General features: G+C 47.7%; 1 protein-coding gene and 9 non-coding genes across 10 annotated transcripts; 7 read left to right on the top strand and 3 right to left on the bottom strand.

The window, feature by feature from the left end:
- The first annotated feature begins 150 nt into the window (after positions 1–150).
- Positions 151–222, top strand: trnad-guc (transfer RNA aspartic acid (anticodon GUC)). The gene has a single exon. It is a non-coding gene; the product is annotated as a tRNA-Asp (tRNA).
- A 7,595-nt stretch (positions 223–7,817) lies between these two features.
- On the top strand, positions 7,818–7,889 carry trnad-guc (transfer RNA aspartic acid (anticodon GUC)). The gene has a single exon. It is a non-coding gene; the product is annotated as a tRNA-Asp (tRNA).
- Positions 7,890–12,918: 5,029 nt separating this feature from the next.
- Positions 12,919–12,990, bottom strand: trnad-guc (transfer RNA aspartic acid (anticodon GUC)). Its single transcript has one exon. It is a non-coding gene; the product is annotated as a tRNA-Asp (tRNA).
- Positions 12,991–16,999: 4,009 nt separating this feature from the next.
- Positions 17,000–17,071, top strand: trnad-guc (transfer RNA aspartic acid (anticodon GUC)). The gene has a single exon. It is a non-coding gene; the product is annotated as a tRNA-Asp (tRNA).
- A 7,130-nt stretch (positions 17,072–24,201) lies between these two features.
- trnad-guc (transfer RNA aspartic acid (anticodon GUC)) lies at positions 24,202–24,273 on the top strand. Its single transcript has one exon. It is a non-coding gene; the product is annotated as a tRNA-Asp (tRNA).
- A 4,781-nt stretch (positions 24,274–29,054) lies between these two features.
- On the top strand, positions 29,055–29,126 carry trnad-guc (transfer RNA aspartic acid (anticodon GUC)). Its single transcript has one exon. It is a non-coding gene; the product is annotated as a tRNA-Asp (tRNA).
- Positions 29,127–33,048: 3,922 nt separating this feature from the next.
- Positions 33,049–33,120, top strand: trnad-guc (transfer RNA aspartic acid (anticodon GUC)). The gene has a single exon. It is a non-coding gene; the product is annotated as a tRNA-Asp (tRNA).
- Positions 33,121–38,588: 5,468 nt separating this feature from the next.
- Positions 38,589–63,364, bottom strand: sphk2 (sphingosine kinase 2). The gene is made up of 5 exons (XM_078430922.1): positions 62,462–63,364; positions 60,764–60,913; positions 42,227–42,321; positions 41,707–41,822; positions 38,589–41,105 (listed from the first exon to the last, which is right to left on the bottom strand). Exons 1-5 carry the CDS (start codon positions 62,880–62,882, stop codon positions 39,500–39,502), a joined length of 2,388 nt encoding a protein of 795 aa, XP_078287048.1. The 5' UTR covers positions 62,883–63,364; the 3' UTR covers positions 38,589–39,499.
- Positions 63,365–67,960: 4,596 nt separating this feature from the next.
- trnag-ucc (transfer RNA glycine (anticodon UCC)) lies at positions 67,961–68,032 on the bottom strand. Its single transcript has one exon. It is a non-coding gene; the product is annotated as a tRNA-Gly (tRNA).
- Positions 68,033–68,579: 547 nt separating this feature from the next.
- Positions 68,580–68,651, top strand: trnad-guc (transfer RNA aspartic acid (anticodon GUC)). The gene has a single exon. It is a non-coding gene; the product is annotated as a tRNA-Asp (tRNA).
- The last annotated feature ends 2,663 nt before the right edge of the window (positions 68,652–71,314 follow it).

Below are 71,314 nucleotides of genomic sequence, written 5' to 3'. Positions count from 1 at the left end.
GGTTCCCGAATCCAGAAGAAACATCATGCTGGTTTTTTTTAGGTCTCTTTTTTCAATGGGTACGCACAACTGCTCAACTTATACCAAACTTAAAAATAAAGATAATAAAAATAAAGATAAACATGCATAAAAATAAAGATGAAAATCAGTTCCTCGTTAGTATAGTGGTTAGTATCCCCGCCTGTCACGCGGGAGACCGGGGTTCAATTCCCCGACGGGGAGATGACTTTTGGCGCACCGGTAGAGTTTCTGCCTTTCAGTGCCGGGAGACCAGACGACGAGTGCAGTCTCTCCGGCGTTTGTACATTCTCCCCGTTACTTGCGTGGGTTTTCTCCGAGATCTGCGGTTTCCTCCCACACTCCAAAGTAGTACAGTAGGTAAATTGGCTTGGTAAATGTAAAATTTGTCCCTAGTCTGTGTAGGATAGTTTTACGTTGGTCGGCGCGGAATCTCTAAACTAAACTTCCGCGATAAATCTCTAAACTAAACTAAACAAAACATCTGCCGACTACCATCTACATCAAAAGTTGTCCATATAATATAAGAAGATAACTGCAGATTCTGGTACAAAGCGAAGGTATTTATCCACAAAATGCTGGAGTAACTCAGCAGGTCAGGCAGCATCTCGGGAGAGAAGTAATGGGTGACGTTTCGGGTCGAGACCCTTCTTCAGACTGATGTAAGGGGCGCGGGACAAAGGATGGATATAGGTGGAGGCAGGAAGATAGAGGGAGATCTGGGAAGGAGGAGGGGACGGGAGCGACAGAGGAACTATCTAAAATTGGAGAAGTCGATGTTCATACCACTGGGCTGCAAACTGCCCAGGCGAAATGTGAGGTGCTGTTCCTCCAATTTCCGGTGGGCCTCACTATGGCACTGGATGATGCCCATGACAGAAATGTCAGACTGGGAATGGGAGGGGGAGTTGAAGTGATCGGCCACCGAGAGATCAGTTTGGTTAATGCGGACCGAGCGCAGGTGTTCAGCGAAGCGATCGCCGTGCCTGCGCTTGGTTTTGCTGATGTAAATAAGTTGACATCTAGAGCAGCGGATGCAATAGATGAGGTTGGAGGAGGTGCAGGTGAACCTTTGTCTCACCTGGAAAGACTGTTTGGGTCCTTGGATGGAGTTGAGGTGGTAGGTAAAGGGACAGGTGTTGCATCTCGTGCAGTTGCAGGGGAAAGTGCCCGGGGTTGGGGTGGTTTGGGTAGGAAGGGACGAGTGGACCAGGGAATTACGGAGGGAACGGTCTCTGCGGAACGCAGAGAGGGGAGGGGATGCGAAGATATGGCCAGTGGTGGGGTCCAGTTGTAGGTGACGGAAATGTTGGTGGATGATTTGTTGGATCCGCTGGCTGGTGGGGTGGAAGGTGCGAATGAGGGGGATTCTGTCCTTGTTGCGAGTGGGGGGAGGGGGAGCAAGAGCGGAGCTGCGGGATGTAGAAGAGACCCTAGTGAGAGCCTCATCTATAATGGAGGAGGGGAAGCCCCGTTTCCTGAAGAACGAGGACGTCTCTGAAGCCCTAGTGTGAAACACCTCATCCCGGGCGCAGATGCCGCGTAGACGGAGGAATTGGGAGTAGGGGATAGATATTTTGCAGGGGACCGGGTGGGAAGAAGTGTAGTCCAGATGGCTGTGCGAGTCAGTGGGTTTATAGTAAATGTCCGTCACTAGTCTGTCTCCTGTAATGGAGTTGGTGAGGTCCAGAAACGGGAGGGAGATGAGGGAGAAAATACAGGTATATTTAAGGGCAGGATGGAAATTGGAAGTGAAGTGTATGAAGTTAGTGAGTTCTGCATGTGTACAAGAGGTAGCACCAATGCAGTCGTCGATGTAGCGGAGGTAGAGTTCGGGGATGGGGCCGCTGTACATCCGGAACAGGGATTGTTCGACTTACCCGACAAAGAGGCAGGTATAGCTAGGGCCCATGCGAGTGGCCATAGCTACGCCTCTGGTTTGGAGGAAGTGGGAGGAGTCAAAGGGAGAAGTTGTTGAGGGTAAGAACCAGCTCTGCTAGGCGGAGGAGAGTGTTGGTCGATGGGGATTGGCTGGTTCTATGGTCGAGGAAGAAACGGAGGGCTTCGAGAACATCCGTGTGGGGGATGGAAGTGTAGAGTGACTGGACATCCATGGTAAAGATGAGGGAGTGGGGTCCTGGGAACCGGAAGTTATTGAGGAGATGGAGAGCGTGTGAGGTGTCTTGGAGGTAGGTGGGGAGAGATTTAACTAGGGGGGATAGGATGGAGTCAAAAGTTGTCCCTCGGTTTATCTTTGAATCGCTCTGCGCTCACCTTAAATCTACGTCCTCCAGTTTTACACAGCCCAGCCGTGGCGAAAAGGCAGTGCCCGTCCATCTTTGCCATACCTTTCATGATTTTATATTCCTCAAAATGCCCCATGTGCCCCACGCAAGAGGTGCTAGCCTCTATTTTTCACTAGCGTCCCTCTAACATGAATCTTCTCTGCAACACTTCCACCTTAGCGACAGCCGTCCAGTAGATTTCAGGTCAGAATTGCACAAAATATTCCGTGTGCTTCACGAACGATGTTTTGCAGTTTATCAGACCACGTGGAATATTTGTTCATAATGTGCCGTCCCTTTAACCTGACGAGGGAATTCAGTTCGACTGTTCTGTCTGCGGACTATATATCATTTCGACCCACGGTGGCAGTGGGTGAATATTCTGAGGTATTAACTTTATTGAAGCAGAAAACTCCCTTTCCCCGCTCATCGACGCTGGTGACTTCAATCAACCCAATTTCAAGAATTTACTTCCCATCTAAGATCAGCGGAATATTAATGTTCTGCACAACTACAACAACAACAACAACAACAAGGTCTGAGCGATAGGGAGAGGTTGAATAGTCTGTATTCCTTGGAGCTCAGGGGGGCGAGAAGAATAGATCGAGTAGATGCACAGAGTCTCTTGCCCAGAGTAGGTGTGTCGAAGGGGAAAAGATTTAATAAGAAACTGAGGGCTAACTTTTTCACACAAAGGTTGGTGGGTGTATGGAACAAGGTGCCAGAGAAGGTAGTTGAGGCAGGGACTATCCCAATATTTACGAAGCAGTTAGATAAGTAGATGGATTAAACAGGTTTGGAGGGATATGGACCAAACGCGGGCAGGTGGGAATAGTGGAGCTGGGACATGTTGGCGGGTGTGGGCAAGCAAAGCCGAAGGGCCCGTTTCTACACCGTATCACTCAATGACTCTATTACTCTATGACGCTTCGTTCCATCCATTATTTTCATTTCGGCCAGTCAGATCATTCGTCGGTGCTGCTCCTGCCGAGTTATAGATTTAACGGTGAGGCACCAACGAAAAGACTAATACAGCAATGGACTGGGTAAACTGGGGGTTTATTTCAAGTACCTCGCTGTTAAATCTCTGTAAGTCGCCTGGAGCAACATGAACAAATGTTTTGACAAATGAAGATGCGCGTTCAGTAAATGGACTTCAATATGTTCAATACCCACTTCATCCAGTCGAATTCTACATACCTCAGTCGTCACCGATTGTCTTAAAAGGCCTGTCCCACTTTTGGCGATATTAAGGCGACTGCCGACGACTAGGCTGTCGCCGACAGTTCGCCGGGTGTCACGGCATGATCGTGAGGAGTCTTCCAACATCCTAGTGGATCTCAGCGCGTCGCTGAGAAATCATCCGGAGTGAAATTTCTCTGCGACAGCTGGCTTGTCGGCAGGTATCGTTGCTTATTGCGGGCGCTGTCGCCTGCTGCCACAGGTTTGAAAGGTTCTCTTAAATGCATTTAGAAGCACATTATATTAAAATAAGTAAAGTCATTTCAAAATACCATAAAATGCTTGTGTTTAAGCAATTTATTTACCGTCAGGATATTTGACAGGTAGATTGGAGGCAACAGTTTGACGGTCAGGTAAGCGTGGGAATTTCGCGATGTTTATGGCCATCAGCCATTACATTTAAAATATCGATCCAAACATTTTGCATGTTTAAACAAGTCACAAAAGTGTGAGTTAAATTGGCTTCTTGAAATTGACATTTATCACAAATAGGAGAGATACTTGGGAAGATCCTGTTTAATTTTATCTTCGAATAATGTAATCTGTGTAATATTTTAAATTGTATTAATGAGTGTCTAGTGTTTAACGAGCATTGATGTATGTGTTGTAAACTTTCGTCCCATATGTCTTGCGTTATGGGTTGAGCCAATTCGTCCTCTCATGCTCGTCTATATGATTCTGATGACGGAATGTCGGTATCTAAAAGAGTATTATAAATATAAGATATTAATTTATTTGTATTGTAATGACGGTTCAAGCATTCATCAAGAATTCCTGGGCCTCTAAATCTATATTCTTGCGTATGTGATTTTACATAATCTCTGAGTTGTAAATATCTAAAAAAAATATTAGCATGTAATCCATACTTCTGTTGTAATTCCTGAAAGGAGAGAAAAGTTCCCTTATGATAGAGGTCTCCCACCATTTTAATTCCATAACTTTTCCATTGAATGAATCCTCTATCTGAGACAGACGGTTTGAAAGAAGGGTTATTTACAAGGTGCTTGAAATAAGTATAGTAGCTGTGGGAGGAAGATCATCTTTATAGCATTAATTCGACCAGCTAGTGAAATGGGGAGTGTTTTCCAAAATTGGATATTTCTATGTAAATTAGTAACTAAAGAAGGGAAATTTGATTTAAATAAAGAAGTATATTTCGTAGTCACGTAGATTCCAAGGTATTTGAACTTTTCATAGGCAATTTTAAAAGGGAATTGTTGATAGCCGGATTTTGTTCCGTAATTGGCATGATTTCGCTTTTGTACCAATTAATTCTATATCCGGAGAATGGGCCAAATTGAGTTATGAGATTTAGTAAATTCGGAATGCTAATTTCAGTGTTTGTGATGTATAATAGTACATCATCCGCATATAAGGAAATTTTGTTAATTGTATGTTTAGTGTTATAGTCGTGAATGTCTGGGTGTGATCTGATACTCTCGGCGAGTGGTTCTATAACGAGGGCAAATAAAAGCGGAGATAGTGGACATCCTTATCTACAACCTCTGGATAAGTGAAATTTTGGTGACAACATTTGGTTTGACAATATTCCAGCTGTTGGAGTTTTATATAAATGTTTCACCCATGAGCAAAAGGTTTCACCGAGTTGGAATTTTTCCATCACGGAGAAAAGATAGGGCCATTCCACTTGATCAAATGCTTTTTCAGCGTCTAGCGAAATGATTGCTAAGTCTTCGTTTAATATTCTATTTGAGTATATTATATTGAACAAACGTCTTAGGTTATAGAAAGAATATCGTTTATATATAAAGCCTGATTGGTCAGGGTGTATTAATTTATCAATAACTAAACATAATCTATGGGCTAAAACTTTAGCTAATATCTTCTGATCAGTATTTAAAAGAGCGATGGCTCTATACGAACCAGGGTCTACAGAATCCTTATCTTTTTTAGGGATAAGTATTAATGTTGATTCAGTCAAAGTTTGTGGTAACAGCTGTTGTTTAAAGGCGTAACTATATAGAGTTTGTAAGCGTGGGGAGATCAAGTCACTAATTTTTTTATAAAATTCATTATTGAAGCCATCAGGACCAGGAGTCTTCCCATTCCCATTCGCCGGTAGTCGCCTTAAAATCGCCTAAAGTTGGACAGGCCCTTAAGGAACGCGTTGACCACTGTGTCGTGAAAAAAAGGCAAATAGAGTCTACACTAACAAGAAACGGGGGGTTCACTCTTTGCTCATCTCCAGTTCCGAGGCTTTCGAGAAAGATGACTTCGCATTGTACATGTGCGTTGTCCGCAAGTCTACCAGAGATGCCAAGCGAGGGTTCCAAAATAACCAAGACGCTCAATTGAATCCAGCGGATGCCAGACGAAGGTGGCAATGATTGAATAACCAGAGTTACATGTCGAAATTGGAGACGGTCCCCGTCCACGACGCAACGGCGTGTCTCCACTGGATGGGTTCAATGGTTCTTCCCCGTTTTGAACGGACAAAGACAGTTTCACCAAGGAGCATCCCCTTCTCCCGATGATCATGTCTAATACATCTCAGAGGTCGAAGTTAGAATCACATAAAGTCACACAGCTCAAAAACTGGGCCTGCGGCCCAAACCGTACATGCCGACAAAGGTCCCCAAAGTAAATGAACCCCAATTGCCCGCCTATGGATCATCAACATTTCCTATCTATGTTGCTCTCCAAATGACATTCAAATGCTATTGTTGTGGATATTGCTGTTGTGTCTGCCTCAACTAGTTCATTGACAGCTTGTTACATATAATCAACATATATCCATACATTTAATCTCATTGGAGATCATGTTGTTCGGAACATTCCTCGGCAGAACTAAGTCATAATACGACAGGTCACTGCATTCAGTCGCCGTTATGTTACATCTAGAGTCCCAGGTCACGAAGGATGCAATCAGCGCAGCTCTACTTTAAGGAGATTACACTGGGCTCGCCTACGGTCTGAGCAGATTTCAACAAGAACGACTCGGCCGTGAGGAGTTTTCACCTGGCACTCCTCTATTCTGAGATTATACAGACCAAACCTGCACTCTTAAGAGATTTAACTGGCGCCGCACTCTCTGGGTGGATTACAGCGAATACCCCATCCCCACCTCCACCACCACCATTAACCACATTGAGCAGAATACACCAATTGTCCCTCCACCCTGAGGAGATTGCGCCCTGACCCAACGATCTGAGTAGTTGACACCCTCCGCCTCTCTCTCCAAGGAGATGGCAGTGAGCGCAACTTCCTTCGGAAGAGATTACAACCAGTGCTTCTCAAGTCTGATCACATCACACCGTCTGCCGAAGCACTCTGAGTAGATTCCCCTCAGCCCCACTTCATTCAGGGGAGATTACTCCAAGTCCCATACCCCGGCATGGGTTGCATGGAGCACCACGTCACTAGACGAGATGAGACCCAGAAGCCTCAACTCCGAGATCACACCGACCGCTATTCTACTCAGCGACCGATGACGCGACAGTCGGAAAAGATTACAACCAACGACCCATGTCTCAGTCGCTAACACCGAGCGGCCCATTTGCACTACGGTCATTACACCGCCCCTCCGAGATTACATCGCACGTCTATCCACTCTGAGTAGATTACTCTCATTGCCAGATAACTCCATTCGGTGGAGCTCAATAAGCTTCAGGCGGCACTGCGTCTGCACTCGCTAGAATTTAGAATCATGAGGGGGGACCTCATTGAAACGTATCGAGTAGAAAAACCTTGGAAAGAGTGGATGTAGAGAGGATGTTTCCACTAGTGAGAGTCATAAGGTCATAAGTGGTAGGAATAGCATTAGGCCATTCCGCCTCTCAAGTCTATTCCGCCATTCAATCGTGGCTAATCTATTTTTCCCTCCTAATCCCGTTCTCCTAACCCCAAGTCTATGACTAGAGGTCATAGCTTCAGAAATAAAGGATGTTCCTTTAGGAAGAAGACGAGGAGGAATTCTTTTAATAATGGGGTAGTAACTCTGTGGAATTATTTGCCACAGAAGGTTGTGGATGCAAAGACAATGGATTTTTTAAAGCAGATATAATTAGATCGATTCTTGACCCTTCCTCGCCGAGTCCACTTCATAATTGATCAGCCCGGGGTCCTTGCGCCCAGAGATCTTCCCTTCAGAGCCAATGACACCAGGTCCATCAGAGTGCCCAGGATCCTGGCGCCTGTGCTTTTGGTCCCTTTCCCAACTCTCCAGTCCCGGTGCTCAAGTTATACCAAACTTAAAAATAAAGATGATAAAAATAAAGATAAAGATGAATAAAAATAAAGATGAAAATCAGTTCCTCGTTAGTATAGTGGTTAGTATCCCCGCCTGTCACGCGGGAGACCGAGGTTCAATTCCCCGACGGGGAGGTGACTTTTGGCGCACCGGTACAGTTTCTGCCTTTCAGCGCCGCGGAGACCAGACGACGAGTGCAGTCTCTCCGGCGTTTGTACGTTCTCCCCGTTCCTTGCGTGGGTTTTCTCCGAGATCTTCGGTTTCTTCCGACACTCCAAAGAAGGTAAATTTACAGTAGGTAAATTGGCTTGGTAAATGTGAAATTTGTTCCTCGTCTGTGTAGGATAGTTTTACACTGGTCGGCGCGGAATATCTAAACTAAACTTCCGCGATGTATCTCTAACGAAACGAAACATCTGCCGACAATCAGCTGCATCAAAAGTTGTCCCTCGGCTTATCTCTAAATCGCTCTGCGCTCACCTTAAATCTATGTCCTCCAGTTTTACACAGCCCAACCGTGGGGAAAGGGCAGTGCCCGTCCATCTTTGCCAAACCTTTCATGCTTTATATACCTCAAAATGCCTCATGTGCCCCACCGAAGTGGTGCTAGCCTCTATGTATAACTCGCGTCCCTCTAACATGAATCTTCTCTGCAACACTTCCACCTTAGCGACAGCCGTCCAATAGATTTCAGGTCAGAATTGCACAAAATATTCCGTGTGCTTCACGAACGATGTTTTGCAGTTTATCAGACCACGTGGAATATTTGTTCATAATGTGCCGTCCCTTTAACCTGACGAGGGAATTCATCTCGACTGTTCTGTCTGCGGACTATATATCATTTCGAGCCACAGTGGCAGTGGGTGAATATTATCATCATATATATACAGCCGGAAACAGGCCTTTTCGGCCCTCCAAGTCCGTGCCGGCCAGCGATCCCCGTACATTAACACTATCCTACACCCACTGGGGACAATTTTTACATTTACCCAGCCAATTAACCTACATACCTGTACGTCTTTGGAGTGTGGGAGGAAACCGAAGATCTCGGAGAAAACCCACGCAGGTCACGGGGAGAACGTACAAACTCCTTACAGTGCAGCACCCGTAGTCAGGATCGAACCTGAGTCTCCGGCGCTGCATTCGCTGTAAAGCAGCAACTCTACCGCTGCGTAACCGTGCCGCCCTGAGGTATTAACTTTATTGAAGCAGAAAACTCCCTTTCCCCGCTCATCGACGCTGGTGACTTCAATCAACCCAACTTCAAGAATTTACTTTCCATCTAAGATCAGCGGAATATTAATGCTCTGCACAACTGCAACAACAACAAGGTCTGAGCGATAGGGAGAGTTTGAATAGTCTGGGAACGTATTCCTTGGAGCTCAGGGGGACGAGGGATGATCTTATTGAGGTGTATAAAATCACGAGAAGAATAGATCGAATAGATGCAGTCTCTTGCCCAGAATAGGTGTGTCGAGTTATAGATTTAACGGTGAGGCACCAGCGAAAAGACAAATACAGCAATGGACTGGGTAAACTGGGGGTTTATTTCAGGTGTCTCGCTGTTAAATCTCTGTAAGTCGCCTGGAGCAACATGAACAAATGTTTTGACAAATGAAGATGCGCATTCAGTAAATGGACTTCAATATGTTCAATACCCACTTCATCCAGTCTAATTCTACATACCTCAGTCGTCACCAGTTTCCTTAAAGGGCCTGTCCCACTTTTGGCGATTTTAAGGCGACTGCCGACGACTAGGCTGTCGCCGACAGTTCGCTGGGTGTCGCGGGCATGATCGTGAGGAGTCTTCCAACATCGTAGTGGATCTCAGCGCGTCGCTGAGAAATCATCCGGAGTGAAATTTTTCGGCGACAGCTGGCTTGTCGGCAGGTATCGTTGCTTATTGCGGGCGCTGTCGCCTGCTGCCACAGGTTTGAAAGGTTCTCTTAAATGCATTTAGAAGCACATTATATTAAAATAAGTAAAGTCATTTCAAAATACCATAAAATGCTTGTGTTTAAGCAATTTATTTACCGTCAGGATATTTGACAGGTACATTGGAGGCAACAGTTTGACGGTCAGGTAAGCGTGGGAATTTCACGATGTTTATGCCCATCAGCCATTACATTTAAAGTGGGCTCCCAACCCAGATATGCAGCCCAGAAACCAGATATGCATCTCCCGTACATTTTCAAAGAATGCCAACACACTTTTCATAAGAATCCACTTAACCACTTTTTAATTTTTTTTAAAAAATACAGCTATTAGTAAACTGGAAGTAAATTCAGTTGATGCCTTGTTACAGTGATGCTTGGTTTTTAAGTAACCCATACAAGATGTTACAGTTCAAAACTCTCAAGTACTTACCGACTTATTAGTGATTTCAGCGAAAATTAGGACGCCGGAGGAGCATTGACAGAGTGGGAATTTCGCGATGTTTCCGAAGACGCTGTAATCTCGACCTGACTCGGCATTGTCGTGGTCATTGTCCTCGGGTAAAAGAAAATTTCGGCGATCGGCTACGACTTTGACAGTCGCCGGTAGTCGTCTAAAGTTGGACAGGCTCTTAAGGAACGCGTTGACCATTGTCCAGAAAAAATCGCAAATAGAGTCTATACTAACAAGAAACGAGGGAGTTCACTCTTTGCTCATCTCCAGTTCCGTGGCTTCCAACAAAGATGATTTCGCATTGTACATGTACGTTGTCCGCAAGTCTACCAGAGATGCCAAGCGAGAGTTCCAAAATAACCAAGAGGCTCAATTGAATCCAGCGGATGGTAGACGAAGGTGGCAAGGATTGAATAACCAGAGTTACATGTCGAAATTGGAGACGGTCTCCGTCCACGACGCAACGGCGTGTCTCCACTGGATGGGTTCAATGGTTCTTCGCCGGTTTGAACGGACAAAGACAGTTTCACCACAATTTCACCCTTCTCCCGCTGACCATGTCTAATACATCTCGGAGGTCGAAGTTAGAATCACATAAAGTCAGACTGCTCAAAAACTGGCCCTTCGGCTTTGCTGGCCCACACCGGCCAACATGTCCCCACTACACTATTCCCACCTGCCCGCGCTTGGTCCATATTCCTCCAAACCTGTTTAATCCATGTACCTATCTAACTGCTTCTTAAATGTTGGGATAGTCCCTGCCTCAACTACCTTCTCTGGCACCTTGATCCATACACCCACCAACCTTTGTGTGAAAAAGTTAGCCTTCAGTTTCTTATTAAATCTTTTCCCCTTCACTTTAAACCTGTGTCCTCTGGTCCTCGGCACACCTACTCCCGGCAAGAGACTCTGTGCATCTACTCGATCTATTCTTCTAGTGATTGCATACACCTCAATAAGATCATCCCTCGTCCCCCTGAGCTCCAAGGAATACAGACTATTCAACCTCTCCCTATTGCTCAGACCTTGTTGTTGTTGCAGTTGTGCAGAGCATTAATATTCCGCTGATCTTAGATGGGAAGTAAATTCTTGAAGTTGGGTTGATTGAAGTCACAAGCGATGATGAGCAGCGAAAGGGAGTTTTCTGCTTCAATAATGTTAATACCTCAGAATATTCATCCACTGCCACCTTGGGTCGAAATGATATATAGTCCGCGGACAGAACAATCGAGATGAATTCCCTCGGCAGGTTAAAGGGACGGCACATTATGAACAAATATTCCACGTGGTCTGATAAACTGCAAAACACCGGAATATTTTGTGCAATTCTGACCTGATCTATTGGACGGCTGTCGCTAAGGTGGAAGTGTTGCAGAGAAGATTCATGTTAGAGGGACGCGAGTTACAAATGGAGGCTTGCACCTCTTCCGTGGGGCACATGAGGCATTTTGAGGTATATCAAAGCATGAAAGGTTTGGCAAAGATGGACGGTCACTGCCCTTTCCCCAGGGCTGGGCTGTAAAACTGGAGGACGTAGATTTAAGGTGAGCGCAGAGCGATTTAAAGATAATCCGAGGGACAACTTTTGATACAATACAATACAATACAATATATCTTTATTGTCATTGTACACAGGGGTACAACGAGATTGGGAATGCGCCTCCCATACGATGCAATAATTTAAGTAATTTAGACAACAGCAACCCAACGAAACGAAACAATTGTAACAGTTATAGACAGGGTAAAGTGCAAGTTGATCTATGCGTTGTGGCCATCCGGCTCAGCAGGACCGGTTCATAGCAGCTATGGCCCTGGGGATGAAGCTGTTCCTGAGTCTGGAGGTGCGGGCGTAGAAGGCCTTGTATCGTCTGCCCGATGGAAGGAGTTCGAACAGACTGTTGCAGGGGTGTGAAGAGTCTTTGTGGATGCTGGTGGCTTTTCTGAGGCATCGTGTGTTGTAGTTGCCCTCCAAGTCTGGTAGCTGTGTTCCGATGGCCCTCTGAGCTCTATGGACTACCCGCTGTAGAGCTTTCCTTTCTGCCTCCGTGCAGCTGAGGTACCACACAGGGATGCCATGCGTTAGGATGCTCTCTATGGTGCAGCGGTAGAAGGTCGTCAGCAGCTGTTGGGGTAGACCAGACTTTTTCAGTGTTCTTAAGTAGAACAGTCTTTGTTGTGCCTTCTTGACCAGCGCAGCACTGTTATTGGACCATGTTAGGTCCTCCGAAATGTGAGTGCCCAGGAACTTGAAGCTGGACACTCTCTCCACACTATCCCCGTTGATAGAGATCGGGGCATATTCCCCGTTCTGTGACCTACGGAAGTTGATGATCAGCTCCTTGGTCTTGATGGTATTTAGGGACAGGTTGTTATCCGAGCACCAGTCCGTCAGGTTCTGCACCTCCGCTCTATAGTTTGTTTCATCCCCGTTGGTGATAAGCCCGATCACCGTTGTGTCGTCTGCAAACTTGACAATGGTGTTGGTAGTCGGCAGATATTTCGTTTCATTAGAGATACATCGCTGAAGTTTAGTTTAGAGATTCCGCACGACCAGTGTAAAACTATCCTACACAGACTAGGGACAAATTTCACATTTACCAAGCCAATTTACCTACTGTGAATTTTCCTTCTTTGGAGTATGGGAGGAAACCGAAGATCTCGGAGAAAACCCACGTAAGGAACGGGGAGAATGTACAAACGCCGGAGAGACTGCACTCGTCGTCTGGTCTCCGCGGCGCTGAAAGGCAGAAACTGTACCGGTGCGCCAAAAGTCACCTCCCCGTCGGGGAATTGAACCCCGGTCTCCCGCGTGACAGGCGGGGATACTAACCACTATACTAACGAGGAACTGAATTTCATCTTTATTGTTATTCATCTTTATCTTTATTTTTATTATCTTTATTTTTAAGTTTCGTATAACTTGAGCACCGGGACTGGAGAGTTGGGAAAGGGACCAAAAGCACAGGCGCCAGGATCCTGGGCACTCTGATGGACCTGGTGTCATTGGGTCTGAAGGGAAGATCTCTGGGCGCAAGGACCCCGGGCTGATCAGTTCTGAAGTGGACTCGGCGAGGAAGGGTCAAGAATCGATCTATATCTGCTTAACAAAATCCATTGTCTTTGCATCCACAACCTTCTGTGGCAAATAATTCCACAGAGTTACTACCCCATTATTAAAGGAATTCCTCCTCATCTCCTTCCTAAAGGAACATCCTTTAATTCTGAAGCTATGACCTCTAGTCATAGACTTGGGGTTAGGAGAACGGGGTTAGGAGGGAAAATAGATCAGCCATGATTGAATGGCGGAGTATACTTGAGAGGCGGAATGGCCTAATGCTATTCCTAACGCCTATGACCTTATGACTCTGACTAGTGGAAACATCCTCTCTACGTCCACTCTTTCCAAGCTTTTTCTACTCGGTACGTTTCAATGAGGTCCCCCCTCATTATTCCAAATTGTAGCGAGTGCAGACGCAGTGCCGCCTGAAGCTTATTAAGCTCCACCGAATGGAGTTATCTAGCAATGAGAGTAATCTACTCAGAGTGGATAGACGTGCGATGTAATCTCAGAGGGGCGGTGTAATGACCATAGTGCAAATGGGCCGCTCGGTGTTACCGACTGAGACATGGGTCGTTGGTTGTAATCTTTTCCGAGTGTCGCGTCATCGGTCGCTGAGTAGAATAGCGGTCGGTGTGATCTCGAAGTTGAGGCTTCCGGGTCTCATCTCGTCTAGTGACGAGGCGATCCTTGCAACCCCTGAAGGGGTATGGGACTTGGAGTAATCTCCCCTGAATGAAGTGGGGCTGAGGGGAATCTACTCAGAGTGTTTCGGCAGACGGTGTGATGTGATCAGACTTGAGAAGCACTGGTTGTAATCTCTTCCGAAGGAAGTTGCGCTCACTGCCATCTCCTTGGAGAGAGAGGCGGAGGGTGTCAACTACTCAGATCGTTGGGTCAGGGCGCAATCTCCTCAGGGTGGAGGGACAATTGGTGTATGCTGCTCAATGTGGTTAATGGTGGTGGTGGAGGTGGAGGTGGGGTATTCCCTGTAATCCACCCAGAGAGTGCGGCGCCAGTTTAATCTCTTCAGAGTGTAGGTTTGGTCTGTATAATTTCAGAAAAGAGGAGTGCCAGGTGAAAACTCCTCACGGTCGGGTCGTTCTTGGTGAAATCTGCTCAGACTGGAGGCGAGCCCAGTGTAATCTCCTTAAAGTAGAGCTGTGCTGATTGCATCCTTCGTAACCTGGGACTCTAGATGTAACATAACGGCGACTGAATGCAGTGACCTGTCGTATTATGACTTAGTTCTGCCGAGGAATGTTCCGAACAACATGACCTCCAATGAGATTAAATGCCGAATGTATGGGTTTATGTTGAATATATGTAACAAGCTGTCAGTGAACTATTTGAGGCAGACACAACAGCAATACCCACAACAACAGCATTTGAATGTCTTATTCACAAAATGCTGGAGTAACTCAGCAGGTCAGGCAGCATCTCGGAAGAGAAGGAATGGGTGACGTTTCGGGTCGAGACCCTTCTTCAGACTGATGTCGGGGGTGGGACAAAGGAAGGATATAGGTGGAGACAGGAAGATAGAGGGAGATCTGGGAAGGAGGAGGGGAAGGGAGGGACAGAGGAGCTATCTGAAGTTGGAGAAGTCGACGTTCATACCACCGGGCCGCAAACTGCCCAGGCGAAATATGAGGTGTTGCTCCTCCAATTTCCGGCGGGCCTCACTATGGCACTGGAGGAGGCCCATGACAGAGAGGTCAGACTGGGAATGGGAGGGGGAGTTAAAGTGCTGGGCCACCGGGAGATCAGTTGCGTTAATGCGGACCGAGCGCAGGTGTTCAGCGAAGCGATCGCCGAGCCTGCGCTTGGTTTCGCCGATATGGCGGCAGGAAAATGGCGGCGCTGCCCTAGCAGCTGCGGCTCACCTGCGGTCCATTTGTCTTTGTGTTTTTGTTGTTTTTTTTGTCTTAATTGTAGTTGTGATGTGGTGTTTTTGTGTTTGTGTACTATGTGTGTATGTGGGGGGGAGGGGGGGAACTGTAACATTGTAAATATGTGTCCCTTCCGAACGGAGACCTGACCTTTGTTTTCTGGGCCGTGTCTCCGTTCCTGCTGCGGCCTACCATCGGCCCAACTCCTGGAGCTGTGGGCCTCCAGGGCTCCGATTCGCAGAGCCCGCGGACCGGACTTACCATCACCGGAGCCGGCCGTCTTCGGAGGCTGCGGGAGCGGCTGCGACTTGCCTTAGGCTCGGGCCGCGTGGATGCCGACATCGGGAGCTCCGGCAGCGGCAGCGTGTTCGCCCGCCCCGGATCACGGGGCTTGGGGCGCGGACATTTCACCGTCCGGCGCGGCCTAAGATATGCCGCGGGATATTTCTCTGCTGGGCGGGGGCTTCAATGTGCCCCGACGTGCAACAACAGCGGCAGCGACAGCGTGTTCGCCCGCCCCGGATCGGACTTATCATCGGCGGAGCCGGCCGTCTTCGGAGGCTGCGGGAGCGGCTGCGACGCGCCTTAGGCTTGGCCCGCTGTGGACCGTCCGGTGCGGCCTGCAACCACAACAACCTGACCGCGGGCGAGGACAGCAGGAGAAGGGAAAGACATTGTGGCCTTCCATCACAGTGAGGAGAGGACTGGAGGAGGAGACTCACTGTGATGGATGTTTCTTTGATTGATGTTTCTTTTTTTGTGTGTTTTTGGGGTTGGGTAATTTGAATGCCTATTTAATGCTTTTATTGTTGGACTGTGTTTTGGGGGGTTTTGGGGTTGTGTAATTTGAATGAATATTTAATGCTTTTATTGTTGGGCTGTGTTTTGGGGGTTTTTGGGGTTGTGTAATTTTAATGCTTATTTAATGCTTTTATTGTTGGACTGTGGGTGACTGAATTTCGTCCAATATTGGATGACAAATAAAGCTATCTTGAATCTTGAATCTTGAATCTTGAATATAAATAAGTTGACATCTAGAGCAGCGGATGCAATAGATGAGGTTGGAGGAGGTGCAGGTGAACCTCTGTCTCACCTGGAAAGACTGTTTGGGTCCTTTGATGGAGTTGAGGGGGGAGGTGAAGGGGCAGGTGTTGCATCTCGTGCGGTTGCAAGGGAAAGTGCCCGGGGTTAGGGTGGTGTGGGTAGGAAGGGACGAGTGGACCAGGGAGTTGCGGAGGGAACGGTCTCTGCGGAACGCAGAGAGGGGAGGGGATGGGAAGATATGGCCAGTGGTGGGGTCCTGTTGTGGGTGACGGAAATGTTGGTGGATGATATGTTGGATCCGCTGGCTGGTGGGGTGGAAAGAGTGGATGTAGAGAGGATGTTTCCACTACTGAGAGTCATAAGGTCATAAGTGGTAGGAATAGCATTAGGCCACTCCGCCTCTCAAGTCTACTCCGCCATTCAATCATGGCTGATCTATTTTTCCCTCCTTACCCCGTTCTCCTAACCCCAAGTCTATGATTAGAGGTCATAGCTTCAGAATTAAAGGATGTTCCTTTAGGAAGGAGATGAGGAGGAATTCCTTTAATAATGGGGTAGTAATTGTGAAATTATTTGCCACAGAAGGTTGTGGATGCCAAGACAATGCATTTTTATAAGTAGATCGATTCTTAACCCTTTCTCGCCGAGTCCACTTCAGAACTGATCAGCCCGGGGTCCTTGCGCCCAGAGATCTTCCCTTCAGACCCAATGACACCAGGTCCATCAGAGTGCCCAGGATCCTGGCGCCTGTGCTTTTGGTCCCTTTCCCAACTCTCCAGTCCCGGTGCTCAAATTATACTAAACTTAAAAATAAAGATAATAAAAATAAAGATAAAGATGAATAACAATAAAGATGAAAATCAGTTCCTCGTTAGTATAGTGGTTAGTATCCCCGCCTGTCACGCGGGAGACCGGGGTTCAATTCCCCGTCGGGGAGGTGACTTTTGGCGCACCGGTACAGTTTCTGCCTTTCAGCGCCGCGGAGACCAAACGACGAGTGCAGTCTCTCCGGCGTTTGTACATTCTCCTCGTTCCTTGCGTGGGTTTTCTCCGAGATCTTCGGTTTCCTCCCACACTCCATAGAAGGTAAATTGACAGTAGGTAAATTGGCTTGGTAAATGTGAAATTTGTCCCTACTCTGTGTAGGATAGTTTTACACTGGTCGGCGCGGAATCTCTAAACTAAACTTCCGCGATGTATCTCTAACGAAACGAAACATCTACCGACTACCATCTGCATCAAAAGTTGTCCCTCGGCTTATCTTTAAATCGCTCTGCACTCACCTTAAATCTACGTCCTCCAGTTTTACAGCCCATCCCTGGGGAAAGGGCAGTGACCGTCCATCTTTGCCAAACCTTTCATGCTTTTATATACATCAAAATGTCTCATGTGCCCCACGGAAGAGGTGCAAGCCTCTATTTATAACTCGCGTCCTTCTAACATGAATCTTCTCTGCAACACTTCCACCATAGCGACAGCCGTCCAATAGATCAGGTCAGAATTGCACAAAATATTCCGTGTGCTTCACGAACGATATTTTGCAGTTTATCAGACGACGTGGAATATTTGTTCATAATGTGCCGTCCCTTTAACCTGCCGAGGGAATTCATTTCGACTGTTCTGTCCGCGGACTATATATCATTTCGACCCACGGTGGCACTGGGTGAATATTCTGAGGTATTAACATTATTGAAGCAGAAAACTCCCTTTCCCTGCTCATCATCGCTGGTGACTTCAATCAACCCAACTTCAAGAATTTACTTCCCTTCTAAGATCAGCGGAATATTAATGCTCTGCACAACTGCAACAACAACAAGGTCTGAGCGAAAGGGAGAGGTTGAATTGTCTGTATTCCTTGGAGCTCAGGGGGACGAGGGATGATCTTATTGAGGTGTATAAAATCACGAGAAGAATAGATCGAGTAGATGCACAGAGTCTCTTGCCCAGAGTGGGTGTGCCGAGGACCAGAGGACACAGGTTTAAAGTGAAGGGGAAAAGATTTAATAAGAAACTGAAGGCTAACTTTTTCACACAAAAGTTGGTGGGTGTATGGATCAAGGTGCCAGAGAAGGTAGTTGAGGCAGGGACTATCCCAACATTTAAGAAGCAGTTAGATAGGTTCATGGATTAAACAGGTTTGGAGGAATATGGACCAAGCGCGGGCAGGTGGGAATAGTGTAGCGGGGACATGTTGGCCGGTGTGGGCCAGCAAAGCCGAAGGGCCAGTTTCCACACCGTATCACTCAATGACTCTATTACTCTATAACGCTTCGTTCCATCCATTGTTTTCATTTCCGCCAGTCAGATCATTCGGCGGTGCTGCTCCTGCCGAGTTATAGATTTAACGGTGAGGCACCAACGAAAAGACTAATACAGCAATGGACTGGGTAAACTGGGGGTTTATTTGAGGTGTATCGCTGTGAAATCTCTGTAAATCGCCTGGAGCAACATTAACAAATGTTTTGACAAATGAAGATGCGCGTTCGGTAAATAGACTTCAATATGTTCAATACCCACTTCATCCAGTCTAATTCTACATACCTCAGTCGTCACCGGTTTCCTTACAGCGCCTGTACCACTTTAGGCGACTTTAAGGCGACTGCCGACGACTAGGCTGTCGCCGACTGTTCGCCGGGTGTCGCGGGCATGATCGTGAGGAGTCTTCCAAAATCGTAGTGGATCTTATCGCGTCGCTGAGAATTCATCTGGAGTGAAATTTCTCGGCGACAGCTGGCATGTCGCCAGGTATCGTTGCTTATTGCGGTCGCTGTCGCATGCTGTCCCCAGGTTTGATAGGTTCTCTTAAATGCATTTAGCAGCACATTATATTAAAATAAGTAAAGTCATTTCAAAATACCATAAAATGCTTGTGTTTAACCAATTTATTTACCGTCAGGACATTTGACAGGTCGATTGGAGGCCACAGTTTGACGGCCAGGTAAGCGTGGGAATATCGCGATGTATATGGCCATCAGGCATTACATTTAAAGTGGGCTCCCAACCCAGATATGCAACCCAGAAACCTGTTATGCATCTCCCGTATATTTTCAAAGAATGCCCACACACTTTTCACAAAAATCCACTTAACCACATTTTAAATTATTTTTTTAAATACATCTGTTAGTAAACTGGAAGTAAATCCAGATTATGCCTTGTTACAGTGATGCTTGGTTTTTAAGTAACCCATACAAGATGTTATAGTTCAAAACTCTCAAGTACTTACAGACTTGTCAGTGATTTCAGCGAAAATTAGGACGCCGGAGAAGCATTGACAGAGTGCGAATTTCGCCATGTTTCCGCTGTAATCCTGTTCCGACTCGGCATTGTCGTGGTCATTGGCGTCGGGTAAAAGAAAGTTTCGGCGATCTGCTACGACTTTGACAGTCGACGGCAGTCGCCTTAAAATCGCCTAACGTGGGACATGCCCATAAGGAACGCGTTGACCACTGTGTCGTGAAAAAAAGGCAAATAAAGTCTATACTAACAAGAAACGGGGGGATTCACTCTTTGCTCATCTCCAGTTCCGAGGCTTCCAAGAAAGATTGCTTCGCATTGTATCTCTAACGAAACGAAACATCTGCCGACTACCATCTGCATCAAAAGTTGTCCCTCGGCTTATCTTTAAATCGCTCTGCGCTCACCTTAAATCTACGTCCTCCACTTTTACAGCCCAGCTCTGGGGAAAGGGCAGTGACCGTCCATCTTTGCCAAACCTTTCATGCTTTTATATACCTCAAAATGCCTCATGTGCCCCACCGAAGAGTGGCAAGCCTCTATTTATAACTCAGGTCCCTCTGACATGAATCTTCTCTGCATCACTTCCACCTTAGCGACAGCCGTCCAATAGATCAGGTCAGAAGTGCACAAAATATTCCGGTGTTTTTGGCAGTTTATCAGACCACGTGGAATATTTGTTCATAATGTGCCATCCCTTTAACCTGCCGAGGGAATTCATCTCGACTGTTCTGTCCGCGGACTATATATCATTTCAACCCACGGTGGCAGTGGGTGAATATTCTGAGGTATTAACATTATTGAAGCAGAAACCTCCCTTTCCCTGCTCATCATCGCTGGTGACTTCAATCAGCCCAACTTCAAGAATTTACTTCCCATCTAAGATCAGCGGAATATTCATGCTCTGCACAACTACAACAACAACAAGGTCTGAGCGATAGGGAGAGGTTGAATAGTCTGTATTCCTTGGAGCTCAGGGGGACGAGAATAATAGATCGAGTAGATGCACAGAGTCTCTTGCCCAGAGTAGGTGTGCCGAGGACCAGAGGACCAGAGGACACAGGTTTAAAGTGAAGGGGAAAATATTTAATAAAAAACTGAAGGCTAACTTTTTCACACAAAGTTTGGTGGGTGTATGGATCACGGTGCCAGAGAAGGTAGTTGAGGCAGGTACTAACCCAACAATTAAGAAGCAGTTAGATAGGTACATGGATTAAACAGGTTTGGAGGAATATGTACCAAGCGCGGGCAGGTGGGAATAATGTAGCGGGGACATGTTGGCCGGTGTGGGCCAGCAAAGCCGAAGGGCCAGTTTCCACAATGTATCACTCAATGACCCTATTACTCTATAACGCTTTGTTCCATCCATTATTTTCATTTCCGTCAGTCAGATCATTCGGCGGTGCTGCTCCTGCCGAGTTATAGATTTAACGGCGAGGCACCAACGAAAAGACTAATACAGCAATGGACTGGGTAAACTGGGGGTTTATTTGAGGTGTATCGCTGTGAAATCTCTGTAAATCGCCTGGAGCAACATTAACAAATGTTTTGACAAATGAAGATGCGCGTTCGGTAAATAGACTTCAATATGTTCAATACCCACTTCATCCAGTCTAATTCTACATACCTCAGTCGTCACCGGTTTCCTTACAGCGCCTGTACCACTTTAGGCGACTTTAAGGCGACTGCCGACGACTAGGCTGTCGCCGACTGTTCGCCGGATGTCGCGGGCATGATCGTGAGGAGTCTTCCATAATAGTAGTGGATCTTATCGCATCGCTGAAAATTCATCTGGAGTGAAATTTCTCGGCGACAGCTGGCTTGTCGCCAGGTATCGTTGCTTATTGCGGTCGCTGTCGCATGCTGTCCCCAGGTTTGATAGGTTCTCTTAAATGAATTTAGAAGCACATTATATTAAAATAAGTAAAGTCATTTCAAAATACCATAAAATGCTTGTGTTTAACCAACTTATTTACCGTCAGGACATTTGACAGGTCGATTGGAGGCCACAGTTTGACGGCCAGGTAAGCGTGGGAATATCGCGATGTATATGGCCATCAGGCATTACATTTAAAGTGGGCTCCCAACCCAGATATGCAACCCAGAAACCTGTTATGCATCTCCCGTATATTTTCAAAGAATGCCCACACACTTTTCACAAAAATCCACTTAACCACATTTTAAATTATTTTTTTAAATACATCTGTTAGTAAACTGGAAGTAAATCCAGATTATGCCTTGTTACAGTGATGCTTGGTTTTTAAGTAACCCATACAAGATGTTATAGTTCAAAACTCTCAAGTACTTACCGACTTGTCAGTGATTTCAGCGAAAATTAGGACGGCGGAGAAGCATTGACAGAGTGCGAATTTCGCGATGTTTCCGCTGTAATCCTGTTCCGACTCGGCATTGTCGTGGTCATTGGCGTCGGGTAAAATAAAGTTTCGGCGATCTGCTACGACTTTGACAGTCGACGGCAGTCGCCTTAAAATCGCCTAAAGTGGGACATGCCCATAAGGAACGCGTTGACCACTGTGTCGTGAAAAAAGGCAAATAAAGTCTATACTAACAAGAAACGGGGGGATTCACTCTTTGCTCATCTCCAGTTCCGAGGCTTCCAGGAAAGATTACTTCGCATTGTACATGTGCGTTGTCCGCAAGTCTACCAGAGATGCCAAGCGAGAGATCCAAAATAACCAAGAGGCTCAATTGAATCGAGCGGATGCCAGACGAATGTGGCAAGGATTGAATAACCAGAATTACATGTCGAAATTGGAGACGGTCTCCGTCCACGACACATAGGCGTGTCTCCACTGGATGGGTTCAATGGTTCTTCGCCGGTTTGAACGGGCAAAGACAGTTTCACCAAGGAGCATCCCCTTCTCCCGCTGATCATGTCTGATACATCTCGGAGGTCGAAGTTAGAATCACATAGAATCACACAGCTCAAAAACTGGGCATGCGGCCCAAAGCGTAGATTCCGACAAAGGTAAATGAACCCCATTTGCCCGCCTATGGATCATCAACATTTCCTATCTATGTTGCTCTCCAAATGACATTGAAATGCTGTTGTTGTGGATATTGCTGTTGTGTCTGCCTCAACTAGTTCACCGACAGCTTGTTACATATATTCAACATATATCCATACATTTAATCTCATTGGAGATCATGTTGTTCGGAACATTCCTCGGCAGAACTAAGTCATAATACGACAGGTCACTGCATTCAGTCGCCGTTATGTTACATCTAGAGTCCCAGGTTACGAAGGATGCAATCAGCACAGCTCTACTTTAAGGAGATTACACTGGGCTCGCCTCCGGTCTGAGCAGATTTCACCAAGAACGACTCGACCGTGAGGAGTTTTCACCTGGCACTCCTCGATTCTGAGATTATACAGACCAAACCTGCACTCTGAAGAGATTTAACTGGCGCCGCACTCTCTGCGTGGATTACAGCGTATACCCCACCTCCACCTCCACCACCACCATTAACCACATTGAGCAGCATACACCAATTGTCCCTCCACCCTGAGGAGATTGCGCCCTGACCCAACGATCTGAGTAGTTGACACCCTCCGCCTCTCTATCCAAGGAGATGGCAGTGAGCGCAGCTTCATTCGGAAAAGATTACAACCAGTGCTTCTCACCTATGATCACATCACACCGTCTGCCGAAGCACTCTGAGTAGATTCGCCTCGGCCCCACATCATTCAGGGGAGATTACACCCAGTCCCATACCCCTGCAGGGGTTGCAAGGAGCAGCACGTCACTAGACGAGCTGAGACCCAGAAGCCTCAACTCCGAGATCACACCGACCGCTATTCTACTCAGCGACCGATGACGCTACACTCGGAAAAGATTACAACCAACTATCAGTCGGTAACACCGAGCGGCCCATTTACACTACGGTCATTACACCGACCCCTCCGAGATTACATCGCACGTCTATCCTCTCTGAATAGATTACTCTCATTGCCACTCCATTCGGTGGAGCTTAAACCCAAGCATTTATTTCAAGGGGGCTAGAATACAAAAACAGGGATGTACTGTTCAGGTGCTGATCAGGCCACATTTCGAGTATTGTGAGCAATTTCGGGCACCATATCTGAAGACGGATGTGCTGGCTCTGGAGGGGGTCCAGAGAGGGTTTACAAGAATGACCCCAAGAATGAGTAGGTTATCGCATAATAAGCTTCAGGCGGCACTGCGTCTGCACTCGCTAGAATTTGGAATGAGGGAGGACCTCATTGAAACGTACCGAATAGAAAAAGCTTGGAAAGAGTGGATGTAGAGAGGATGTTTCCACAAGTGAGAGTCATAAGGTCATATGTGCTAGGAATAGCATTAGGCCATTCCGCCTCTCAAGTCTACTCCGCCATTCAATCATGGCTGATCTATTTCTCCCTCCTAACCCCATTCTTCTATCACCAAGTCTATGACTAGAGGTCATAGCTTCAGAATTAAAGAATGTTCCTTTAGGAAGGAGAAGAGGAGGGATTCCTTTAATAATGGGGTAGTAACTCTGTGGAATTATTTGCCACAGAAGGTTGGGGATACAAAGACAATGGATATTTTTTAGGCAGATATAGATCGATTCTTGACCCTTTCTCGCCGAGTCCACTTCAGAACTGATTAGCCCGGGGTCCTTGCGCCCAGAGATCTCCCCTTCAGAACCAATGACACCAGGTCCATCAAAGTGCCCGGGATCCTGGCGCCTGTGCTTTTGGTCCCTTTCCCAACTCTCCAGTCCCGATGCTCAAGATATACCACACTTAAAAATAAAGATAATACACATACAGATAAAGATGTATACAAAGAAAGATAAAAAATCAGTTCCTCGTTAGTATAGTGGTTAGTATCCCCGCCTGTCACGCGGGAGACCGGGGTTCAATTCCCCGACGGGGAGGTGACTTTTGGTGCACAGGTAGAGTTTCTGCCTTTCAGCGCCGCGGAGACCAGACCACCAGTGCAGTCTCTCCGGCGTTTGTACGTTCTCCCCGTTACTTGCGTGGTGTTTCTCCGAGACCTTCGGTTTCTTCCCACACTCCAAAGAAGGTAAATTTACAGTAGGTAAATTGGCTTGGTAAATGTGAAATTTGTCCCTAGTCTGTGTAGGATAGTTTTACACTGGTCGGCGCGGAATCTCTAAACTAAACTTCCGCGATGTATCTCTAACGAAACGAAACATCTGCCGACTACCATCTGCATCAAAAGTTGTCCCTCGGCTTATCTTTAAATCGCTCTGCGCTCACCTTAAATCTACGTCCTCCACTTTTACAGCCCAGCTCTGGGGAAAGGGCAGTGACCGTCCATCTTTGCCAAACCTTTCATGCTTTTATATACCTCAAAATGCCTCATGTGCCCCACCGAAGAGTGGCAAGCCTCTATTTATAACTCAGGTCCTTCTGACATGAATCTTCTCTGCATCACTTCCACCTTAGCGACAGCCGTCCAATAGATCAGGTCAGAAGTGCACAAAATATTCCGGTGTTTTTGGCAGTTTATCAGACCACGTGGAATATTTGTTCATAATGTGCCATCCCTTTAACCTGCCGAGGGAATTCATCTCGACTGTTCTGTCCGCGGACTATATATCATTTCGACCCACGATGGCAGTGGGTGAATATTCTGAGGTATTAACATTATTGAAGCAGAAAACTCCCTTTCCCTGCTCATCATCGCTGGTGACTTCAATCAGCCCAACTTCAAGAATTTACTTCCCATCTAAGATCAGCGGAATATTCATTCTCTGCACAACTACAACAACAACAAGGTCTGAGCGATAGGGAGAGGTTGAATAGTCTGTATTCCTTGGAGCTCAGGGGGACGAGAAGAATAGATCGAGTAGATGCACGGAGTCTCTTGCCCAGAGTAGGTGTGCCGAGGACCAGAGGACCAGAGGACACAGGTTTAAAGTGAAGGGGAAAATATTTAATAAGAAACTGAAGGCTAACTTTTTCACACAAAGGTTGGTGGGTGTATGGATCAAGGTGCCAGAGAAGGTAGTTGAGGCAGGGACTATCCCAACAATTAAGAAGCAGTTAGATAGGTACATGGATTAAACAGGTTTGGAGGAATATGGACCAAGCGCGGGCAGGTGGGAATAATGTAGCGGGGACATGTTGGCCGGTGTGGGCCAGCAAAGCCGAAGGGCCAGTTTCCACACTGTATCACTCAATGACCCTATTACTCTATAACGCTTTGTTCCATCCATTATTTTCATTTCCGTCAGTCAGATCATTCGGCGGTGCTGCTCCTGCCGAGTTATAGATTTAACGGTGAGGCACCAACGAAAAGACTAATACAGCAATGGACTGGGTAAACTGGGGGTTTATTTCAGGTGTATCGCTGTGAAATCTCTGTAAATCGCCTGGAGCAACATTAACAAATGTTTTGACAAATGAAGATGCGCGTTCGGTAAATAGACTTCCATATGTTCAATACCCACTTCATCCAGTCTAATTCTACATACCTCAGTCGTCACCGGTTTCCTTACAGCGCCTGTACCACTTTAGGCGACTTTAAGGCGACTGCCGACGACTAGGCTGTCGCCGACTGTTCGCCGGGTGTCGCGGGCATGATCGTGAGGAGTCTTTCAAAATCGTAGTGGATCTTATCGCGTCGCTGAGAATTCATCTGGAGTGAAATTTCTCGGCGACAGCTGGCTTGTCGCCAGGTATCGTTGCTTATTGCGGTCGCTGTCGCATGCTGTCCCCAGGTTTGATAGGTTCTCTTAAATGCATTTAGAAGCACATTATATTAAAATAAGTAAAGTCATTTCAAAATACCATAAAATGCTTGTGTTTAACCAATTTATTTACCGTCAGGAATTTGACAGGTCGATTGGAGGCCACAGTTTGACGGCCAGGTAAGCGTGGGAATATCGCGATGTATATGGCCATCAGCCATTACATTTAAAGTGGGCTCCCAACCCAGATATGCAACCCAGAAACCTGTTATGCATCTCCCGTATATTTTCAAAGAATGCCCACACACTTTTCACAAAAATCCACTTAACCACATTTTAAATTATTTTTTTAAATACATCTGTTAGTAAACTGGAAGTAAATCCAGATTATGCCTTGTTACAGTGATGCTTGGTTTTTAAGTAACCCATACAAGATGTTATAGTTCAAAACTCTCAAGTACTTACCGACTTGTCAGTGATTTCAGCGAAAATTAGGACGGCGGAGAAGCATTGACAGAGTGCGAATTTCGCGATGTTTCCGCTGTAATCTTGTTCCGACTCGGCATTGTCGTGGTCATTGGCGTCGGGTAAAAGAAAGTTTCGGCGATTTGCTACGACTTTGACAGTCGACGGCAGTCGCCTTAAAATTGCCTAAAGTGGGACAGGCCCATAAGGAACGCGTTGACCACCGTGTCGTGAAAAAAAGGCAAATAAAGTCTATACTAACAAGAAACGGGGGGATTCACTCTTTGCTCATCTCCAGTTCCGAGGCTTCCAAGAAAGATTACTTCGCATTGTACATGTGCGTTGTCCGCAAGTCTACCAGAGATGCCAAGCGAGAGTTCCAAAATAACCAAGAGGCTCAATTGAATCCAGCGGATGCCAGACGAATGTGGCAAGGATTGAATAACCAGAATTACATGTCGAAATTGGAGACGGTCTCCGTCCACGACGCATAGGCGTGTCTCCACTGGATGGGTTCAATGGTTCTTCGCCGGTTTGAACGGACAAAGACAGTTTCACCAAGGAGCATCCCCTTCTCCCGCTGGTCATGTCTGATACATCTCGGAGATCGAAGTTAGAATCACATAGAATCACACAGCTCAAAAACTGGGCATGCGTCTCAAAGCGTAGATTCCGACAAAGGTCCCCAAAGTAAATGAACCCCATTTGCCCGCCTATGGATCATCAACATTTCCTATCTATGTTGCTCTCCAAATGTCATTCAAATGCTGTTGTTGTGGATATTGCTGTTGTGTCTGCCTCAACTAGTTCACTGACAGCTTGTTACATATATTCAACATATATCCATACATTTAATCTCATTGGAGGTCATGTTGTTCGGAACATTCCTCGGCAGAACTAAGTCATAATACGACAGGTCACTGCATTCAGTCGCCGTTATGTTACATCTAGAGTCCCAGGTTACGAAGGATGCAATCAGCACAGCTCTACTTTAAGGAGATTACACTGGGCTCGCCTCCGGTCTGAGCAGATTTCACCAAGAACGACTCGACCGTGAGGAGTTTTCACCTGGCACTCCTCGATTCTGAGATTATACAGACCAAACCTGCACTCTGAAGAGATTTAACTGGCGCCGCACTCTCTGCGTGGATTACAGCGTATACCCCATCCCCACCTCCACCACCACCATTAACCACATTGAGCAGCATACACCAATTGTTCCTCCACCCTGAGGAGATTGCGCCCTGACCCAACGATCTGAGTAGTTGACACCCTCCGCCTCTCTCTCCAAGGAGATGGCAGTGAGCGCAGCTTCATTCGGAAAATATTACAACCAGTGCTTCTCACCTATGGTCACATCACACCGTCTGCCGAAGCACTCTGAGTAGATTCGCCTCGGCCCCACTTCATTCAGGGGAGATTACACCCAGTCCCATACCCCTGCAGGGGCTGCAAGGAGCAGCACGTCACTAGACGAGCTGAGACCCAGAAGCCTCAACTCCGAGATCACACCGACCGCTATTCTACTCAGCGACCGATGACGCTACACTCGGAAAAGATTACAACCAACTATCAGTCGGTAACACCGAGCGGCCCATTTACACTACGGTCATTACACCGACCCCTCCGAGATTACATCGCACGTCTATCCTCTCTGAATAGATTACTCTCATTGCCACTCCATTCGGTGGAGCTTAAACCCAAGCATTTATTTCAAGGGGGCTAGAATACAAAAACAGGGATGTACTGTTCAGGTGCTGATCAGGCCACATTTCGAGTATTGTGAGCAATTTCGGGCACCATATCTGAAGACGGATGTGCTGGCTCTGGAGGGGGTCCAGAGAGGGTTTACAAGAATGACCCCAAGAATGAGTAGGTTATCGCATAATAAGCTTCAGGCGGCACTGCGTCTGCACTCGCTAGAATTTGGAATGAGGGAGGACCTCATTGAAACGTACCGAATAGAAAAAGCTTGGAAAGAGTGGATGTAGAGAGGATGTTTCCACAAGTGAGAGTCATAAGGTCATATGTGCTAGGAATAGCATTAGGCCATTCCGCCTCTCAAGTCTACTCCGCCATTCAATCATGGCTGATCTATTTCTCCCTCCTAACCCCATTCTTCTAACACCAAGTCTATGACTAGAGGTCATAGCTTCAGAATTAAAGAATGTTCCTTTAGGAAGGAGAAGAGGAGGGATTCCTTTAATAATGGGGTAGTAACTCTGTGGAATTATTTGCCACAGAAGGTTGGGGATACAAAGACAATGGATATTTTTTAGGCGGATATAGATCGATTCTTGACCCTTTCTCGCCGAGTCCACTTCAGAACTGATTAGCCCGGGGTCCTTGCGCCCAGAGATCTCCCCTTCAGAACCAATGACACCAGGTCCATCAAAGTGCCCGGGATCCTGGCGCCTGTGCTTTTGGTCCCTTTCCCAACTCTCCAGTCCCGATGCTCAAGATATACCACACTTAAAAATAAAGATAATACACATACAGATAAAGATGTATACAAAGAAAGATAAAAAATCAGTTCCTCGTTAGTATAGTGGTTAGTATCCCCGCCTGTCACGCGGGAGACCGGGGTTCAATTCCCCGACGGGGAGGTGACTTTTGGTGCACAGGTAGAGTTTCTGCCTTTCAGCGCCGCGGAGACCAGACCACCAGTGCAGTCTCTCCGGCGTTTGTACTTTCTCCCCGTTACTTGCGTGGTGTTTCTCCGAGACCTTCGGTTTCTTCCCACACTCCAAAGAAGGTAAATTTACAGTAGGTAAATTGGCTTGGTAAATGTGAAATTTGTCCCTAGTCTGTGTAGGATAGTTTTACACTGGTCGGCGCGGAATCTCTAAACTAAACTTCCGCGATGTATCTCTAACGAAACGAAACATCTGCCGACTACCATCTGCATCAAAAGTTGTCCCTCGGCATATCTTTAAATCGCTCTGCGCTCACCTTAAATCTACGTCCTCCACTTTTACAGCCCAGCTCTGGGGAAAGGGCAGTGACCGTCCATCTTTGCCAAACCTTTCATGCTTTTATATACCTCAAAATGCCTCATGTGCCCCACCGAAGAGTGGCAAGCCTCTATTTATAACTCAGGTCACTCTGACATGAATCTTCTCTGCCTCACTTCCACCTTAGCGACAGCCGTCCAATAGATCAGGTCAGAAGTGCACAAAATATTCCGGTGTTTTTGGCAGTTTATCAGACCACGTGGAATATTTGTTCATAATGTGCCATCCCTTTAACCTGCCGAGGGAATTCATCTCGACTGTTCTGTCCGCGGACTATATATCATTTCGACCCACGATGGCAGTGGGTGAATATTCTGAGGTATTAACATTATTGAAGCAGAAAACTCCCTTTCCCTGCTCATCATCGCTGGTGACTTCAATCAGCCCAACTTCAAGAATTTACTTCCCATCTAAGATCAGCGGAATATTCATGCTCTGCACAACTACAACAACAACAAGGTCTGAGCGATAGGGAGAGGTTGAATAGTCTGTATTCCTTGGAGCTCAGGGGGACGAGAAGAATAGATCGAGTAGATGCACAGAGTCTCTTGCCCAGAGTAGGTGTGCCGAGGACCAGAGGACCAGAGGACACAGGTTTAAAGTGAAGGGGAAAATATTTAATAAGAAACTGAAGGCTAACTTTTTCACACAAAGGTTGGTGGGTGTATGGATCAAGGTGCCAGAGAAGGTAGTTGAGGCAGGGACTATCCCAACAATTAAGAAGCAGTTAGATAGGTACATGGATTAAACAGGTTTGGAGGAATATGGACCAAGCGCGGGCAGGTGGGAATAATGTAGCGGGGACATGTTGGCCGGTGTGGGCCAGCAAAGCCGAAGGGCCAGTTTCCACACTGTATCACTCAATGACCCTATTACTCTATAACGCTTTGTTCCATCCATTATTTTCATTTCCGTCAGTCAGATCATTCGGCGGTGCTGCTCCTGCCGAGTTATAGATTTAACGGTGAGGCACCAACGAAAAGACTAATACAGCAATGGACTGGGTAAACTGGGGGTTTATTTCAGGTGTATCGCTGTGAAATCTCTGTAAATCGCCTGGAGCAACATTAACAAATGTTTTGACAAATGAAGATGCGCGTTCGGTAAATAGACTTCAATATGTTCAATACCCACTTCATCCAGTCTAATTCTACATACCTCAGTCGTCACCGGTTTCCTTACAGCGCCTGTACCACTTTAGGCGACTTTAAGGCGACTGCCGACGACTAGGCTGTCGCCGACTGTTCGCCGGGTGTCGCGGGCATGATCGTGAGGAGTCTTTCAAAATCGTAGTGGATCTTATCGCGTCGCTGAGAATTCATCTGGAGTGAAATTTCTCGGCGACAGCTGGCTTGTCGCCAGGTATCGTTGCTTATTGCGGTCGCTGTCGCATGCTGTCCCCAGGTTTGATAGGTTCTCTTAAATGCATTTAGAAGCACATTATATTAAAATAAGTAAAGTCATTTCAAAATACCATAAAATGCTTGTGTTTAACCAATTTATTTACCGTCAGGAATTTGACAGGTCGATTGGAGGCCACAGTTTGACGGCCAGGTAAGCGTGGGAATATCGCGATGTATATGGCCATCAGCCATTACATTTAAAGTGGGCTCCCAACCCAGATATGCAACCCAGAAACCTGTTATGCATCTCCCGTATATTTTCAAAGAATGCCCACACACTTTTCACAAAAATCCACTTAACCACATTTTAAATTATTTTTTTAAATACATCTGTTAGTAAACTGGAAGTAAATCCAGATTATGCCTTGTTACAGTGATGCTTGGTTTTTAAGTAACCCATACAAGATGTTATAGTTCAAAACTCTCAAGTACTTACCGACTTGTCAGTGATTTCAGCGAAAATTAGGACGCCTACACCAATTGTTCCTCCACCCTGAGGAGATTGCGCCCTGACCCAACGATCTGAGTAGTTGACACCCTCCGCCTCTCTCTCCAAGGAGATGGCAGTGAGCGCAGCTTCATTCGGAAAAGATTACAACCAGTGCTTCTCACCTATGATCACATCACACCGTCTGCCGAAGCACTCTGAGTAGATTCGCCTCGGCCCCACTTCATTCAGGGGAGATTACACCCAGTCCCATACCCCTGCAGGGGCTGCAAGGAGCAGCACGTCACTAGACGAGCTGAGACCCAGAAGCCTCAACTCCGAGATCACACCGACCGCTATTCTACTCAGGGACCGATGACGCTACACTCGGAAAAGATTACAACCAACTATCAGTCGGTAACACCGAGCGGCCCATTTGCACTACGGTCATTACACCGACCCCTCCGAGATTACATCGCACGTCTATCCTCTCTGAGTAGATTACTCTCATTGCCACTCCATTCGGTGGAACTTAAACCCAAGCATTTATTTCAAGGGGGCTAGAATACAAAAACAGGGATGTACTGTTCAGGTGCTGATCAGGCCACATTTCGAGTATTGTGAGCAATTTCGGGCACCATATCTGAAGACGGGTGTGCTGGCTCTGGAGGGGGTCCAGAGAGGGTTTACACGAATGACCCCAAGAATGAGTAGGTTATCCCATAATAAGCTTCAGGCGGCACTGCGTCTGCACTCGCTAGAATTTGGAATAAGGAGGGGGGACCTCATTGAAACGTACCGAATAGAAAAAACTTGGAAAGAGTGGATGTAGAGAGGATGTTTCCACAAGTGAAAGTCATAAGTTCATAAGGTCATGGGCGGCACGGTAGCGCAGCGGTAGAGTTGCTGCTTTACAGCGAATACAGCGCCGGAGACCCAGGTTCGATCCTGACTACGGGTGCTGCACTGTAAGGAGTTTGTACGTTCTCCCCGTGACCTGCGTGGGTTTTCTCCGAGATCTTCGGTTTCCTCCCACACTCCAAAGACGTACAGGTTTGTAGGATAATTGGCTGGGTAAATGTAAAAAATTGTCCCTAGTGTAGGATAGTGTTAATGTACGGGGATCGCTGGGCGGCGCGGACTTGGTGGGCTGAAAAGGCCTGTTTCCGCGCTGTATATATACGATATGATATGATAAGTGGTAGGAATAGCATTAGGCCATTCCGCCTCTCAAGTCTACTCCGCCATGAATGGCTGATCTATTTCTGCCTCCTAACCCCATTCTCCTAACCCCAAGTCTATGACTAGAGGTCATAGCTTCAGAATTAAAGGATGTTCCTTTAGGAAGGAGAAGAGGAGGGATTCCTTTAATAATTGGGGTAGTGACTCTGTGGAATTATTTGCCACAGAAGGTTGGGGATGCAAAGACAATGGATATTTTTTAGGCAGATATAGGTCGATTCTTGACCCTTTCTCACCGAGTCTACTTCAGAACTGATTAGCCCGGGGTCCTTGCGCCCAGAGATCTCCCCTTCAGAGCCAATGACACCAGGTCCATCAGAGTGCCCGGGATCCTGGCGCCTGTGCTTTTGGTCCCTTTCCCAACTCTCCAGTCCCGACACTTAAAAATAAAGATAATACACATAAAGATAAAGATGCATACAAAGAAAGATAAAAAATCAGTTCCTCGTTAGTATAGTGGTTAGTATCCCCGCCTGTCACGCGGGAGACCGGGGTTCAATTCCCCGACGGGGAGGTGACTTTTGGTGCACAGGTAGAGTTTCTGCCTTTCAGCGCCGGGGAGACCAGACCACGAGTGCAGTCTCTCCGGCGTTTGCACATTCTCCCCTTTACTTACGTGGGGTTTCTCCGAGATCTGCGGTTTCCTCCCACACTCCAAAGAAGGTCAATTTACAGTAGGTAAATTGGCATGGTAAATGTAAAATTTGCCCCTAGTCTGTGTAGGATAATTTTACGCTGGTCGACGCAGAATCTCGAAACTAAACTTTCGTGATGTATCTCTAAGCTAAACTAAACTAAACATCTGCCGACTACCATCTGCATCAAAAGTTGTCCGTCGGTTTATCTTTAAATCGCTCTGCGCTCACCTTAAATCTACGTGCACAGCCCAGCCCTGGGGAAAGGGCAGTGACCGTCCATCTTTGCCAAACCTTTCATGATTTTATATACCTCAAAATGCCTCATGTGTCCCACGGAAGTGTTGCTAGCCTCTATTTATAACTCGCGTCCCTCTAACACGAATCTTCACTGCTACACTTCCACCTTAGCGACAGCCGTCCAATAGATTTCAGGTCAGAATTGCACAAAATATTCCGTGTGCTTCACGAACGATGTTTTGCAGTTTATCAGACCACGTGGGATATTTGTTCATAATGTGCCGTCCCTTTAACCTGACGAGGGAATTCAGCTCGACTGTTCTGTCTGCGGACTATATATCATTTCGACCCACGGTTGCAGTGGGTGAATATTCTGAGGTATTAACATTATTAAAGCAGAAAACTCCCTTTCCCTGCTCATCATCGCTGGTGACTTCAATGAACCCAACTTCATGGAATTTACTTCCCATCTAGGATCAGCGGAATATTAATGCTCTGCACAACTGTAACAACAACAAGGTCTGAGCGATAGGGAGAGGTTGAATAGTCTGGGAACGTATTCCTTGGAGCTCAGGGAGACGAGAGATGATCTTATTGAGGTGTATAAAATCACGAGAAGAATAGATCGAGTAGATGCACAGAGTCTCTTGGCCAGAGTAGGTGTGTCGAGGACCAGAGGACATAGGTTTCAGGTGAAGGGGAAAAGATTTAATAAGAAACTGAGGGCTAACCTTTTCACACAAAGGTTGTTGGGTGTATGGAACAAGGTGTCAGAGAAGGTAGTTGAGGCACGGACTATCCCAACATTTAAGAAGCAGTTAGATAGGTACATGGATTAAACAGGTTTGGAGGGATATGGACCAAGCGCGGGCAGGTGGGAATAGAATAGCTGGGACATGTTGGCCGGTGTGGGCAAGCAAAGCCGATGGGCCAGTTTCCACAACGTATCACTCAATGACTCTATTATTCTATAACGCTTCGTTCCATCCATTATTTTCATTTCGGCCAGTCAGATCATTCGTCGGTGCTGCTCCTGCCGAGTTATAGATTTAACGGTGAGGCACCAACGAAAAGACTAAAACAGCAATTGACTGGGTAAACTAGGGGTTTATTTCAGGTGTCTCGCTGTTAAATCTCTTGTCAGTCGCTGGAGCAATATTAGCAAATGTTTTGACGAATGTTTTGACAGTTCGCCGGGTTTAAAATGGCCATAAGTCATTACATTTAATGTGGGCTCCCAACCCAGATATGCAACCCGGAAACCAGATATGCATCTCCCGTATATTTTCAAAGAATGCCCACACACTTTTAACAAAAATCCACTTAACCACATTTTAAATTGTTTTTTAAAATGCAGCTATTAGTAAACTGGAAGTAAATCCAGTTTATGCTTTGTTACAGTGATGCTTGGTTTTTAAGTAACCCATACAAGAAGTTATAGTTCAAAACTCTCAAGTACTTGCCGACTTGTCAGTGATTTCAGCGAAAATTAGGACGCCGGAGAAGCAGTGACAGAGTGCGAATTTCGCGATGTTTCCGAAGACGCTGTAATCTCGTCCAGACTCTGCATTGTCGTGGTCATTGTGGTCGGGTAAAAGAAAATTTCGGCGATCTGCTACGACTTTGACAGTCGCCGGCAGTGGCCTTAAAATCGCCTAAAGTGGGACAGGCCCTTAAGGAACGCGTTGACCACTGTGTCGTGAAAAAAAAGGCAAATAGAGTCTATACTAACAAGAAACGGGGGGATTCACTCTTTGCTCATCTCCAGTTCCGAGGCTTCCAAGAAAGATGACTTCGCATTGTACATCTACGTTGTCCGCAAGTCTACCAGAGATGCCAAGCGAGAGTTCCAAAATAACCAAGAGGCTCAATTGAATCCAGCAGATGGCAGACGAATGTGGCAAGGATTGAATAACCAGTTACATGTCGAAATTGGAGACGGTCTCCGTCCACGACGCATAGGCGTGTCTCCACTGGTTTGAACGGACAAAGACAGTTTCACCAAGGAGCATCCCCTTCTCCCGATGATTATGTCTAATACATCTCGGAGGTCAAAGTGAGAGAATCACATAGAGTCACACAGCTCAGAAACTGGGCCTGTGGCCCAAAGCGTAGATGCCGACAAAGGTCCCCAAAGTAAATGAACCCAATTTGCCCGCCTATGGAACATCAACATTTCCTATCTATGTTGCTCTCCAAATGACATTCAAATGCTGTTGTTGTGGATATTTCTGTTGTGTCTGCCTCAACTAGTTCTCTGACAATTTGTTACATATATTCAACATATATCCATACATTCGGCATTTAATCTCATTGGAGGTCATGTTGTTCGGAACATTCCTCGGCAGAACTAAGTCATAATACGACAGGTCACTGCATTCAGTCGCCGTTATGTTACATCTAGAGTCCCAGGTCACGAAGGATGCAATCACCACAGTTCTACTTTAAGGAGATTACACTGGGCTCGCCTCCAATCTGACCAGATTTCACCAAGAACGACTCGACCGTGAGGAGTTTTCACCTGGCACTCCTCTATTTTGAGATTATACAGACCAAACCTGCACTCTGAAGAGATTTAACTGGCGCCGCACTCTCTGGGTGGATTACAGCGAATACCCCACCTCCACCTCCACCACCACCATTAACCACATTGAGCAGAATACACCAAGTATCTACCCTGAGGAGATTGCGCCCTGACCCAACGATCTGAGTAGTTGACACCTTCCGCCTCTCTCTCCAAGGAGTTGTCAGTGAGCGCAACTTCATTCGGAAGATATTACAACTAGTGCTTCTCACCTCTGATCACATCACACCGTCTGCCGAAGCACTCTGAGTAGATTCCCCTCAGCACCACTTCATTCAGGGGAGATTACACCCAGTCCCATACCCCTGCAGGGGTTGCAAGGAGCGCCACGTCACTAGACGAGATGAGACCGAGAAGCCTCAACTCCGAGATCACACCGACCGCTATTCTACTCAGCGACCGATGACGCTACACTCGGAAAAGGTTACAACCAACTCTCAGGCGGTAACACCGAGCGGCCCATTTGCACTACGGTCATTACACCGCTCCGAGATTACATCGCACGTCTATCCACTCTGAGTACATTACTCTCATTGCCACTCCATTCGGTGAAGCTTAAACCCACGCGTGAGGTTGCTAAGAAAATGAGAGCCCATGGTGTCAAAGGGTAGATACTAGCATGGATAGCAGGTTGGCTGGATGGTAGAAGACAAAGAGTGACAATCAATGGGGGCTTTTCTGGTTGTCTGCCAGTGAAAATAGCGGAGTTCCTTAGGGGTCGGTGCGGGGTCCGCTACTCCTCACGTTGTATATTGATGAATTGGATGAAGTGATTGAAGGCTTTGTGCCGGATTTTGCGGATGATCCGAATATAGGAGGAGAGGCAAGCAGTGCAGAAGAAGCAGGGATTCTGCAAAAGGACTTGGACAGGTTAGGAAAGTGGGCAGAAAAGTGGCAGATGGAATACAGTGTAGCAAAGTGTGGAGCCATGCATTTTGGTAGTAGGAATAAAGGCGTAGACTATTTTCTGAACGGAAAGAGAATCCAGAAATCGGAGACGTAAAGGGACTTGGGATTGCTGCTGCAGGATTCTGCAAGTCGAATCGGCAGTACAGAAGGCAAACGCAATGCTAGCATTTATTTCAAGGGGGTTAGAATACAAAAACAGGGGTGTACTGTTCAGGTGCTGGTCTGGCCGCATTTCGAGTATTGTGAGCAAATTCGGGCACCATACCTGAAGACGGATGTGCTGGCTCTGGAGGGGGTTCAGAGAGGGTTTACAAGAATGATCCCAAGAATAAGTGGGTTATCGCATAATCAGCTTCAGGCGACACTGCGGTTGCACTCGCTAGAATTTGGAATAATGAGGGGGGACCTAATTGAAACGTACAGAATAGAAAAGCTTGGAAAGAGTGGATGTGGAGAGGATGTTTCCACTAGTGAGAGTCATAAGGTTATAAGTGGTAGGAATAGCATTAGGCCATCCAGCCTATCACGTCTACTCCGCTATTCAATCATGGCTGATCTATTTCTCTTTCCTAACCCCATTCTCCTAAGTCTATGACCAGAGGTCATAGCTTCAGAATTAAAGAATGTTCCTTTAGGAAGGAGACGAGGAGGAATTCCTTTAATAATGGAGGAGTGAATCTGTGGAATTATTTGCCACAGAAGGTTGTGGATGCGAAGACAATGGATATTTTTTAGGCAGATATAGATCGATTCTTGATTAGTACGGGTGTCAGGGGTTATGGGGAGAACGCAAAAGAATGGGGTTAGGAGGGAGAGATGGATCAGCCATGATTGAATGGCGGAGTAGACTTGATGGGCCGAATGGCCTAATTCTGCTCCCATCACTTACGACTTTATGAGTCAGAACCCCTGACAAATCGGTCTCGCAGCCTCTGCAAATAACACCGAACTTCGTTCCACGATAAGGAAATTACACTCAGCTGCTCTCCACTCTGAGCGATCACCGAGATCACACCAAGTGCTACTGCACGCACAACAGATCACACCGGGCGGCCGCCCTTCCATTCTCACGAGATTGTACAGAGTTTCCCTCCAGGCTGTGGAGTTTCCAAGAAATTTCTTTAAGGGGATTAAACCGAGGGTCACTCCGCCCTTGAGGAAATTTCACGCAGCACCCCTCCATTCTCAGGGGATTATGCCGAGGGGCGCTGACTTTTGTGCTGCTTTGCTGAAGAGGTTGCTCGACCTCACTCAAAGATTACAGGTGCACCTCATCTTAAAATGCCACTGAACGCCTCTAAGTTGATTATGTAATACCGAGTGTTTTTGTACTCTGAGACCACGCGATGCGCCCCTTCACTCTGATACACAAAGCACGACGCCACTGTGAGATTGCACCAACTCGTCCGTTCTCAGATTTCACTGAGAATACCTCTAGCATGTGGATGCCAGTCTATTATGCAGCTACAGCCAACCCCCTCCCTCCTGTGGATATTGAATCGGAAGGTCCTGCATTCTGTCAAATTCAGACACGATGGGCCAAAGGGCATGTTTCTTTTCGCCGACGGTGCGTTGAAAACAAGAGCCGGACCCTCGGAGACCAATTTGAGGCAAACTTCTTTATTGCAATTATTGCTTTAATCATCGAACGCCGCGGAGAGGGGGGCAGGGGTCGTGAGCCGTTCCTCTCCGAATCCGAGAAGGCAAACAGGCGCCTCTCCCACCCCTCCACCCCAACCCTCCAGGGAAGGGGGGAGAGAGAGAGAAAGGGGAGCTGCCAGCGGGGAGCGAGGCAAAATGCGCCCTCGCTCGCTCGATTAAAAAAACTTCCAGTTCTTTCCCTTCGGAAAGAGGATGCTAACGGGACAGGGAGATGGCGGCAACTCTCCGCAGTGCATCCCACCCTCGCCCGCGGATTAGAAAGCGCGCCGCTAATCATCAAATCAAATCAAATAATCCCCATCGTAAAAGGCTCCCAACATCGTACTTAGCTCCATTGTTAAGCACCAAAATGATTTCAGTTAATAAATTACACATAACACAAAGACAGGATGGGGAGGTGTGGACGGTTTCTAGCCAGAGGGCCCGTCTACGGAGACAGGGGTAAATGGGAGGGACCTCGAGCGAGAAACTGAGGTTTAGTGCTAGTCGACCCTAACGCGAATATTCGTGTTTCGGGGAGGGATGTATGGGGTTAGTGGTGTGGAGGGGGCAGGGGCGGCTGGGAGAGGGCAGGGGTCTCACCCCCACCCCCTGCTCCAAACCAACGCTCCCCTGAGCGCTGTGCAAACTGCGCACTGACGTACCATAGGATTTTCCCTCTCCACAGGGAATCTCCGTGTTTCCCGCTTTGTGGACAGGACACACGAGAGGAGGAAATATAGGGGAGAGCGCGGGTAAAGGGACTGAATGGGGGAGGGGTGGCGAGGAAGGGAGATGGAGACGGGGCAGCCGGGAGGGGCCAGGGAAGGGCAGGAGGGGTGGGAGATAGCGAGGGAGGTCAAAGAGGGCTGACCGCGGTGCTCTCAGGGTCCGCCTACTGGGGGCGAGGGGGGAAAGCCGGTGACGAGCCGGGCCAGGCCGGGGTGGATCTGCCCTTGTATGGTCCCGTACTCTACCCTCTCCCCGTCCACGGTAACGATGCCCGGCCGGCCGCCCAAGGGCTCGATTCGGAAGGCGGTGGCGGGGACGTAGGTCAGGTGCGGGCAGCGCAGGTCGAAGTGCGCTCCCTTCTCCATGGCGAGGAAGAGGCGGAGCAGGGCGGCGCGGGAGATGCCCGCCGTCACGTAGCACAGGTGGATGGCGCCCTGGGCGAACTGTGCAGACGGGACGGTCAGGAGTTCGGCCCCCAGGTGGCTCTGGTAGATGGCCAACACCAGCACGAAGTCGCCCTCCACCGTCACCCAGTCCTGGGGCAGCGGCGCGCCCGGTGGAGGCAGCAGGTCATCCCGGGGCAGCGGCTGGGCGGAGGGGAGGCGCTGGGGGCGAACCCCGCCTCCGGGGCCCTGGGGTGTGGAAATGTCCCCGGAGCTCTGGGACGCTGGAATAGCCCTTTCAGAGGTGATTAGACCAGGGTCCTTACTGCCACGGTTGTTCCCTTCAGGGCTGACTGAACCAGGGGCCTTATGCCCCAGGTTATTAGTGCTCCCTTCAACGTGACCCTTCCTCGCCGAGTCTACTTCAGAACTGATTAGCCCGGGGTCCTTGCGCCCAGAGATCTTCCCTTCAGAGCCGATGACACCAGGTCTATCAGAGGGCCCGGGATCCTGGCGCCTGTGCTTTTGGTCCCTTTCCCAACTCTCCAGTCCCGGTGCCTCACTTGTGGGATTATTAGTGTATTCTGGATCGTGACCATCCCTCGCCGACTCTTGTTCAGAGCCGATTAGACGAGGTTGCTCTTGAACAGGGAATTCTTTAGAGTTTACAGGACCAGGGTCATTCTGCGCACAGATATTAGCGCTTCCTAGATCGCGACCCTCACGCACCAAGGGCCCTCCAGAACCCAGGCGAGGGTCTTTAGAGGCAGGGATATTGGAGTTTTCTGAACTGTTACCCTCAGAGTCCCCTTTAGAGTTCACTACCCCAGGGTCCTTGCGCGTATGGTTCTCCCGTTCAGAGTTGAGCAGAACAGCTCTCGCCTCCCCTCCCTCCACACCCACCTCATCCTCCTCCTCCTCCTCTGCAAAGGACGCCCCCTCGAAGGAGAAGCCCTCGTAAGCCGAGAAGGGTGGCGGGGAGTGGTCGTGGCCCCTGCCCCAGGGCCCCGAGTCGGAGAGGGTGCGGCCGAGCGGCGGGCGGGAGGGCGGGGGTCCGGGGGAGAGGGTGCCGCTTCGGCGGAGGCGTGGGACAGCCGGCAGGTAGGAGAGGCGGCCGGGGTAGCGACGAAGTGTGGCCAGGCGGCCGAGAGTGCCCAGGGTGAAGCGGGCGGGCCCGGCCCGGCGAAGCCGCTCGCTCTCCACGTCCACGTCCGCCACGAAGCCCCAGGCCACGGACAGGAAGGAGAAGAGGCGGCGGCCCGTCGCCGTGGTGACCGAGACCAGGTCAAGCGGCGTGGCCAGACCCCGGCCCGAGCCTCGGCACAGCAAGAGCACGCAGTTCACCAGTAGCTCCACCCCAGTGGACATCCGGAACCTGGGAGGGGGGACGAGGTGGGCAATGACTTAGTGCTGAGTTCCTTCCCCCACCCGCCCCCCACGCCACTCTCCCACTGCCTCTACTCCCACTCCATTCCCTCCACTGCCCCCTCCCCGACCCTCCATCTCTACCCCCGAGGCACCACACTCACCCCTCCACCAGACGGCACTCACACCTCAATTCACCAGAGGCTTCACTCCCTCGTGCAACACAGGCCCCTCATCCCTCCCTCATCGGCCGCTCACACTCCCTTGCCTCCGCCAGAGACCCTTCACCCCTCCCTTCACCAGAGGCCGCTCACCCCTCCCTCCAGCAGAGGCCTCTCACTCTCCCCTCCCTCCACCAGAGGCCTCTCACTCTCCCCTCCCTCCACCAGAGGCCTCTCACTTACCCCTCCCTTCACCAGAGGCCTCTCACTTACCCCTCCCTTCACCAGAGGCCTCTCACTCTCCCACTAGAGGCCCCTAACCCCTCCCTCCACCAGAGGCCGCTCACTCTCCTCCACCATCCCCTCTCACAGATCCCATTCTCCTTCCCCTCCCTGACCCTTGGCTCCTGGCTCCCCCCCCCTCTGATCCAGAGTCTTGCCAACACTCACCCAGCATTGTGATTAACAGCAGCAGCCAGGGCGTTCCCTGATCCAGCCGGGATGATTCCCAGCGGCATCTTCATGGCGGCTTTCCAGTCCGCTCGGGACATCAACCCATTGATCACCTGCCGAACGCAAGGAGACAGAGTGACGGGAGCATGGAGAGAGAGCTTCACTCGTTGACCACCAGTCTCTGGAGTGTGTGATGGGACGGTGCAGAAGGAGCTTCACATTATTTCGAGGATGTGTGAAGGAACAATGCAGAGGGAGCTTCACTCTATGTTTGACACTGGGGTGCGTGATGGAATGGTACAGGGAGAGCTTCACTCTATTTCTGGCCTAGGGAGAATGACAGGACGTGCAGAGGACGTTTCATTCCTTGTCTGACCCAGGCAGTGTGATGGGACGGTGCAGAGGTGGCATCACATTGTTTATGACCCCAGGAATATGTGAAGGAACAGTGTGGAGAGAGCTCTGCTCTATGTTTGACCTCTGAGTGTGTAAAGGGATGGTGCGGAATGAGCCTTACCTCATGTAGCAGTCCGTCACCAGATACAACCACAATGCCGTCCCACTCAGACAGTTTGATCTCTTGAACCAGTTGCCAGGCGTGATTCTGATGATCTGTTGAGAGAGTGCGAGAGTGTTTAGTCCATCGGACCCGCGTCTAGCCCTCCTCGCCCGCTCTCCAAGACACACGACTGACTGCCTGATCACTTTGCCAGACTTTACAGTAAACACCCCACAGCATTCAAGCGACTTTGGATACATTCTCACACCCGCTTCATCTTCCCAGGGCAGGGAATTCCCAAACCCCCTCGCACAACTGTGTCTCTTTCCTTCCCCTACTTTCAGAACCTCCCAAATTTAAATGATCTTGTGTCTGAGGTGACAAAAGGGAGATGGATGAGAGCCCCAGGTTTCTGGGGGGTAAATATCACCCACAATTTGTTCTGCACCAACCACATTGACGCAACGGCTAAGAAAGCACACTGGTGCTTCTACTTCATCAGAAGAACAAGGATGTTCAGCATATCCCCAACAACTCTTCGCAATTACTACAGATGCACCGCAGAAAGCATCTGATCAGGATGCTTCATAGCTTGGTTTGGCAACATCTCTGCCCAAGACCACAAGAAATCGCAAAGAGTTGTGGACACAGCCCTGTCCATCACACAGACTGGCCACCAACCATTGACTCCATCTGCACTTCACACTGTTTTGTAAAGCAGCCAACATAATCAAGGGCCACTTGCACCTCGGCTCCCCCTTTTCATCATGAAAATGATACAAAGGCTTAAAGAACATATCACCTGATCCCAAGCGAAATGTGAGATGCTGTTCCCTCAACTTCTTCCCCACTATTATCAGACTACCGAACGGTCTTCCGACGTTCACAAGTTATACCAGTAGAATTAGGCCATTCAGCCCATTGAGTCTACTCCGCCATTCAATCATGGCTGATCTCTGCCTCCGAATCCCATTTTCCTGCCATCTCCCATTATCCTTGACACCTGTTCCAATCAAGAATTTATCCATCACTGCCTTAAAAATATCCACTGACGTGGCCTCCACAGCCCTCTATGGCAATGAGTTCCACAGATTAACTACCCTCTGATTAAAGAAGTTCCTCCTCACCTCCTTTCTAAAAGAGCGCCCTTTAATAAGAGCACCCTTAATAAGATCAGGGTGTAGTCCTGATTTTACATTCTATCTCACTGTGAAACTTGTGCTTTTGAATAAGTCTGCACTCTTTAAATGCAATGCTGTCATGCTAGAACACTATCAGCAGCTCTATTGTTCTCATGTACAACGCAATCTGACTGGATAGCAAGCAAGCAAAGCTTTTCATTGTATCTCAATACATTTGATACTAGTAAACAAATACCAATACTCCATCCCTGGCCCTGTCCCAGGGAACCTGTCCCGCACCATCTGTAATATGAGAATATCCCACCTTACATTTATGCAGACAACACCAAGATTGCTGGAGTAAAGGACTGTGAGTAAAGTCTGAAGTAACAGCAGGATATAAATCAGCGACTGGGTGGAGAAGTGGCAGATGGAGTTTAATTTGAGCAAGTGGGAGGTGTTGCACTTGCGATGTTGCATACAAGGGGAAAGTATATAGTTAATGGCAAGACCCTTGATCAGCATTAATGTATAGGGGAATCTTGGGGTCAAGTGCATAGCTCCCCAAAAGTGGCAACACAAGTAGGTAAAATAATAAAGAAGGAGATAAATGCTAAGTACTGGAATAATTCAGCGGGTTAGGCAGCATGTCTGGAGAAAAAGGATAGGTGATGTTACAGGTCGGGACCCTTCAGACAAGGCAAATGGTAAGCTTGCCTACATCTGTCAGGACATAACACTAAAGAGTCTGAAGAAGGGTCTCGACCAAGAACGTCACCCATTCCTTCTCTCCAGAGATGCTGCCTGACCCGCCGAGTTACTCCAGCATTTTGCGTCTACCTTCACACTAAATAGTCCCTTTGGTCCGGCTTGTCTCTGCTGACCGAGATGCTCCATCCCAGCTAGTCCTATTTGCCTGCATCGAGCCCATTTCCCTCCAAGCCTTGCCCATCCACGCACCTGACTTTTAAAAGTTATCGTATGCACCTCTACCACTTCCTCTGGCAGATCATTCCATAGACCCACCATCCACTGTGTGAAAATGTTACCCCTCAAGTCACTTTTAACTTTTTCTCCTCTCCTTAAGCCTGTGCCCTTTAATTTTTTACTGCCCTACCATGGGGGAGAAAACCCGACCATCTACACCCCTTACGCTTATATAAACCTCGACAAGGTCATCATAGGAGCAAAGAGGTCCTTCTACAGTTGTACCGGGCCCTGGTGAGACCGCACCTGGAGTACTGTGTGCAGTTTTGGTCTCCAAATTTGAGGAAGGATATTCTTGCTATGGAGGGCGTGCAGCGTAGGTTCACTAGGTTAATTCCCGGAATGGCGGGACTGTCGTATGTTGAAAGGCTGGAGCGATTGGGCTTGTATACACTGGAATTTAGAAGGATGAGGGGGGGATCTTATTGAAACATAAGATAATTAGGGGATTGGACACATTAGAGGCAGATAACATGTTCCCAATGTTGGGGGAGTCCAGAACAAGGGGCCACAGTTTAAGAATAAGGGGTAGGCCATTTAGAACGGAGATGAGGAAGAACTTTTTCAGTCAGAGGGTGGTGAAGTTGTGGAATTCTCTGCCTCAGAAGGCAGTGGAGGCCAGTTCGTTGGATGCTTTCAAGAGAGAGCTGGATAGAGCTCTTAAGGATAGCGGAGTGAGGGGATATGGGGAGAAGGCAGGAACGGGGTACTGATTGAGAGTGATCAGCCATGATCGCATTGAATGGCGGTGCTGGCTCGAAGGGCTGAATGGCCTCCTCCTGCACCTATTGTCTATTGTCTATCAGCCTCCTTCTCTCCAGGGAAAATAGCCCCAACCTATCCAGTCTCTCCTCATAATTCAAGCCCTCTAATCCCAGCAACATCCTGGTGAATATTTTCTGCATCCAATCCAGGTTAAAGACATCTTGTCGTATAGCCAATGGCCAGAACTGCACACAGAACTCCAAATGCCGCCTCACCCACAATGTACGACTGCTCATAATGTCCAAACTCCTGTACTTCAATGCCCGACCAATGAATGCAAGCATGCCAAACGCCTTCTTCATCATGCTGTCTACTAGTCTCGCTACCATCAAGCAACAATATCTTTGAATCTCCTGGTCCTTTCTATTCTCCAATATTCCCCAAGTCGCTGTCATTTAGTCTGCAAGATCTGCCTGGTTCAACTTCCCAAATGCAATACTTTGCACTTGTCCAACTTAAATTCAAAGTGTCATTTTGTCCACTTCCCCAGTTGATCTAGATCCTGTTGCAACCTCAGACAACCTTCTTCACTATCCACCACATTCCAAAGACGTGCGGGTTTGTAGAGGCATAGAGAGATACAGCGTGGAAACAGGCCCTTCAGCCCAACTTTCCCACACCGTCCAACATGTCCCAGCCAGAGTAATCCCACCTGCTTGCATTTGGTCCATATCCCTCCAAACCTGTCCTATCCATGTACCTGTCTAACTGTTTCTTAAACATTGGGATAGTCCCAGGTTCAACTACCTCCTCTGGCAGCTTGTGTAGGAAAAAAACTGCAGATGCTGGTTTAAATCGAAGGTAGACACAAAATGCTGGAGTAACTCAGCGGGTCAGGCAGCATCCCGTTAAGGAATGGGTGATGTTTCAGGTCGAGACCCTTCTTTAGATCCTACACTTTTTTTCCTGCACATTTTTGTCGCTCCACTGTAAAATCTCCTCAAGGTGTGTCAACTTTGAAGAAGTTCTCCTCCTCTTTCCGATGAGAGTTCAGCAACATCCTCTCTCACTGCTCCCCCTCTGTGATTCCTCCAGAGTCTGAAGAAGGGTCTCGAAACGAAACATCACCCATTCCTTCTCTCCCGAGATGCTGCCTGACCCGCTAAGTTACTCCAGCATTTTGTGTCTATCTTCCAGAGCAACTTGTTCCATACACCCACCATCCTTTGTGTGAAAAGGTTATCCCTCAGATTTCTATTAAATCTTTTCCCTTTCACCTTAAACCTCTGGTCCTCGATTCACCTTCTCTGGGAAAGAGACTATTTGCATCTAGCCGATCAATTCCTCTCATGATTTTATACACCTCTATAAGATCACCCATCCTCCTGCGCTCCAGGAAATAAGAGACCCAGCCTACTCAACCTCTCCTATAGCTCAAGTCCTGGCAACATCCTCGTAAATCTTCTCTGTAACCTTTCCAGCTTTAGAACATCTTTCCTATAACGTGGTGCCCAGAATTGAACACAATTCCCTAAATGCGGTCTCACCAACGTCTTAGACAACTGTAATATGACATCCCAACTTCTGTACTCAATATTCTGTCTGATGAAGGCCAAAATACTAAGTCTTTTTTACCACTTTATCTACCTGCGACTCGACCTTCAAGGAAGCATGCACCTGCACTCCTAGATCCCTCTGCCCTACAACACTCCCCAGAGCCCTACCATTTACTGTGTCCATGTGCCCATGTTAGACTCCCCAAAATGCAACACCTCACATTTCTCTGTATTAAATTCCATCAACATTTCCTCAGCCAATCCATCAAGATCCTGCTGCAATTTTTCACAACCACTGTCTACAAAACCATCCACTTTTGTATCATCAGCAAACTTACAAATCTTGCCATATATGTTCTCATCCAAATCATTGATGTGGATGACAAATGGTTTCTGAAAAATTCCCCCTAGTTTGTAAGATGCACGAACTAGTGTATAGATGATCATTGATCAGCGTGGTATCACAAAATGCTGGAGTAACTCAGCAGGTCAGGCAGCATCTAGGAGAGAGGGAATGGGTGACGTTTCGGATCGAGACCCTTCTTCAGACTGATGACGGAGGTATGTCAGGTGACGGAGGTATGTGTTGAGGAGCACTTTGGGTCTAGTGATCACAATGCCATTAGTTTCCATATAATTATGGAGAAGGTCAAATCTGGAACAAGGGTTGAGATTTTGGATTGGAGAAAGGCTAATTTTGAGGAGATGAGAAAGGATTTAAAAGGAGTGAAATGGGACATTTTGTTTTATGAAAAGAATATAATAGAGAAATGGAGGATATTTAAAGGTGAAATTTTGAGAGTACAGAGTCTTTATGTCCCTGTTCGGTGGAAAGGAAAGAATAATAATTTGAAAGAGCCGTGGTTTTCCAGGGAAATTAGACACGGTTCGGAAAAAGAGGGAGATATACAATAAATATAAGAGGCAGGGAGTAAATGAGGTTCTTGAGGAATATAAAGAATGTAAAAGGAATCTTAAGAAGGAAATTAGAAAAGCGAAAAAAAGATACGAGGTTGCTTTGGCAAGTAATGTAAAAGTAAACCCCAAGGGGTTCTACAGATATGTCAATAGCAAAAGGATAGCGAGGGAAAAAATTGGTCCATTAGAGAGTCAGAGTGGACAGCTATGTGCTAAGCCGGAAGAAATGGGGGAGATATTAAACAATTTCTTTTCTTCGGTATTCACCGAGGAGAAGGATATTGAATTATGTGAGTTAAGCGAAACAAGTAGAGTAGTGATGGAAATTATGAGGATCAAAGAAGAGGAGGTACGGACACTTTTGAAAAATATAAAAGTAGATAGGTCTCCAGGTCCTGATAGGATATTCCCTTGGACATTGAGGGAAGTTAGTACAGAAATAGCAGGGGCTATAACGGAAATATTTCAAACGTCATTAGAAACGGGGATGGTGCCGGAAGATTGGCGCTTTGCGCATGTTGTGCCTTTGTTTAAAAAAGGTTCTAAAAGTAAACCTAGCAATTATAGACCTGTTAGTTTGACGTCTGTGGTGGGAAAATTAATGGAAAAGATACTTAGGGACAATATATATAATCACATGGATAAACAAGGCCTGATTAGAAACAGTCAACATGGATTTGTGCCTGGAAGGTCATGTTTGACTAATCTTCTTGAATTTTTTGAAGAGGTTACCAGGGAAATTGATAAGGGCAAGGCTGTGGATGTTGTCTATATGGACTTCAGTAAAGCATTTGACAAGGTTCCACATGGAAGGTTGATTAAGAAGGTTAAATCGTTGGGTATTAATAGTGAGGTTGCAAGATGGATTCAACAATGGCTGAATGGGAGATACCAGAGGGTAATGGTTGATAACTGTATGTCAGGTTGGAGGCCAGTGTCTAGTGGAGTACCCCAAGGATCTGTGTTGGGTCCACTTTGTTTGTCATTTACATTAATGATCTGGATGATGGTGTGGCAAATTGGATTAGGAAGTATGCAGATGATACTAAGATAGGTGGTGTAGTTAATAATGAAGTAGATTTTCAAAGTCTACAGAGAGACTTGGGCCTTTTGGAAGGGTGGGCTGAAAGATGGCAGATGGAGTTTAATGCTGATAAGTGTGAGGTGCTGCATTTTGGTAGGACAAATCAAAATAGGACGTACAGGGTAAATGGTAGGGAATTGAGGAATGCAGTGGAACAGAGGGATCTGGGAATAACTGTGCATTGTTCCCTGAAGGTGGAATCTCATGTGGATAGGGTGGTGAAGAAGGCGTTTGGTATGCTTGCCTTTATAAATCAGAGCATCGAGTATAGAAGTTGGGATGTAATGTTGAAATTGTACAGGGCATTGGTGAGGCCGAATCTGGAGTATGGTGTGCAGTTCTGGTCGCCAAATTATAGGAAGGATGTCGACAAAATGGAGAGGGTACAGAGATTTACTAGAATGTTGCCTGGGTTTCAGCACTTAAGCTACAGAGAGAGGTTAAATAGGTTGGGTCTTTATTCTTTGGAGCGTAGAAGGTTGAGGGGGGACTTGATAGAGGTTCTTAAAATTTTAAGAGGGACGGACAGAGTTGACGTGGGTAGGCTTTTCCCTTTGAGAGTGGGGAAGATTCCAACAATGGGACATAACTTCAGAATTAAGGGACAAAAGTTTAGGGGTAACATGAGGGGTAACTTCTTTACTCAGAGGGTGGTGGCTGTGTGGAATGAGCTTCCGGTGGAAGTGGTGGAGGCAGGCTCGATTTTATTATTTAAGAGTAAATTGGATAGGTATATGGATGGGAGGGGATTGGAGGGTTATGGTCTGAGAGCAGGTAGATGAGACTAGGTCAGAGAAAGTGGTCGGCGTGGACTGGTAGGGCCGAATGGGCCTGTTTCCGTGCTGTAATTGTTATATGGTTATTATATGGTTATATGATGTCAGGGGGGCGGGACAAAGAAAGGATATAGGTGGAGACAGGAAGACAGTGGGAGAACTGGGAAGGGGGAGGGGAAGAGAGGCACAGAGGAACTATCTAAAGTTGGAGAAGTCAATGTTCATACCGCTGGGCTGCAAGCTGCCCAAGCGAAATACGAGGTGCTGTTCCTCCAATTTCCGGTGGGTCTCACTATGGCACTGGAGGAGGCCCATGACAGAAAGGTCAGGCTAGGAGTGGGAGGGGGGGTTGAAGTGCTCAGCCACCGGGAGATCATGGGGGTTGGTTAAGGCAGACTGAGCGAAGGTATTGAGCGAAACGATCGTCGAGCCTGCGTTTGGTCTCGTCGACGTAGAGAAGTTGACATCTAGAGCAGCGGATACAATAGATGAGGTTGGAGGAGGTGCAGGTGAACCTCTGTCTCACCTGGAAAGACTGTTTGGGTCCTTGGATGGAGTAGAGGGGGGAGGTAAAGGGACAGGTGTTGTATCTCCTGCGGTTGCAGGGGAAAGTGCCCGGGGAGGGGGTGGTTTGGGTGGGAAGAGACGAGTGGACGAGGGAGTTACGGAGGGAACGGTCTCTGCGGAACGCAGAAAGGGGAGGAGATGGGAAGATATGGCCAGTGGTTGGGTCCCATTGGAGGTGACGGAAATGTTGGAGGATAATTTGTTGGATACGCTAGCTGATGGGGTGGAAGGTGAGGACAAGGAGGATTCTGTCCTTGTTACGAATGGGGGGAGGGGGAGCAAGAGCGGAGCTGCAGGATATAGAGGCCCTACTGAGAGCCTCATCTATAATGGAAGAGGGGAAGCCCCATTACCTGAAGAATGAAGACATCTCTGATGCCCTAGTGTAAAACACCTCATCCTGATGGAGGAATTGGGAGTAGATGGAGGAATTGGGAGTAGGGGATATACTTTTTGCAGGAGATATGGTGGGAAGAAGTGTAGTCCAGATAGCTGTGGGGGTCAGTGGGTTTATAGTAGATGGCAGTCACTAATCTGTCTCCTGTGATGGAGAAGGTGAGATCCAGAAACTGTAGGGAGATGTCGGAGATAGTAAAGTATATTTAAGAGCAGGATGGCAATTAGTGGTGAAATGTATGAAGTCAGCGAGTTCTGCATGGGTACAAGAGGTGGCACCAATGCAGTCGTCAATGTAGCGGAGATAGAGTTCGGGGTTGGGGCCGGTGTACGTCTGGAACAGGGATTGTTCGACATACCCGACAAAGAGGCAGGCGTAGCTAGGGCCCATGCGAGTGCCCATAGCCAAGCCTCTGGTTTGGAGGAAGTGGGAGGAGTCAAAGGAGAAGCTGTTAAGGGTAAGAACCAGCTCTGCTAGGCGGAGGAGAGTGTTAGTAGATGGGGATTGGCTGGTTCTACGGTTGAGGAAGAAACGGAGGGCTTCAAGACCATCCTTGTGGGGGATGGAGGTGTAGAGTGACTGGACATCCATGGTAAAGGTGAGGGAGTGGGGGCCTGGAAAACGGAAGTTATCGAGGAGACGGAGAGCATGTGAGGTGTCTTGGACATAGGTGGGGAGGGAGTTGACCGGGGGGTGGGGATAGGATGGAGCTGACATAGGTGGAAATAAGTTCGGTGGGACATGAACAGGTAGAAACAATGGGTCTGCCAGGACAGTTCTGTTTATGGATTTTAGGTAGAAGGTAAAAACGGGCCGTGCGGGGCTGGGGAATAAGGTTGGAGGCAATAGAGGGCAGAGCGCCAGAATTGGTGAGGTCAGTGATGGTGTTGATGACTAAGGTCTGGTGCTCGTCGGTGGGGTCATGGTCTAAGGATAAGTAGGAGGATGTGTCTGAGAGTTGTCGTCTTGCCTTGGTCCGGTAGAGATCAGCATGCCAGACTACCACAGCACCTCCCTGCTATTGATTAGCGTGGACTCAGTGGGTTGATGGATCTATTTCCACTGTATATCTTTAAAACTAAAACCACGCAGCAGATTTTGGTGTCATCGGCAAATGTACTGACCACACCATCTGCATTCTCATCCAAATTAATAAATGATATATGGGAGGCTCTCAACAGGAGCAACTTTTCACACAGGGGGTGGGTACATGGAACGAGCTTCCAGAGGAAGTATTTGAGGTGGGTGAAATAACATTTAAAAGACATATGGACAGGTACATGGATAGCAAAGAGTTGGAGGGAAAGGGACTGGCTCAGAGAGGGCGGAGATGAGCTGGACTTCAGGGTTTGTTTCCTGGCTGCGTGACTCTGCCTCTCCAGGATGCTGCCATTTACTGTACTGGTCCTGACCTCCTTAAACTTCCCAAAATTTGATTTGGTCACCCCAACACACTGTCCAGTGGGAAGTGAAGCGCTCGATATCTAACCCAAACACATGTATGTATGAATTTGGAGCACGAGGGAGTGTGTTGTTCTCCCAATTCTATACCATCACTGATCTTACTGTAATCCCAACCTTAAGTTTAAAGATATTTGGAATGTCACCAAATATTCCAACAGACTTCAACAGATGCATGGTACAAAGTATCCCAATTGGTTGCATCATGGCCTGCTACAGCAATTCCAACGCACAGGCTGCAGGGAGTGGTAGCCTGGTAAAGGCCCAGCCCATCACAGCTCCAGCCCTTCCCGCAATAAAATGCATCCACGAGGCGCTGCCTCAAGAAAGCACCCTTTATCATCATGGAACCCCAACATGCCCTCATCTCACTGCCACAGTTGGATAAGAGGTACAAAAGCCTGAAGTCCCACACCATCAGGATTAGGAACAGCAACTTTCCTACAACCATTAGGTTCCTGAACTGACCTGCACAACCCTAAGTTCATAAGTCAAAGGAGCAGAATTCAGCCATTCAGCCCATTGCGTCTACTCCACCAATCATGGCTGATCTATCTTCCCTCTCAACCTCATTCTCCTGCCTTCTCCCTATAATCTCTGACATCATAACTAGGAACCTGGCAATCTTGGCTTTTAAAATACCCAATGATTTGGCCTCCACAGCCATCTGTGGCAATGAATTCCACAGATTCACCACCTTCTGGCTAAATGAATTCCTCCTCATCATCTTTTCAGACGTACATCCTTTTAAAATGCGGCTGTGCCCTCTGGTCCTACACTCCCCACCAGTGAAAACGTTCTCCCCTTATTCACTCTACCCAGTACTTTCACTATTCAATAGGTTTCAATGAGACTCCCCACCCCTCATCCATCTAAACTCCAGGAAATACAGGCCCAGGCCCAGACCCATCAAACGCTCATCATACATTAACCCAATCATCCCAGGGATCATTCTCGTAAACCTCTGTACCCCCTCCAATGCCAGTACATCTTTGTCAGACGTGGGGCCCAAAAACTGCTCATAATACTCCAAATGCAGTCTGATCCGTGCCTGATTGGCATCACATCACTGCTTCTATATTCTAGGCCTCTCAAAATGAATGTTTACATTGCATTTGCCTCCCTTACTACCGATTAAAACTGCAAATTAACCTTTTGGGAATCTTGCACTCCCAAGTCCCTTTGCACCTCTGATTTTCGAATCATCTCCCCATTTAGAAAATAGTCTTTAATCCTACTACCAAATTGCCTGACTGCACACATAGCTACCAGCTCCTGTAGTTGGAGCTTCGATCCTGAGGTCAGGTCATCCTTCGACTGAGGATGGTACGACTCCCTCGACCACGGGAGAAAAGAAGATAAGACTTTATTGCCTTCCATCACAGTGGGGAATGGGGTGGAGCCGCTGTGGTGAATGTTTATGTCACATTTTTATGTAGTTGTGTGTCTTGTTGCTTTTTTGGTGTGACTGTATGGCCTCTAATGTTGCAAAACATACGTGGCTAATAAATTACCATTATGATTCCATCTGCCAATTCATCGCCCATTCTCCCAAACTGTGCAAGTCCTTCTGCAGACTCCCTGCTTCACCTACACAACCTGCATCTTCACCTATCTTTCGTATCATCCGCAAACCTTGCCACAAAGCCATCATTTCCATCCAAATGTTACCTCGACAAAAGAACACTGCCTACCACCTAATGCACTATCTTGAACATGTATTTTTTTCAAATTGTGTGTCTTAAATAAATGTTTTGTTTTATTTTCCACAGTAGTTTTCTTTTCGCTGTCTTGTAGAATGTGTAATTTATATTTGATTTATGTTTTGGTGTTTTGTCCGAGTCTATGTGCCTGTGATGCTGCGGCAACAAGACTTTCATTGTATCTGCACCTAATCTTACCTGCGCATATAAATATGAATTGACTTTTCCATAGCGTTCCCACCCCAAATGTGGAACATGTTGGGAGTAACCGTTTGGAAGCTTCATGCCATGTAGAGAGTAAGTGCAAGGCTTGGGTTCAACTGGCTTCAGCATAAAGGATAACAGTGAGGTTCGACAGTCTTTTTTTCTTCTCTAAACTTTGTTGTTTGGTGCAGCAGTTAGGGCTGTTGTTTGCTCCTCCTGCAAGATGTAGCAAGTCAAGGAGACTCCCAGTGTCTCTGAGACCACCACCTGTGGGATGTGCGTGCAGCTGCAGCTCATTACAGGCTGCGTCATGGAACTGGAGCAGCAGCTGCATGAACCACTGACCTCAGGATCATCCAGGAGACTGAGGTCATAGACAGCAGTTACAGTGAGGTGGTCACACCTCGGGTAGGGGCCAAACGTAGATGGGTGACCATCAGGAAAGGGAGTCAGCACAGAGTAGTGGACACCCATGTGGCCATTCCTCTCGACAACTCGTGCAGACAGCACCCTTGGTCAGGATGGAGCCCGGGTCTCTGGCGCTGTGGGGCAGCAACTCTGCCGCTGCGCCACCATGTTGCCCCAAGTTGGGAAGACTCGTTTCCCTCATCTAAAGTCAATTGGGCCCATTCACCCTGGAGTTCATGTTATTCACACATTGATTGAACAGCACATTTACCGACAATGTAGAAACTGCTGTCTATACAGAGTGTGACTGTCTGGATTTCCCCTGGGTGCTCCGGTTTCCTGCCACATCTTAAATGCCCGACAGTGGTCTCTTGTAAACTACAACCGTGCGTAGGTTGGGAGGAAGCGAATCGGAAGGGGCTAGTGCTGATGGGTGCGTGTGACAGAATGGATTACAGGGAAATGAGTGAGCGCGTGCCACTGATGGATTGATGATTTAGAGTATTATGTTGAGTTCTGAGCACCATGTTATAGGAAAAGGTGCAGAGAAGATTTATGAGGATGTTGCCAGGACTCGAGGGTCTGAGTTATCAGGAGAGGTTGAGCAGGTTGGGACTATTCATTAGAGTGCAGGAGGATGAGGCGTGATCTTATTGAGGTGTACAAAATCATGAGGAATAGATCAGGTAGGTGCACAGAGTCACTTGCCCAGAGTGGGGGAATTGAGAACGAGAGGACATAGGTTTAAGATGAAGGGGGAAAGATATTTTAGAAATATGAGGTAACTTTTTCATGCTAAGGGTGAAGGGTGTATGGAAGGAGCTGCCAGAGGAGGTAGTTAAGACGCGTACTATCGCTACTTTTAAGAAGCAATTAAATAGGTACATGCATAGGACAGTTTTAGAGGGATGTGGGCCAAATGCAGGCAGGTGGGACTAGTGTAGATGGGACATGTTGGTCGGTGTGGGCAAGTTGGGTCAAAGGGCCTGTTTCCATGCTGTATGATTCTATGACTCTATAACAGGCATGCCTGTTTTGGATACTGTTGGGGGAGGAGTGGAGAAGCACAGCGGAGGAGGGCAACAGCAGTCAGGCCGGTGGCATCAATCCTTGCTTTGAGGCGCAACGGGGATGGGTGCAGTCTGACAGAACAATACTGATAGGAGACTTGTTAGTTAGGGGCACAGACAAGAGATTCTGTGGCAGCAAACAAGACTCCAGGATGATGCGAAATGATCGCCCAGTCCAGACCAAACGGAGACTGGGCGACCGTATCAATGAACACCTTCGCCCAGTCCGCCTGGCCCAACCTGACCAACTGGTTGCCAAACACTTTAATTCCCCACCCCATTCCCACACTGACCTTTCTGGACTAGGCCCCCTCCATTGTCAGAGTGAGCCTAAACGCAAATTGGAGGAACAGCATCTCATATTTGGCTTAGGCAGCTTGCAGCCCAGTGGTATGAATATTGATTTCTCTAACTGCAAGCAAACCCTACATTCCCTCTCTCTATCCCTCTCCCACCCAAGTCACACTAGATTTTTGTTCTCACCTCGCTATAACTAACAATGACCTATTTCCTTTATCATTGTTACTTTTTTGCATCTTTCATTCTTTGTTCTATATCTCTCTCCATCATTGTCTATATTTCTCATTTCCCTTTCCCTTGAATTTCAGTCTGAAAAAGGGTCTCGACCCGAAATGTCACACATTCCTCCTCTCCAGAGATGCCACCTGTCCTACTGAGTTACTCCAGCATTTTGTGTCTATCTTCGGTTTAAACCAGCATCTGCAGTTCCTTCCTACACATACCTGTACAAGAGGAATGGGTTGCACCTGAACTGAAGGGGAAGTAATATCCTGGCAGGCAGACGAGCTAGTGCTACATGGGTGGGTTTAAACTAGACTGGGTACAAACTTCGGATTCAATGCAGGACTGAGGCAGGTGAGAGGTGGGCAGGTGTCATGGAATGCGATGAAAGAAAGTTCAATATACAGGATAGACAGAGGCAAGGCAGGGAGCGAGGAAGGATTGTTGGATTGAATTGCATTTATTTTAATGCGAGAGGCCTGACAGGTAAGGCAGATTAACTCAGGGCATGGATAGGTATGTGCAACAGGTATATTGTAGCCTGCAGCCATTACGAAAGATGGGCACAAATTGCTGGACTCAGCAATCCTGCAACTGGAGAGAAAAGATAGGTGGCATTTCAGGTCGGGACCCTTCTTCAGACTGAAAGAAGGGGCGGGGGGGGGGGGGGGGGTGGTGGGAGGGAAGAGAATTGGAGGCTAGAAAAGAGCAGGACAAATCAGGGCCGGCAACAGAAGACCTCAGGCAGGGTGATTCCCTGGTACGCCAATTTGTTGGCCAGGGACAGTGTGATCTCAGAAGGGACACATTATTGCAAACTGGAACTGCTTAAACAACTAGGCTGGAGGGAGGGCGCAGAGCGGGATGGAGGAGAGTGGGAGAGCAGTGTTAGTAGAAGTTACTTACAATTAGAGAATTCAAAGCTCATACTGCTGGGGTGAGGTGCTGTTCTATCAACTTGTGTGTGCCTTCACTCAGGCAATGCAGGAGGCACAGGTCAGAAAGGTCCATATTGGAACGGGAGGGGAGTTAAAACGGTTAGCAAACGAGTGGTCCGAGTGTAAGTGTTCAGCAAAGCGGTCACAGAGCCTACACTTGGTCTCACCGATGTACAGGAGCCCACATCAGGCAGTAGATGAGGTAGAGAAGTCGCATGCGAATCTCAGTCTCACCGGAAAGGACTTGGGTCGGGGTCCCTGGACAGAGTACCTACACTCTGTGGGTACACCACTTGGGTCGAGGGAGGAGGTATAATGCAGGTGTTCCTACTCCTGCGTTGGCTGGGGAGATTACCTGGGGAGGGGGTGGATTGGGTGGAAAGGAATGGGTGAACCAAGGAGTTTGAGGGTGTGGTCACTGCAGAATGCGGAAAGGGGTGGAGATGCGAATATGTGATTAGCGGTGGGATCACATTGCAGGCGACGGAAATGTCGGAGGATGACGAGTTGGGTGGGGAGGCTGGTCGCGTGAAAGGCAAGGACCGGGGAACTCTGCCCTTGTTGCAAATGTGGAGAGGGGGAGCGGGAACTACAGGACATTCACATGGGAGCCCCATCAATAACAGAAGGGGGACCCAAGTCCCTGTAGAATGTAGGTCAGAATGATCAAGAGAGGGGAGGGAGGTGTCCGAGATGGTCCATGTGAATTTGAGGGCAGGTTGGAAGTTAGTGGTGGTTAATAAAGTCCATGAGTCGTCGTCGATACAGTCGTCGATGTAGTGGAGAAGGTGCAACAAGGACTGTTTGATGTAACCAACAAAAAGGCAGGTATTTCTGGGGCCCACACAGCTGCCCATGGCTACACCTTTGACTTGGAGATAGTGAGAGGAATAAAAGAGGTGGTTGTGTGTGAGGACATGTTCCACGAGGCAGAGTGTTAGTAGAGGGAAACCATTGCAGAAGAGCCAATATAGAATCCTGGCTAAGAGTGGGACAGAACTGGCAGCTTAATGTTCCAGGGTGTAGGTGCTGCAAGCGAGATAGTGGTATTGCTTTATTAAGGAGAATGTCATGGCAGTAGCCTAAGATAACATAACTGATGGTTCGTCCAATGAGGCGAGACAATAGGTGCAGGAGCAGGCCATTCGGCCCTTCAAGCCAGCACCACCAATCATCGAGATCATGGCTGATCATCCACAATCAGTACCCCGTTCCTGCCCTCTCTCCATATCCCTTGACTCCGCTATTATTAAGACCTCTCTCTTGAAAGCATCCAGGAAATTAGCCTCCACTGCCTTCTGAGGCAGTTCCACAACTTCACAACTCTGAATGAAAAGGTTTTTCCTTATCTCTGTTCTAAATGGCCTACACCTTATTCTTAATCTGTGGCCCCTGGTTCGGGACTCCCCGAACATGTTTCCTGCCTCTAGCGTGCTCATTCCCTTAATAATCTTACATGTTTCAATAAGATCCTCTCTCATCCTAAATTCCAGAGTATACAAGCCCAGTCATTCCAGTCTTTCAACATACGACAGTCCCGCCATTCAGGGAATTAACCTCGTGAACCTACGCTGCACTCCCTCCATAGTAAGAATGTCCTTCCTCAAATTTAGAGACCAAAACTGACCAGGGCCCTGTACAACTGCAGAAGGAGTTGAGAAATAAAAAGGGGATAATCACCTTGGAGGGAGTGCACTATAGTCCTCCAAATAGTCAAGGAGAATTAGAATACATACGGCAGGAAGTTGCATGCAGTTGCAAGACAAATAGGGTTCTCACTGTATGAGATTTTAACTTTTCCCAATATAGACCAAGAATGTCAATATAGACCATGGCTTAGATGGGGTGGAATTTGTTAAAAGTGTTCAGGAAAGTTTCCTCAGGCAATACAAGGGAGAGGGAAAAGCTTGATCTACTCTTAGGAAAATAAGAAGGCCAAGAGACTCAAGTGTCTGCAGGTGAGCTTATTGGAGCTGCGTGCACTGTTCTCTTAAACTTTTACATAGTTATGGGTAAATAAATGGCAGACCCACAAGTTAAAATTCTGAATTGTGAATGGCAAACTTTGATGGTGTGAGGCAGGAACTTGCAAAAGTTGATTGGAGTAGGTTGTTTGTGGGCAAACAAATGTCCCCATACTATGCTTTGAATAGTATGATGACAAAAGTTCATGGCATGTATGTTCCAGCAAGGCACACAGGACAGGAAGGTTGGATGACGAGAGAAATTGAGGCGCTGGTCAGCAAATAGGAGGAATGGGACAGGTATAGGAATAGATCAAGCGTATCCTTTGAGGAGTTTCGGGAACTGAGGAATGTACTTGAGGAAATAAGGAGGCCAGAACATACTTAAGGAGGAAAGGATGTCATTCAGCTAGAAAGAATGCAGAGAAGATTTATGCAGAAGTTGTCAGAACTCAAGAGCCTGAGCTATAGGAAAAGGTTTGGTAGGCTGGGACTTTATTCTTTGGAGCATAGGAAACTGAAGGGTGAGCTTACAGAAGTGAACAGGATCATGAAGCAAAAAGATAGACGGCATGCACAGTGTTTCACAGAGTGAGACAATCAAGAACCAAAGGACATAGATTTAAGGTGAGAGGAATTACTTAATAGGGACCTGAGGGGCAATTTCTTCACACAGAGGCGAGTGGGAATATTGAACGAGCATCCAGAGGAGGTAGCCGAGGCAGATAGTACATCAACATTTAAAAGACATTTGGACAGGTCCATGGATAGGAAAGATTTAGAGGGATATGCGCCACATGTAGACAGATAGGACCAACGCAGACGGGACATCTTGGTCAGACGTTGGGCTGAAAGGCCCAATTTTGTGCTGCAAGACTCTATGAATCTAAAGGCAATTAATTTTTGGGATTCACTCCCTCACAAGACTGTGAAATATTTTAAGGGCGAGGCAAGATTAGTTCTTGAGAAGTGAGGATGAAAGGTAGGATGGCAAAGAAAGCATATGGTAAAGTCTCCTTTGTCACTCACTTGCATTGAGTGCAAGGGTCAGGTAGTCATGTTGCAGTTTTACAAAACTTTGGTCAGGCTGTATTTGGAGTGTTGTGTGTTGTTCTGGTCGCTAATTTACTGGAAGGACGTGGAAACTTTAAAGGGTGCAGAAGAGGTCATCTGGATTAGCAGTAAATGAGAGGTTGGACAAAGTTGACTTGTTTTCTCTGGAGCATCAGAGGTGGAGGGAATACTTGAAAGAAGCACATAAAATTACAGGTGGTGTAGACAGGACAGACTTAACATTTTTTGCAGGGTGGAAATATCAATGATGAGAGGGCATAGGGCAAGACTGGTTAATCGTCATGCACAAGGAAATTCTTACTTGTACGAGTAATGCAGGCACATTAAAAGCAACAACAGAATCGGTTATTCTAGGTAAACCAGACCATAATATTGCAAGCCAAAGTACATAGTACAACCATAGTAGTGAAAAGCCCACAGGAGATGGTTGTGGAGGTAGGATTGTGGTGAATGTTGTGCGGCATGGTTCAAGACTATGATGGTTGCCAAGATGAAACTGTTCCTGTACCTGGAGGTCAGGGTCCTGTACTTTCTTCCTGATGGTAGCAGCAAAATGAGAGTGCGGCCAAGGGTGGACTTTGATGATATTTGCTGTCTTTTTAAGAGAGTATAAAGGAGAGGTGGGAGAAAGTTGGATTGTTTTCTCCAGAGCATCAGAGGTTGAGGGGAAACCTGAAAGAAGTTTGTAAAATTAGGAGTGGCATAAATGGGGGAGGCAATCGGAAACGTTTTCCCTTTTGTGCAAATGTCAAAGATTTGGTGCGGGGTGGGGGGGGGGGGGGGGGGGGAAGAGTGAGGGTGTCAGAGCTTCAAGGCAAGAGAGGAGAAAGTTTCAAGGTGATGTGCGGGGCAAGTTTATTCCACACAGAGTGGTGGCTGGTATGCGCTGCATGGGTGGTGGTGAAAGCAGATACAACAGCAGCATTTTAAAGGCTTTCAGGTCGCCACATGGACATGCAGGGAATGGATAGTTATGGATCACATGCAGACAGAGGAAATTAGTTTGACTTGGCACAGACACAATGGTCAAAGCACCCGTTCCTGTGGTGTAATGGTCCATGCTCTACTGGTCTAACCATCCAGACTGCTGAATCACCTACCTGTGCAGATGAGGTTGTAGCTGATGTTAGCCTCGGCGATCATGGGAAGGACATGTTCCTGACAGTAATTCATGGCCAGTGAGCGTCCACTGAAAGGGTTCACCAAGAGGAGGAGGCGCCGGGTTCTCGGGAGAAGTTCAAGGCTGATTTCTGCAAACAATGCACAGATTGTCAGGAACGTGAGCTGCAGACGAGGCCAATCATCCACACTCTCACTTCACCAGGACCTTTGCCGATTTTCCACCTCCATCATCCCCTGCCCTCTCCCCATCTCCCTCCACCCACAGCAGCAGAGCCGTCACAGCCTCTGGGGAAGAGAATTCTGGAAATTCACCCTTGCTCCAGCTCCACTTTACTGGATATGTTCCCCTTCTCCATCTCAAAGAGCCGAATCCATTCTACCACAGATCCCCGGTCCAAGTGCTAGTGCCAATACACCAGAGATGACTCACCACCAGGGAAGATAGAACAGCACTGCACATGAACAGCCCCCCTCCCCCCGACAGGTCCTCACCACACCAGATTGGCCCAAACATCTCTGTATCCATTGATACCAACTCCCCTCTCTTCTCTTCCCTCACCCCCCCACCCCCACCCTCCCTCCCTCTCCAGGTACAACCCCAATAAATCTCATCTGGAATACCAACCCTGTCCAAATCTTTAAAAAAAATACATTCCCCTTCCCTGACCCACTCCCAATCCGTAAATTATTTCCCCAGCTTCTCCATCTCAGACCCCCCCCCCCCCCACCCAATCCTCTTGCCATTGAGGGAGCGCAGAGTAGGTTCACTAGGTTAATTCCCGGAATGGCGGGACTGTCGTACGTTGAAAGTCTGGAGCGACTGGGCTTGTATACACTGGAATTTAGAAAGATGAGAGGGGATCTTATTGAAACATATATGATTATTAAGGGGCTGGACATGTTAGAGGCAGGAAACATGTTCCCAAATGTTGGGGGAATCCAGAACCAGGGGCCCCAATTTAAGAATAAGAGGTAGGCCATTTAGAACAGAGATGAGGAAAAACTATCACTCAGAGTTGTAAATCTGTGGAATTCTCTGCCTCAGAAGGCAGTGGAGGCCAATTCTCTGGATGCTTTCAAGAGAGAGTTAGATAGAGCTCTTAATGATAGCGGAGTCAGGGTGTATGGGGAGAGGGCAGGAACGGGGTAATGATTGTGGATGATCAGCCATGATCACATTGAATGGCGGTGCTGGCTCGAACCACCAAATGGCCTACGCCTGCACCTATTGTCTATTACTTTTCCATCCACAATCCCATCCCCTTCCAAATACCAGAACCCAATCCCCCCACAACTCACTGTCACCTCCCCCTTCTTCATCAACCTCTTCCCGTCCACCTTCCCCATCCTTAACACCTCCCTGCCCCTGGCTCTTTCCTTCTCCATCTCCCCTCCCCTAAACACTGACCCCTCCTTCATGCCAACAGCCCCATCGCTGACCCCTTTTTTCCTCGGCACTCCTTTTCCATCACATCTCTTTCTCCATACTTGTCTCGTTCCCTCACCTTCTCGGACTCCAACACCCGTTTTCCCACCTCTGCCCCTCTCCCTAACCCCAATCCTTTTCCCCATTCCTGACCCCAAACAACCCAGCCCTTGTCACATCTCTGCCCCCCTTCGCCAATCCCCATCTCCCACACTTTCCTTCCACCACTCCCTCCGCCTCCCAGCCTCACCTGACTCGACCGGCACCTCAACTCCCAGGAGCCGGCAGCGGACGGCGGTCACCCATCGCTGGGCTTGGCTCCGAGCCCCCTCCCCGTCCGCACGGAAGCTCTTGACCACCCGCTGGCGTCCCTTGGTGCCGCCCACCAGCCCCTTCTTGGGGAGGTAGCAGTAGAGCGCGAAGTGAGCCTCGCCGTCCTCTCCATCCCCCTCCTCGGTCCCCACCGGCTCCCTCCGCCGGCGACCGGCGACCCCCGGCCGCACCAGCCGGCAGCCGATGACATGGGAGAGAGGCAGGACCAGGCGCTTCTCCTGCTCGGGGCGGGGGGAGAGCCTCTGGACGTGCAGCTCCTTGCAGGTGAGAGTCAGGACGTAGCGGGCAGCTCCCGCCCCAAACTCCCCGTGGAGCAGCGCCTGCGAGCTGACCGACATTGGCCAAGCAGGCGTCGGGGATCAGAGGTCGAGCGCCCAGGGGCCTGACCTGACCCGGCCCGGCCTGGCCGACCTCTGCTGATCTGCCGGCCGGCAGGTGCAAGGCCCGGCCCGGCGAGGGTCGACTTGACGGGTTGGTGTGGGTGGAGGGAGGGGTTCCTTCCCCCAAATCAACGCGGCATCCCGAGGGCGATAGGCGGTTTCGAGGCTCCCCCGCTGGTCACGCCAGTGGACGCTGCTCCCCAAGGCGGAAGTGCAGCGTCCGCTGATGACTGACGGCCGCCGCTGCCAATCAGTGGCCGCTGCCGCCCAATCAACACCGTGAGGAGGCGGATGCCACCTCGCGCTTGGTTTCTCACACCTTTAATTTCGAACTTGGCCTCCGATCCCGCTTTAACTGTCCACTGGTTATCTTCAAATATCTCTCTATTTAATTTTTAACGCGCCCCTGGGCTCATTCCCCCCCACTTTTCGTCGCGTCCTCTTGACCCCGTTTCTATGGAAGCAGCCGGCGACCATCTTGGCGGAAGCGAATGGTGGGCGGGGCTAACACACGATCCCGCCAGGTTTGTGACGGTGTCGCCGCCATCTTTGATAATGGCAACGGCGTTGCGGCGGGCGCCTCTTGATGCCGTGTTCCGCCATATTGATTTAAGGAAATAGGCTCCTAAATTTAAAGACCACACAGAGTGCTGGGTGTAGTTGTGATCGCCCAGCTGCAGGAAATATGTGATCATAATCATACTTTATTACCCAAGTATGTTTTGTAACATACGAGGAATTTCATTTGCCATACAGTCATACCAATAAAAAGCAACAGAACATACAAAATATATTTTTACATGAACATTCACCACATTCCTAACTGTGATGGAAGGCAAAAAAAAGTTCAATCTCTTCCCTTCTTTGTTCTCCCACGGTTGGGGGCCTCGAGCCTCCAGTTGACGGGATGATCTTGACTCCGTAGACGTCAAGTATGTGTTAATGTTCTCTGATTTGTTTTATGTCGGGGATAAAGCTCCTGCATCGGGGGGGAATCTGAGCTCCCAGTTTGCAGCCCAGCGGTATGAACATCGACTTCTCCAACTTTAGATAGTTCCTCTGTCCCTCCTGTCCCCTCCTCCTTCCCAGATCTCCCTCTATCTTCCTCTCTCCACCTATATCCTTCCTTTGTCCCGCCCCCCTGACATCAGTCTGAAGAAGGGTCTCGACCCGAAACGTCACCCATTCCCTCTCTCCCGAGATGCTGCCTGACCTGCTGAGTTACTCCAGCATTTTGTGAATGATGATCATTTAAAGATGTCACCCATTGTGTAAAGATTCCCTTGTGGAATAACTACTACATGGCTTGTTCCTTAAAGATACTCATTGGAGTATGTATGTGTATGCATGCATGCATGTGTATGCATGCATGTGCGTGAGTGTGTGTGCGTGTGTGCAATTTTGGAGAGAGTGTTAATTGTGTCCTCCAAGTGTGAAAATATCCACAGCGGGAAACAAACTGCTTTCGTTTACTGTGGTTCAATGCTTCTGTTATGAATTCAGGGCATTCACTTGGAAATTTTCTTGGGTGCCTTTGTCCTGGTTACTCCGAAACGTCTTTGGCTAACATGGGCCCTCCTTTACTGAGCTGTAAATTTACATCATTTTCTTTGGCCAATGATGGCAGAACGGATTTCAGAGGCCAATGGGCCTACTCCTGCTACTGATTTATACTTTACATTCCATGTGCCGTCTCACGAGAGCTCTTTATAATATCAGTGAGACGTGCCTAGCCCTATACCCAAACTATCTTGTAGTGAACGACCACAGACTGTCCCAACCCAAAACTTTGTCCATTCCCTTCACAGATGTTGCCTGACCCGTTGAGTTCTTCCAGCTCTTTGTGTTTTGCTCAAGATTGCAGCATCTGCAGTTCCTTGTATCTCCATTTTAGATCGTTCACCTTCCTATTTGCTCACTGACCCTGAACAACTCACTACGTAACTCACTAGTGTCTTTGTTACTCAGCAGGAGAATGGGGCAGGCTGGGCCCATTACACAGAAATCTGAGTGTCATATAGCATGAAAACAGGCCCTTTGGCCCAACTTGCCCATGCCAACCAACATGCCCATGTTCAAAATATTCTCTACTATTCGTCTTTGTTTCAACAACGTTTGCGACCACACATTTCCCAGTGGAATCAAAACATCCTTCTCATGCACAAAACAAACCATGTAAAATGAGGTTGAGAGGACCTAATCAAGTTACACTCAATATTGGTTTAGGAACTGAGATACCCCCTCCTCACACCACCATTTCTCGACAGAAGGAGGTGTTTAAAGGTGGAACGTATCCGAAGAAGAACTTTTATCATTGAATATTTCTAGTATCATACTCTGTAATGTTAGCATGTCTTTACACAAAATATCCTTAACACTCATTTATATCCCATCTCTGGGGTGATATCCCATCTCTTGCTCAAGGGGTATCTTCACCATATTCAGTCCCTCAATGTCCAGTTCTTGATGTCCGTTTCTGAAAGTGTCCCTAGCAACAGCGCACAAATCAGAGAGTCTTTTGTTATGGAGCTATTTGCAATGAACATGACAAGGAACGTTGCATCAACCTTCAGACCCTCTTCACAAATCCGCACACTGTGAAGAGGTGGGCAACCATCTCCTCTCCATAGTATCCATCCTGAGGGCAACGTGCATTAGATTCCGATGGTACAAAAAGGTATCTGACTGGGATGGCCCCTCTATAGTCATTCCACTGATCGGAAAGTACGCAACTAAAAAGCTTTTCACTGTACCTTGGTACACATAGAAACATAGAAAATAGGTGCAGAAGTAGGCCATTCGGCCCTTCGAGCCTGCACCGCCATTCAATATGATCATGGCTGATCATCCAACTCAGTATCCTGTACCTGCCATCTCTCCATACCCCCTGATCCCTTTAGCCACAAGGGCCACATCTAACTCCCTCTTAAATATAGCCAATGAACTGGCCTCAACTACCTTCTGTGGCAGAGAATTCCACAGATTTACCACTCTCTCTGTGAAAAAAAAATCTCATCTCGGTCCTAAAAGACTTCCCCCTTATCCTTAAACTGTGACCCCTTGTTCTGGACTTCCCCTACATCGGGAACAATCTTCCTGCATCTAGCCTGTCCAACCCCTTAAGAATTTTGTACATTTCTATAAGATCCCCCCTCAATCTTCTAAATTCCAGCGAGTACAAGCCGAGTCTATCCAGTCTTTCTTCATATGAAAGTCCTGCCATCCCAGGAATCAATCTGGTGAACATGACAATAATAAAGTAAATAAACTAAACCACCAGCCAAGTGTGGGCCTGATGCTTGTCTGAGTTTTAGTTTTAGTGATACAGCGCTGAAATAGGCCCTTTGGTCCACCGAGCCCGTGACGACCAGCGATCCCTGCACACTACCACTATCCTACATGCACTAGGGACAATTTACAATATTACCAAAGCTATTTAACCTACAAACCTGCACATCTTTGGAGTATGGGTAGAAACCGGGGAATCCAGACAAAACCTATGCAAGTCACAGGGAGAATGTACATGCTATGTACAGATAGCTCCCATAGTCAGGATCGAACCTGGGTCTTTGGTGCTGTAAGACAGCAGCTCTACAGCTGAGCCACTGAGTCAGACAAACTGGGCAGTCTGCTCAAGGAGCCAAACCACAGGATCCATCGAGTCATTGTTGTGCAGTGCCTGCAGGATGTTCCATGCTGATCACTGCCCAATGGACATGGTCAAAGGTGCTGGTCTGGAAAGAATTTTCCACAAAGGACAGGTTATTCAGTAATGTCCAGCTGACCGGCACATTGCACTGCATCGCTGCCAGGCCCATCCTTCGCAAAACTGGGAAGAGGTAGAACCTCAGCAGGTCTTCATATTTGGTGTCCACATCCTTTGGCTTGAAGGTAGGCACAAAATGCTGGAGTATCTCAGTGGGTCAGGCAGCATCTCTGGAGAGAAGGAATGGATGACGTTTTGGGTCGAGACCCTTCTTCAGTCTTTGCCTTCCATCACAGTGAAGGGGTGTCTGGAGGAGTCACTGTGATGGATGTTTGTGTTAAAATTGTGTGTCTTGTGTCTTTTACTCTGTACTGTTGTGGCTGCGTGGCAAATGATTTTCGTTCAATTAATTTTGAATGACAATAAAGGTAATTCAGATTATTTCAGACCCGAAACGTCACCCATTCCTTCTCTCCAGATATGCTGCCTGACCCGTTGTGTTACTCCAGCATTTTGTGTCTACCTTCGATTTAAACCAGCATCTGCAGTTTTCTTTCCTACACATGCTTTGGCTCTCTGCACAGCTTGATACAAAGTAGTTGGATTTTTTTTGCCAAAATAAACTTCCTTTAGAATAATAAATAAATGCAAACCAAGAACAGTGCAAAAAACATTATACCAGGCATCCTATCCACTCATGTGGTCCCCTGGAGTTAAGGGTGTCCCCACTGGACTCTGCCCCCAAGTCCTTCAGTCGTCAAAGCATTAAACAGAATATTTTGCCGTACTTTTAAAGAGATCAGAAGAGATGGGTAGTTGATGGTGGGTATGGACTTGGTGGGCCAACAGAACTGTTTCTGTGCTGTATTACTCTACGCTCTCAGTGGAGTACACTGCTATTGGAATGGAGGGGGGAGGGGGATATTCAGGGTGGTGAACAGATTACATCAGTAAGTGTGAAGAAATCACATCCCCGGAACGTCACCTATTCCTTTCCTCCAGAGATGCTGCCTGACGTGCTGACTTACTCCAGCTTTTTGTGCAAAAAAAGCATATGCAGTTCCTTCCTGCACATATTGGGATGTGTCTTGCTTTGCTCTGGGAATGTGGAATAGAATGCGAGTAGGATGCAGCACTGATCCTTTCATCAATTCACTGAGAAAATGTGAGGGACAAAAATTCTATTGTCGATTCGCAGTGAACAGTAATTATGCAAATAGCGATGAATTCGCTTGCACTCGTCCATAAGGTTGCATGAGAATTTGTCAGCGTGGGCCCCTCGAGTTCTGCAAGTTGATCAGTGCTCGTGAATTAAAATGTAATACAATACTGCGATGGCCGGGAATCGAACCCGGGTCAACTGCTTGGAAGGCAGCTATGCTCACCACTATACCACCATCGCGACATAACTGTAAGGAATTCAGGTAGTGAATAGTCTCTGGCGCTTAACATTCCTTGCTGATGGATCATTTTTCATTGTGCTGCAGTTCCAGTTTCGCCCACTTGATGTCCCCATCCTCCAGCCGCCCGAAAGTAACACAACACCCGGTGAATTCTCACCCGGGATCGGACTGATGTTGAGAGTCGACACCGGCAACGAGTTACCAAATCCCGATGAGTTGCGAATTTTTCCCTGCATCTCACATGAGCAACTGGATATTCATTATTCCTTCTCTTCACAGATGCTGCCTGTCCCGCTGAGTTCGTTACTCCAGCATTTAGTATTCATTATAAATGTCCGTTTAAACAACACACGGCTGTGCCCAAATGGGATCGCCACATCAGGCCATAAACTGCACACAGTAAGCGACGGAATCACTGAAGAACCCCGTGAGTCGTCCGGTCACACAGAGAGAATTGAGTGTTTGGAAGTCAAATAGACATTGGACTGACCCTGTGAACCCTCTTGTGCACTGATACCAGAATGGTGCAATCACAATCACGACAATTCCTCGTTAGTATAGTGGTAAGTATCCCCGCCTGTCACGCGGGAGACCGGGGTTCAATTCCCCGACGGGGAGATTACTTTTTTATTCTTTACAATGTAATTGGACTGTGTTGAAGTTGCCGGAACGTGGGGACTCCGCATCCTGAACATCTGCTAACATCCGATACAATCTTCCTGCTTTTTTTAAATCACATTTACACTTGGAAATCTAGATATTCTGTACTCTGTATCTTTTCCTTCGCTCTCCCTATTGTACTTGATTTTTACTTGATTGCATTGATCTGTAGTGTCATCTGATTTGATTGGATAGAATGCAAAGCAAATCTGTTCACTCGACCTCCGTACTCATAAAATACACATAAAATGTATTGAACATTCGTACTGTGAAACAGCAGCGAACCCGGAATGGGAGAGTCTCCCGAGAAGTTGGGACATTGTAGAAAGGCACAACATCGTTGAGTAACTCAGTGGTCGGGCAACATCTCTGGAGAGATTAAATATGTGACGTTTCAGGTCGAGACCCTTCAATAGACAATAGGTGCAGGAGTAGGCCATTCAGCCCTTCGAGCCAGCACCGCCATTCAATGCGATCTTCACATAGACTATTATTGTTATTATAGCACTATTGTTGTTTGTTTGTTTTTATGTGTAAACATATATATACAGTATATATATATATGATATGTATTTCAGCAGGTCAGGCAGCATCTCAGGAGAGAAGGAATGGGTGACCAAGGGTCTCGACCCGAAACGTCACACATTCCTTCTTTCCTGAGATGCTGCCTGACCTGCTGAGTTACTCCAGCATTTTGTGAATAAATACCTTCGATTTGTACCAGCATCTGCAGTTATTTTCTTCCACTATGCTATGTATTTATGTGTTTCTGCGAGTATATATAGGAATGAACTGCAGATGCTGGTTTAAATCGAAGAGAGTCACAAAAATGCGGGAGTCAGCATATCCCAACGGACCTTCTGGAAGGTCGCAGAGCATCTGCAGCCAGACCAGCGAGTGAGTGGATTGGCTGAAGGAAGGCTTTCTCCTAGGTGAGTAAAGTTCAGGAGGTTTAAAAATAGCACCAAGTGTCAGCCCAGGACAAATACCTGGAAGATGGCAGAACAGCATCTGCAGCCAGACCAGCGAGTGAGTGGATTGGCTGAAGGAACTCTCCCCTAGGAATGTTATTGCAGTGCATTTGTTGCAGGATGTGGGAAGTTAGGGGCACTGCGGGTGTCACTGACCACAACACATGTGGGAACTGTGTCCAGATGAAGCTGCTCAAGGACCGAGTTAAGGAACTGGAACAGCAGCTGGATGAGCTGCGGTCCATCCGGGAAGACAATAGCTTCCTGGACAGGACCTACAGTCAGTTCAAAAGAGCTCAGAAGGTGCAACGGGTAGAGACGGAAAGAAAGGGGATGAAGCAAGTGCAGGAGACCTCGGTGGAATTACCTCTTCAAAACAGGTACGCCCTCTTGAGAGCTGTCGGGGCAGATGACTTCCAGTCCAAGCAGCAGACAAGTCTGTGACTCGAATTCTAGGGCTGTGATTGACCGGCGAGACCGACGACCATAGTGGTGGGTGACTCCATTGTCCGAGGTGCGGACAAGAGAATCTGTGACGACAGGCGAGACTCGAGGATAGTGTGTTGCCTCCCTGGTGCCAGGGTCCAGGACGTCTCAGACCGACTAAAGAACATCCTCGTGAGGGAAGGCGAACAGCCGGAAGTAGTTGTACATGTAGGCACAAGTGACATGGGTAAGAAGAGGAAAGAGGTTCTGGAATGTGTAGAGAACTAAGGAGGAGGCTGAAAAGCAGGACGTCTAGGTGGTTATCTCTGGGTTGCTTCCAGTACATCGTAGATAGATCAGCCATGATTGAATGGCGGAGTAGACTTAATGGGCCGATTGGCCGAATTCTACTCCTATTCCTTATGACCTTAAATAAGAAAGTCATTGTTCAATCTTGGACATATGACAATGAAACACTTGGCTTGAATCAGAGGACAGGGACAAGGGGGGTATTTTTGAACCTTCTGAACTTTACCCACCTAGGAGAAAGCTTTCCTTCAGCCAATCCACTCACTCGCTGGTTGCTGATGCTGTGCGCAGAAGGGTAGTCTGGCTGCTGATGCTCTGCGCAGAAGGGTCTCGGCCCAAAACGCCACCTATTCTTTTTCTCCAGAGATGCTGCCCGACACGCTGAGTTACTCCAGCATTTTGTGTTTATATTCGGTGTAAACTAGCATCTGCAGTTCTTTCTTACACAGCAGGGACTATGTTCAACCTCTTCTCCCCAATCTCCCCTCAGCGGGTCTGTGTCTCAGTGCCATTCGGGGTCACACTTAGTGACCGAGTCCATCACTCCGAGTGCATTCTAGTTAATCCTAGTTACTAAACTACCGTCACGGCCCCTGAATACCGTCCAAATTTCCTTCTTAATTTTTCTCCCAGATGCCCTGCAAACTACTGGCTGAGGATTCTTGTATCAGGGGTCACCTTCTCAGAATGAAGACTCATCCTTTCAGACTGAAAATATTTTTTTGCATACAGTGGGTGGCGAATCTAAAACAAACATTGAGAAAGCTGTGGACTGTGGAGGCTTGGCTACTGAGCATTCTCCAGGCCAAGATAGTTAGTTTTTGGTAGATTTGGGGGAATTGTGGTAGTTGATGGTTCAGTGGTTAGTGCTTGGAGGTGGTGCTGAGGTCAATGACCAGGCATGATCTTATTGAA

The sequence above is a fragment of the Rhinoraja longicauda genome, chromosome 41, assembly GCF_053455715.1.
Source record: "Rhinoraja longicauda isolate Sanriku21f chromosome 41, sRhiLon1.1, whole genome shotgun sequence".
In the NCBI taxonomy this organism is placed as follows: domain Eukaryota; kingdom Metazoa; phylum Chordata; class Chondrichthyes; order Rajiformes; family Arhynchobatidae; genus Rhinoraja; species Rhinoraja longicauda.
The sequence above is the reverse complement of the archived record's forward strand: the minus strand, read 5'-3'. Positions and strand labels throughout refer to the sequence as shown.

Coding starts and splice junctions, on each gene's coding strand:
- sphk2 (XM_078430922.1), bottom strand. CDS start 62,882: ATGTCGGTCAGCTCGCAGGCGCTGCTCCACGGGGAGTTTGGGGCGGGA. Junction 60,914..62,461: donor TGAGGTGCCGGTCGAGTCAG/GTGAGGCTGGGA, acceptor CATTGTTTGCAG/AAATCAGCCTTGAACTTCTC. Junction 41,823..42,226: donor GTGACGGACTGCTACATGAG/GTAAGGCTCATT, acceptor TGCGTTCGGCAG/GTGATCAATGGGTTGATGTC.